This window comes from Triturus cristatus, chromosome 2_2 (genome assembly GCF_964204655.1).
Source record: "Triturus cristatus chromosome 2_2, aTriCri1.1, whole genome shotgun sequence".
Taxonomy (NCBI): domain Eukaryota; kingdom Metazoa; phylum Chordata; class Amphibia; order Caudata; family Salamandridae; genus Triturus; species Triturus cristatus.
This window is the reverse complement of record NC_140582.1, coordinates 1,117,932,132-1,118,004,220: the sequence shown is the minus strand read 5'-3', so window position 1 is coordinate 1,118,004,220 and position 72,089 is coordinate 1,117,932,132.

Genomic DNA, 72,089 nt, shown 5'->3' with positions numbered 1-72,089 from the left:
CTACAACTCCCATCATGCACCCTTGTCACCCAGCTCATCAAGATGTTGCACTCCCTCCCACCCAGATGCATGTGGCAGCCATTCTATCACTACAAACAAACTAACAGGTAGGTAGCCAGTTACCAAGGTAGCACTACTACTCCCACTATGCATCCTGTCCCACACCTGAGCATGATGGAGCACCACCCCCACCCAGAAGCATGTGGCAGACTGTGCATTGTTCACCTTCATCTAACAGGTAGGTAGCCATCTTCACAGGGAGGTCTTGGGGGGCCTGCACTGTAAGTCCCACCAGGCAACCCTGTCCCAACACAAGCAGGATGGAGCACTCCACACCCAGAAGCAGTTCCAAGCCATTGGCTCGCTACAAACAAACTAACAGGTAGGCAGACATCTTCCCTGGGAAGTCTGTTTGGGGGTGGGATGCCTGCACAACAACTCACCCCAGGCCCCCTCGTCCCCCAGACCATCTTCCACCCAGATGCATGAGTCAGCCATTGTATCACTACAAACAAACTAACAGGTAGGTACACATATCATGAGCAGGATGCAAGCCTCCACCACACACACACACACTAATGTCAAGTCAAAGCCAAATGGGAACACATAACAGGTAAGTAGCCAGTATGTGCACACAGCCATTCTCCTCAAAAAGCATGTTGCCACATGACAACACCAGCCCTCTCATTGCACACACATACACATAGATCCTATTGCCACTCACAGCGTGCACACAGCTAAGCAAATCAAAACTGTCACAGCAACCAAAGTGTGACACACCAATGCACAGATAGAAGAAAGTCTGGGCACAATCATGCACAGCACTGAATTCCATGTGTAAGTGCCATGGGGCAAGAGCAGCAAGGACCAAGTGAGAAACAAGAAAGCATGGTTTGTGGTACAAATCCAGATATGCACATGACAAGACAAATGTATGCAGGAGATGACAATGGCCAGTTCATGCCCAGATGTAACATCTGACAGGGCAGAGTAAGCAAAAAAGAGTCCTCACTGAAATTTATTATTGCGCTGTCCCTAGATGGCAACATGTCCCTGAACTCACAAATTATGCATGTTGCGCATGGTAGGTATTGGCACCTCACACCATGGACAAGTAATGCATGTCCCACAGAATCATGTCAGGAGACACAGTAGAGCACATAGAAAAAAATGTGATGATTAGTCAACTATGTGGTGTACAAACAGTGAATGATAGACAGCTAGCAGAAAGCTTTCAGGGTGCAATGCAATGAACATCTCCCATCTGACCCACAGGTGACCAAGAACTCATTGCAGAGGACAACACTAGCAACCTGCAGAGCCAGTCTCCCCCCCGGTACATGGACTCTCGGATGTAGAATCCTGGGATTCTCTGGATGATAAGCTCGATGCCGGCCCATCTGGTGGGCCAGGACGCAACAGGTTCCAGGACCCCATCGTCCCCCCCACAACATCTGCTGCAATACCAACGTCTCTGCTGACCCCTGCTGTTTCGGCCTGTGCGTCCTCCACCACCATCACCACCACCACCAGTGCTGCCTGCAACACTCCCCCTGTCCCAGAGGATGACCACCCCACCCCACTGACTGAGGAGGGTAGGGAGAGGATGCGGGTGCCTACAGTGGTGAGGAAATTGAAAATGATGGCCCGTACATTTTAGGTCACCGTTGAGTTGCACAGCCTTTGTGAACACGAGTATTCAAGTAATACACTTTCACCATGGTATTTCATTTGTTTCACCATTTTATTCCAAAGTTTCTCCAGTCAATCTTTCACGTCAGAGGTTCGAAATTCAATAGTCTTGTGCATTTAAATTGATTAAGAATTGCCCATCCAGGCCTATTCTTGAACAGTGACCAATTTCAAATTCTCCAAAACTTCTCAATAACGACACCCAATGCATTTCGGTTCATTTAACCTTCGTCAGGGGTCTCTGTGGTTAAAAAGAATGTATATAAGCCACAACACTTACAATTCAATCCAATAGCAATTACAGTCCCAATAAATGACTCAAGTACAATCCCATGTTAACAACGGCGTGTCAAAAGTGATTTTTAACTAATGCTGAAATCAAAATGTTGACTGATCCATCCCCCCATGTAACTCGAGGAAAACGTCAGTTTTACCTTTACCTCTCTCTTATACAATAATAAAACCGGCTAAACATAAATGTGATAAAAAATAATCCTGTGCCCACCCACAATTGCCCACACCTTCCTTGTTCAAGTAAAACATCATTGTATCCCCTCGTGCCTACCTGTTATATAACCAACCAACGAACATTCGCGTGCACCATTCTGTGTATGTTTTCCCCACTAAGTTTGAAGAACTGAACTTAAACAGCCCCAACTTTCCCCACCTGCAGCTCAGTGAGCGCGAGGTGTCACATGTCCATTTTTTACCCGCCCCGTGAATTCCCAACAACTGCAGTCCTTAAAGTAACAGCACTTCAAATTACATGGTGAACAAAACGAGATAAATAATAAAGATATAAGTGCCTATATGTCCGAATTTGTAAGTCATTTAAGAAACAAAATTGTACTGATAAAAACGTAATGAGTCTGTTGCTGTTCTTCATACTCTGGTTTTGGTGAAATGCCTTTTGACGTGACCATGAAGTTGCCAAATTAACTCTTGTAAGCTTTATTCGTCGGGGTGCTTTATCAGGGTTGGAACGGCGAGGTAATACAACAAGCAGAAAACCTGCAGCACACCCTTGTTTTTTAATGTTTGATGATTTTTCTCAAGTTTGGCGTGCAGCACTCAGAACGCGTTCCGTTCCCACGCGGTTATGAATAGCAATTTAAAATGATGGCCCGTACATTTTAGGTCACCGTTGAGTTGCACAGCCTTTGTGAATACGAGTATTCAAGTAATACACTTTCACCATGGTATTTCATTTGTTTCACCATTTTATTCCAAAGTTTCTCCAGTTAATCTTTCACGTCAGAGGTTCGAAATTCAATAGTCTTGTGCATTTAAATTGATTAAGAATTGCCCATCCAGGCCTATTCTTGAACAGTGACCAATTTCGAATTCTCCAAAACTTCTCAATAACGACACCCAATGCATTTCGGTTCATTTAACCTTCGTCAGGGGTCTCTGTGGTTAAAAAGAATGTATATAAGCCACAACACTTACAATTCAATCCAATAGCAATTACAGTCCCAATAAATGACTCAAGTACAATCCCATGTTAACAACGGCGTGTCAAAAGTGATTTTTAACTAATGCTGAAATCAAAATGTTGACTGATCCATCCCCCCATGTAACTCGAGGAAAACGTCAGTTTTACGTGTACCTCTCTCTTATACAATAATAAAACCGGCTAAACATAAATGTGATCAAAAATAATCCTGTGCCCACCCACAATTGCCCACACCTTCCTTGTTCAAGTAAAACATCATTGTATCCCCTCGTGCCTACCTGTTATCTAACCAACCAACGAACATTCGCGTGCACCATTCTGTGTATGTTTTCCCCACTAAGTTTGAAGAACTGAATTTAAACAGCCCCAACTTTCCCCACCTGCAGCTCAGTGAGCGCGAGGTGTCACATGTCCATTTTTTACCCGCCCCGTGAATTCCCAACAACTGCAGTCCTTAAAGTAACAGCACTTCAAATTACATGGTGAACAAAACGAGATAAATAATAAAGATATAAGTGCCTATATGTCCGAATTTGTAAGTCATTTAAGAAACAAAATTGTACTGATAAAAACGTAATGAGTCTGTTGCTGTTCTTCATACTCTGGTTTTGGTGAAATGCCTTTTGACGTGACCATGAGGTTGCCAAATTAACTCTTGTAAGCTTTATTCGTCGGGGTGCTTTATCAGGGTTGGAACGGCGAGGTAATACAACGAAGCAGAAAACCTGCAGCACACCCTTGTTTTTTAATGTTTGATGATTTTTCTCAAGTTTGGCGTGCAGCACTCAGAACACGTTCCATTCCCACGCGGTTATGAATAGCAATTGAAAATGATGGCCCGTACATTTTAGGTCACCGTTGATTTGCACAGCCTTTGTGAACACGAGTATTCAAGTAATACACTTTCACCATGGTATTTCATTTGTTTCACCATTTTATTCCAAAGTTTCTCCAGTTAATCTTTCACGTCAGAGGTTCGAAATTCAATAGTCTTGTGCATTTAAATTGATTAAGAATTGCCCATCCAGGCCTATTCTTGAACAGTGACCAATTTCGAATTCTCCAAAACTTCTCAATAACGACACCCAATGCATTTCGGTTCATTTAACCTTCGTCAGGGGTCTCTGTGGTTAAAAAGAATGTATATAAGAATGTATATAAGCCACAACACTTACAATTCAATCCAATAGCAATTACAGTAATTGCTATTGGATTGAATTGTAAGTGTTGTGGCTTATATACATTCTTTTTAACCACAGAGACCCCTGACGAAGGTTAAATGAACCGAAATGCATTGGGTGTCGTTATTGAGAAGTTTTGGAGAATTCGAAATTGGTCACTGTTCAAGAATAGGCTTGGATGGGCAATTCTTAATCAATTTAAATGCACAAGACTATTGAATTTCGAACCTCTGACGTGAAAGATTAACTGGAGAAACTGTGGAATAAAATGGTGAAACAAATGAAATACCATGGTGAAAGTGTATTACTTGAATACTCGTGTTCACAAAGGCTGTGCAACTCAACGGTGACCTAAAATGTACGGGCCATCATTTTCAATTGCTATTCATAACCGCGTGGGAACGGAACGCGTTCTGAGTGCTGCACGCCAAACTTGAGAAAAATCATCAAACATTAAAAAACAAGGGTGTGCTGCAGGTTTTCTGCTTCGTTACAGTGGTGAGGCAACAGGTCCATGGCAGCTGGGAAGGTGGGAGTGGCAGGGTCACTCACAGACAACAAGAGGCTGGGACCCGATCCCTGGACCACATTAACAGAGTCCTTGGGGCATATGTAAGGGCCCAGGGGCGAACGGGCCAGTCGGAAGAAGTGTTCCGCGAGCTCATCCTGCTCATGAGGTCCATCGACACCCACATGGGACAAATTGTGGACCTCTTGGGCCAGCAAGTGACGGGACTGAGGGACAGGTCTGCGCCACAACCAACACCTCCACCTCCCTCTGGTGGGCCACAGGATACATTCTTTTTAACCACAGAGACCCCTGACGAAGGTTAAATGAACCGAAATGCATTGGGTGTCGTTATTGAGAAGTTTTGGAGAATTCGAAATTGGTCACTGTTCAAGAATAGGCTTGGATGGGCAATTCTTAATCAATTTAAATGCACAAGACTATTGAATTTCGAACCTCTGACGTGAAAGATTAACTGGAGAAACTTTGGAATAAAATGGAGAAACAAATGGAATACCATGGTGAAAGTGTATTACTTGAATACTCGTGTTCACAAAGGCTGTGCAACTCAACGGTGACCTAAAATGTACGGGCCATCATTTTCAATTGCTATTCATAACCGCGTGGGAATGGAACGCGTTCTGAGTGCTGCACGCCAAACTTGAGAAAAATCATCAAACATTAAAAAACAAGGGTGTGCTGCAGGTTTTCTGCTTCGTTACAGTGGTGAGGCAACAGGTCCATGGCAGCTGGGAAGGTGGGAGTGGCAGGGTCACTCACAGACAACAAGAGGCTGGGACCCGATCCCTGGACCACATTAACAGAGTCCTTGGGGCATATGTAAGGGCCCAGGGGCGAACGGGCCAGTCGGAAGAAGTGTTCCGCGAGCTCATCCTGCTCATGAGGTCCATCGACACCCACATGGGACAAATTGTGGACCTCTTGGGCCAGCAAGTGACGGGACTGAGGGACAGGTCTGCGCCACAACCAACACCTCCACCTCCCTCTGGTGGGCCACAGGATGACAGTTCACCATTGTCCCCTGCGGCCATAGAGAGGGGTGAGTCCTCAGACCCCACTGGCCCTACTGCAGGGCCCCCCCTGCCAAGCGATGAAGGGGCCGTCCTAAGGAAACCCTGGGAGTATATGGAGGCAAAGCACCTGCCAAACGCCAGTCACGGAGCCAGCCATGAAGGCAAACCTCTTCACCACTGCATTGACTTTTTGGACTGTCCTTCCCCACACTGCCTTGTGAATGGCATCTGTTTGTTGGACTGGGTCATCACATCAATGTGGTGACTACTTGATTATCTCATTTACCATAACTGTCAACTCACTGCTCCACTAATCACATCAATGTAAATGTTCACCCCCTCACATGTCACCATTGTAAATAAAACATCCTTACACACATGTTGTTTTGTCAGCTCCGTCTTTATTCCAGGATGTACAGTCTTCAACATTATTACAAAGTACCAGGAGTATGGAATGCATGTAGACAAGGAGAGGTTGAAGGCACCTAGGAAAACACAACAGAACAACATTCACTAGTCTGGGTGTGGCATCACAGATATCACACAACACTTCACAACAATAGAATCCCACATGCACACATCACAGTGGGCAACAAGTTCCAATATACACATTCTGTAGATGTACAAAACTACCCTGTCCCAGAAACATTGCCAGCCACCACTGAGTCAACCGCCGGCTGCAGTCACAAAGCCAACACACACCGTCACAACAACAGTAACATCATCAGACAAATGATCCGTTGTACATTGTCACTCACCTTCAAGTGAAGTAGCGGGTGATGAGCTGTTGACGCAGCACCTTCCTCCTCTCCACTGTCCTCATCACTGGACACAGGTTGGTTTGCAGGCGGGGGCCTTTACTGCTCATCATCATCCTGGATCAGGGGGATCTCCTTGCGAATGGCTAGGTTGCTGAGCACGCAGCATGCCACTACAATCTGACACACCTTCCCGGGTGAGTACATCAGTGCACCTCCGGTCTTGTCCAGGCAGCGGAAACGTGACTTCAGCAGACCAAAAGTACGCTCCACCACATGACGTGTCCTCCCATGGCCTTCATTGTAGCGGACATCAGTTGGTGTTCTGGGATTCCACAGTGGGATCAGCAACCAAGGACGGTTGGGATATGCAGAGTCACGTATGTGTGACAAGCACAGATACACATTGCAATGCTGCTGGGTCAGAGGACAGCATGTCACACACACAGCACGCTATTTGACTAGGCATACTCCCCCACAATCCATGCACGCTCAGGAAGCAGATGAGCCATCAGCTGTGGTACAATGCTGTTCCACAGGATGTATGAGTCATGGGCCGAGCCCAGAAATTTGGCACACACGTGCGAGATGATCATATCTGCCTTGCACACCACATGCACATTTATGGAGTGGAAATGTTTCCGATTCCTGTAGATGTGCTCACGTGCCCAACATGGGTGCAATCAATGGTACCAACAACATGGGGGATGTGTCCAAGGGTATAAAAATCTCCCTTCACAGCAGCCAATTCGTGCCCCCTGGGGAAATTGACATATGTGTCCTTGTAGATCATCATAGCGGACAGAACATCACGCAGCACCATGCTGAACATAGGTTGTGACATCCCACCTGTGCTGGACACCGTGTGCTGTAATGATCCAGTGGCAAAAAATGCAGGGCCGCCATCACCTTAGATGTGGGGGTGAAAGCTGTTGGATATGTTTTACAAGGCTGCAGGTGGGGCTCCAACTGAGCATAAAGGATCTGTAGAGTGGCTCTATCCAGACGGAATTTCCTGCAGATTTGGTCCCCCCCTAGTTGAGATGAAAGTGGACACATGTCAATGCAATACATCATGAGATGGCACCGTAGCTCACGTTTTGGCGGACACAACACCAACAACGACTGTCATCAAACTTGTGTTACAGACCAGCTGACATGTAGGGACTCCTTCAGCTACACTAATCGAACACCTGTCAACTTCACACAGCAAGTACCTCCAAATCATCCTCGCCATATGAGAATGCGCATATGGATATGGCCACATTCACCATGGGCATGCCTGGGAGTATATCATCCAGCACATGTGTAAAAATGCAACACCACTGTCTCACACCTAGCTGCTGCACCTGACACACCTTCTGGCGTTAGTCAAACTTGGCACACATCAACAACACAATGACCACAGGCTGAGCGTACATGACGAGTGTGTGCATGGTCAAACATAAGAGAACAGGCACATATGGACATTTTTCATATTGGAAAACATTGAGGTGATTTTCACAGAACTTTTACACATTGACATGTCTACACATTGGGGAGTCCATAACAACACTGTCCTGTGTACAGGACCATCAATATCACAAATGACATGTGAGGGAGTACATACCAATCTAAGAAATCACATACACAAACATGGCATGTGTAGTCAGGAGTGGGGTACATGGCACATTGGCATTGTGTGCACAACGACGTGCCATCAAACATGTGGCCACTGTGCACTGTTGATGACTGCCAGATGGCCACTGACCCAGCATGATGTGTCCATTGGTGCTGTCACAGTCATCTGCCACCCAAACCCCGGTCACCCATGTCACTGTATGGCACCCAAATCGCTGTAGTTACCGCTTGGCCCCTGTGGTGTGTCACCGCCAATGCATAGAACACAGTCGCCGTAGTGATAGAAATATATGTATTGCCAAATGGCGGTTGGCATGCTCCGCCACCCAAATCCCAGTCACCCATGTCACTGTATGGCACCCAAATCATGGTAGCTACCACCTGGCCCCTGTGGTGTGTCACCGCCATGGACCATGCCCTCATAGCCAATGGACACCGCAATCGCGGTGGCCTGATGCAATTTTGAAAATCGCAGTAGGTGTGCTCCTCCACCGCGGAGCAAGTCATTGGGTGCAATTGAAAGATGCATCACCGCCGTAGCGCCAGCCTGGCCCCTGCATTGCGTCACCTCCATGGACCATGCCCTTACAGCCAATGGGATCCACAATTGCAGTAGCATGATGCAATTTTGAAAATAATGGTAGGCGTGCTCCGCCACCGCGGAGCCGATCATTGGATGCATTTGAAAAAGGCTGACCTGGAACACAAATTGTAGCAGCTTAGGATAACTGAAACAACCCCAGGGGGCTATATATGTGTGAGAGAGAGCCCCACATTTCCACTGCTCACAGAGCCTGCTGCTGAGACCCCTTACCTGCTGCTGCCTCTAGGGACTGCTGCCTGAGACCCCTCACCTGCTACTGCTTCCAGGGACTGCTGCCTGAGAACCCTCACCTGCTGCTGCCTCCAGGGACTGCTGCCTGAGACCCCTCACCACCCACTGCCGCCGCTGCTGCATCATGTCCACAGTGATGGCAAGGACTTAGAAGATCCGCTTCACAAGCGAGGAACTGGAGGTTCTGGTGGACGAGGTGCTCACACAGTACCCAAGGATATATGGTGCCCCAAATGTCGTGGTAAGTCTTCAGCAGTGGGGGTGAGAGTGGAGGGGGCACACATGTAGTTGGTCTGATGCAGTATGTGCCTGAGAGTGTGGGGTTGTGTCATACACTGCCTAACATGCTGTTTCCTAGGGGGAAGGGGGTGTACCCTACTCCACACGTTTCCCCGCCTGCACATCAAGATTGGAGGGACATGTGTTGTCTTGTCAGCCATACAGTGACGCAGCAAGTTGGTAATGCTGGAGTCAGGGCAGTGAATGCTTGTGTGAATGGCTGTGTGGGTCCCTGTTGTCTATCTCAGTGTGAGCCTACCTGGTCTGCACAGTCACCGCCCAATCTGACAATGACACATCACTGAATGTACAGTGTTAGATGTGTGTTTTTTGCAGGACTCTCCATCAATGCGCCGTCTCAGCCCTGTAGATTGCACACGACAGGCCCTGTGAGAAGGGTGTGGGTTTGTGAGATCATGTCCCTTAATGTGATATCCATGACACAGTGAGCTATTCACAGGGCAAGGTCGTTGAGGGCTGCACAGTGTTGGACACAGTGAGTCTCCCCCAAACACATGTTCATATGTGAGGTATGTCTTGCTCTATGTAGAAATGGACAGTAGATGTGGGCAGACTAAACATGGCTTTCTGTGCTGGCATCCTGCTTGTATATGAGATGTGCAGGTACTGCGTCCCCCCTCACACCTGCATGCATTTACGTGTGCTTCTCACATGCAGATATACCATGTGAGATGCATTCCTGTCTCTGCAAGACATATCTGTGGATTTGGGATAAGTCAGTTTCATGCTACTGTCCTGAGTGATTTTGTTAAATAGCGCTGTGTCACTGATGTTTTCCCCCTCTTGTCTCCCATGCCTGCAGCTCAAAGTACACCACCGTTAGGCCGTGTGGAGGGCCATTGCGAGCATGGTGCAGGCTCTGGGTGAATCAAACCGACTGCGCACCTACTGCCACAAGAGGTGGGATGACAACTCACAACTGGCAAAGAACGTTGCGGAGATGACACTGGGGTTGTTCCCTCGCACTGGCAGGTTGGCACAGTGCAGCATGACACCACTAATGTGCCGCATCTTGGCCGAGACACAGCCTGAGCTGGATGCACGATTGAAGGAGCGTCAGTAGCAAAGTAGGGGTGAGTATTCTGAGAAGGTGACTTTGGCTGTGTGTGGCTGCATGTGTACACAGCCTGTGCCAGTGCTGGGCTATGTGATGTTGGCAGTGTGATACAGTGGCTTATATGTGGACTCTGTGCTGGGTGCAGCTGTCATGCATTTGTCTTACATGTACCTCCTAAGGGAATTTGATTACTGGGCATTTCAATAGCATTCTGAGTCATGGGCTTCAGGTCTGAGCTATTTGTGTTACTGTTTGAACTGAGCCACATGCAGGATGTTGTGCTGTGTGGTCATCACATGGCTAACGTATGCCTGGTGTTCTTGTTTACACACACTGTTTGAGTATCAAAAGTGTTTTTGCCCGGGGTGGCATGAAACATGTAGATTTCTTCAGTGTTGCTTTGCTTGCATATGTTTGTTCTGTTGCTGCCACTGAACTGACCCTACATCTCTCTCTCTCATGCAGCATCTCCCGTGGTCACAGAGGGACAGGGAACAGACACCAGTGGTGGGGAAACAAGCACAACAGCTGCGCAGGAGCCCAGTGACACAGATGTGACCAGCGCCTTGGAAGGGGACAGGAGTCTGCTGGAGGAATCACAGCCAGAGATGCAAAGTTCAACATCATCTGATGCCAGCGGTGACACATCCATGATGGCGGGCACAGGGAACGGGGACTCGCATCATCTTCCCCCACACAGTGAACAGTGCTCACCCTCCCAGCCACTTCCTCTGGTGCTGCCCATGTTTGCACCAGTAGGAGGGTAAGAGTGTCCTTCACCCCGGGCACTGCTGCCCCTGCCCCTGTACCCCCTGCTGCCATCAGTGCTGAGTCTGTGGACCTTTTGCGCCAGCAGTGTGTAGGCTAGACAGCTCTCCTCAATGCATTCATAGACCACGACAAAAAATTGGCACAGGCGGTTGCTTTCATGGAGGGCATACATTCAGACGTGGGTGGGCAGCACCGGACTGTCCAGTCTTTGTCCTCCGCAGTGACGGCAGCAGTTCAACTGGCACCATCTCGTAATCCATCTCGAGTCCCTTTGTCCACCCCCATGCCAGTGGCCACATCTGACGAAAGTGACCATGCTCCACAGACCTCAAGGTCATGATACAGCACAAGTAGCACACAGCAGCAGCCCAAGCGGTCCAGGGCACAGACACCATCTCCACAGAAAACCAAAGACAACCCGGAGCGCAAAGACAAAAGCCCGTCAGGCAACACCAAGGGCCAAAAAGCAAAGAAGCAGACCTCAGGGTCAAATACCTTAGAGCCATCCCCAGCCAAGGAATCTCCTGTCCCAAAAGCGTCTCGCAAAGACAAGCAGACAATTTCTGTGCCCACTGAGAAAGTGCTGCATGCCAAGGGTACCCATAAGAAGGGCTCCAAGGCAGATTCACCCACTACCTCGACTCCCATTCCAAGCCCAGTGAAGCGGGGAAAGTAGGGCACTGTAGGGGGAACACCTGGTAAGCAGGGGATGTAGGGGCAAAGGCAAGGCAATGCGAAGCGTACCGCTGAATCCAGCATGTCCCCAGTGAGAGGACCAGCATCTGCACCTGCTGCAGCCTTGGTGTTGAGTGTGCCTGTTGTGTCCACACCACATACCAGTGATCCAAAGTCAGGAAAGCCATTTAGCATCCCCAAGAAGTGGAAAGGCACCCCTCCACAATCTCCCACCCACACTGTGTCTCACGGCAGCATTACTCCACTTCCACGTGCCACTACACCACCTGGTCCAAACAGCCCTCCCGCTTGCCAAGCCCCTGATAGCTCAACCTCAGCTGGGCCTCGCTTTCCCCTGTCAAGTGCTCCAACTGTGCCCGACACACAGTTCAACTGACAGCCAAGTCTGAATGTTAGTCACCCTCACACACCTGTCTTTCCCACAGCGGAACCTGTACTGCCCATCGTGATACCGCTGACTGTGTTGCTGACCATGGCAGGGTACAGTCGCGCACATTCCCTGTGCAGGTTCTCATGGACTCACTCTGCACTTTGTCCTGCTCACTGGCCTTGTCGTTCACTGCTCTGTGCCCCATGCCTGTGCAGCTTCTCATGGACTAACTCTGCACTTTGTTTTGGCCACTGGCCTTGTTGCTCCTTGCTGTGTTGAACTATTTCCTGTGCAGCTTCTTATGTACCTCATATGCACATTGGACTGGCCACTGGTCTTGCTGTTTTCCCCTTGCCTGTGCCGCTTCTCATGTACCTCATCTGCACCTTGGACTGTCCACTGGCCTTTATGTTTTCCCCTTGCCTGTGCAGCTTCTTATGTACCTCATCTGCACCTTGGACTGGCCACTGACCTTGCTGTTTTCCCCTTGCCTGTGCAGCTTCTCACGGACAGGGTTTGCATTTTGTGCCTTGCTCTTCTCTAATGTTGGTGCCTATCTGTGCAATTTGTGAATAAAGAAAGTTGCTCCTGTTATCTGTTTTGTCAGTGTCCTTACTGAATAAAGATTTTCCTGTGTGTATATGGTTTACTTTGCCACATGCCCTGTGTGCCATTTCAACTTTGCCAGTGGCTTGTCTAACTTGTTAATTTTTTTACAGGGGTGACTGGGACTTCAGTTCTTCCTGACTCTGATACTTGTGGGTGCAATTATGTTGTTTTTAGATGGTACGCCGTTATCATTTTCATTCTTTGTTCATGTTGCCTATATTGCACACATGTCAGGTTTGGGGGCACTGCCAGCACAGTGTGGGATTATTTCCACAAGATTGCAGATAGGCTGGCCAGGGTCATCATGTATGTGTGTTCCTACTTTTTGTGTGCCCAGCAGTGTAGGTGTATGGCCATCTTGTGATGGTCGGTCATCCTATTCACATGGGTTACTTTCAATGTGTGCACTTGGGTGGTCAAGAAGTGTGCAGTGTGAAGGGGGTGAGTTTGTCGTGAGTGTTGATGTGTGTGTGCCCATGCACTGTCAACTACACACATGTGTCACCCAGGAGTAGAGTGCTGGTGATTGGGATTGTGTGCACATGTGTGAGTTGTATGTTGTGCACTGTGCAGTGTGTTGGTGTGTCCTTGCAGTTCTGGCTGACTCCTTTTTGTTGCTTTTGGCAATTGTGATTATGCAGAGTGTGTGACTAGCAAGTCAGGGTTGTGTTTTCTTGATCAGCCTTGATACTGTTTGTACTCACTGTGCATACCTGCTCAACCACACTGACATTGTGTGTGTGATGCTCTCATGCATTGCTGTCACATGGTGCTTTGTTGCCTCCAGTGTGGCATGTGGTGTGGTGTGTCATACCATCCCCTATCTGTGCTTCAGATGCCTAGCCATTGTGAGTCTGCACTCTCTCTATTTGTGTATGGTACACTCCTGCCATGTCCATTACTAACGTGCACACCACTTCACTTTGATGTCAGCTGTCCCCTTGAGTTGCCTGTGTGTGTGCCTCCCCGTCACTCTCTTTGTTACACTGTGCTTTGTGGTGCAGATCTTTGCCCAGGAGCAATGTGCCACTCAGGACATTTCCCCAATTAGTTATCTGTGTTGTTCTTGTACTGTCCAGCAGTCATGGTTGCTCATTTGCAGTTCAACTGTTTGTGCTGCCCTATCCTCTGGTCAAGTTGTTCCACTTTTGTGTCCCAGACGTGTGCATATGTGGGTGTTGTGTTAGGTGTATGTGGGTATGGTGGGGTACTGCTTGACTTCCTGAGTGTGATGTTGTCAGTGTGCTGTCTTCAGCGTTAGTTAATCCAGGAAATGATTCCACTTGCAGCTGGCATCATAGTTGGTGAGCGGTCTAGCTTCGTGTATCAGGAAATGGTGCAGTGAGAAAGCACCATTCACACTGATGCAGGATATGTATCCAGCGCACATCGATGAAACCAGTAATATTTGGCTAAGGGGATGCACTGGAGTTGTGAGTACAGCTTAGACATTTGGATACCAAAACAGAATATTTTCTTTCTCCAACTGAGTCACATTGTATGACAACTACATGATGGGAATTATATGGTCTTTACCACATCAAGTGTGACTATAGGCTCTCCTTGACTACTGGAGGATCAATGATTCAAAAATGTATCCTAATTAATGTATGTAGTGTTCTGTGCAATGTTCAATTTTATGTGTATTGTGCTTTTTGTTGTATGTCACAGGGATCACTGTTTTGCTAGATTGCTCAACTCAACCAATGTTATATATTAGCTCACGAGACAAGTCACGATGAGGTGATGGTTACAGAATATAGAACAAGGATATACAATGCGCTTTTTTAGATTATTAATGTAAGCGTGTTGTTTTTCTGTGTTCTGCCAGAATGTGGCAGGATAACCCTCCAAATATTTATTACAGATTAACAAGCAATGACAAAACTTCTTATCTTTAGCATGCAGTGTGCATGCAGTCATTCTGAGACAGCACAATTGTAGAAGTAGAATCAGGGAGTTAGATCCTTGGTCCTGAAGAAAAACCATGGGAATTGGCTTGAAACATGTAGACCACTAGAAGGGCAGGTACATTATAACTAAGCCTGGGCAAAGCACTACGCTACGCTTGCATAGTTTGCGAAGTTTGCGCTACTTCGCACTACGCGAATTGCATGTAGCACAGTGCAGCGGTCATTTTTTGCTTGCTCGCGGTCCTCAACATCAAGTTGGCGACCGCGAGCAAGCAAAATGACATCCCGACTTTTTCCTCATTCGCGATCAGCAGATCAAGTTGCCGATCGAGAGCGTGGAAAAATAAACCACCCGGCGAGATTCTCAACGCGGGGAGGTCAGGTTTCTCATTGCGAGTGGTCGCGTATGCTCGCGACTACTCGCGATGAGAAACTACCAGTCCGCGTTGAGAAAGGTGCAGCTCGAGTAAAAATCTACTCGAGCGGCAGAAAACTACAGCTCGCACTGTGCAAGATGCCGTTTTCAATGACGGCACAGTGCCGGATGCTTGTCCGCACTGTGCAATCATTGAAAACGGCATCTTGCACAGTGTGAACAGGGTACTACGCAGTTCATGAAGTGCTACGCGTAGCTCGCGTAGTGCGAAGTGCACTTTGCGTAGCTACGCGTAACGCTACTTCGCGAACTACGCCCAGGGTTAATTATAACATGCACTTTCTATTCTCTCCCCATTTTTTAACCATAGTGCCCAGAGGATAGATTAAAAAGTATAATGTTGCAAAGAAGAGCTGTACCAAAGGGTGGAAGGGCAGAGGGGTGGCAGGGTATACCAAGTGGGATTACAACATATAATTTACCTACTTGGCAGGTATTTTTAAACCCCCCTGCAAAAAAAAACCTCCCCACTTCTCTGATAATTTTGGGCATAATACTTAGTGCTCCCACGTAATCCGTAGGTTGCAGCAAACTCTGTTCCACAGCGGAAAGGGAGGAACCCTATCAGGAAGCATGCCACCAAGGGGCAACCCTGGTGGGTGAGGGTTATATAAGAAAACCAAGAGTTTTCCCGCTTTGCTGTGGAGGGTTAGCATACAGAGTATGGATGGGCTCTTTTGTTTTTTTGAAGGTTACCTTCCCAATGATCAGCCATGAAATGTCTAAGAGTAGTCAACAATGCTCTAGCCTTTTCTCTAATCCCTCCAAACTACAACCATGGTGTGACAGGTCATGAGTGTTCAATAAGACAGAAAGACTCCTTTTACAATCATCTTATGCAATTTACACTACATAAATAAACAAAAACACTATTGATGTGAAAGCCACTCCAGCAATGCCGTTGTAAGGGCCGGAACAGGGCAGTTTGTACCAAAACATGAATATATACGGATACATAGAAAGAACTAAGTAAAAGCAATAACAAAATTATAGGTACGTATTCCAGCAAGTGTGCATGAACATTTCTATGTGTAGAAAGAGCTTCAGAGTACTCTGCCATAGATCATCCAGTTGAAAGTGAACTCATGATATTGCATAGGCTATAAATACTGTTTGCTAAGAAAATCAAATGTAACTTAAATACAATTAATATTTCATCTGATAAAAGATGTAACATGCCTTCAAAAATATATTTATTACATGCAATTATTGTACTAACTGTGCCTAACATTCGATCCCTAACCATCCTGTAGGAAGAAGCCCTGACTCTTTGACCTCACTACCCTCTAAAAGTCAAAGGCTAAAAGAAGTAATCTGAATCAATGATTTCATGGTGCCTGGTTCCTCTGGTGTCAGAGTCTACAGGCAAAACTTGTCACAATGATTGCCCAATTGCTTCCAAGTCCCAAAGGCTAGGGAGAACTGACCAGATACTGCTAAATCTAAGTATCTCAATTTTGGCTTCATAAAACTTGCAGCAACTTTGTTGCATTCTTGGCAGCACAGTAGAAGAACTTTTAAATCTTTTTCTGAAGGTTTTGACTTATGGAAAGAAGTTTTATTAGTGGTTGGGTCATCGGATTGAGAAAGGTTAAAAAAAAGTGTCACCAGATCGCATAGATGCGATTTTGAGAATGCCCGTCCCAACGACTCAGAGGGCAGTTCGAATGTTTTTGGGAATGGTTGGCTATTGTCGCCAATAGATCCCAAACTTTTCCTTTGAAGCAAAGCCCTTACAGCGGCTGACGTGCAGGGATGTGAGTGATCCGGTACCATGGGATGAAGACTGTTTAAGGTCATTCTTGAAACTAAGAAAAGCCTTGTGCTGCGCACCAGCTCTGGGAATGCCTGATTACAAAAAGGCATTCGCATTGTTTTGCTGTGAAAAAGAAGGTTGCGCATTGGAAGTGTTAACTCAAGTTCATGGGAATGTCCATAGACCAGTTGCCTATTTTTCGGCTACACTAGATCCAGTAGCCTCTGCGTTGCCCGGATGTCTCAGATCCGTTGCTGCAACAGGTGTCAGTATCGAGAGATGTGAGAGCATTGTAATGGGTCATCCGCTCACAGTACATGTGCCACATTCTGTTGAACTATTGATGACCAGGACTAAAACACAGAACCTCACGAATAATAGGTTGACACGTTATGAACAAGTCATCCTAGCTGCCGAGAATGTGACGTTGAAGAGGTGTTCTGTTTTAAATCCTGCCACATTGTTACCGATCCCGAATATAGATGATGAAGATTGTGAGGATCATGACTGCCTCGATGTGACTGAATTGTGCACCAAACCCAGACCTGATATTGTGGATGAACCACTTCCAGAGTCAGATGAAATATTCTTTGTGGATGGATCATGTTTAAGAGACAATACGGGTCAGTTGAGAGCAGCATTTGCTGTCTGTACCATCACCGGAGTGGTTGAAGCCGCTTGTCTAGAAGGAGTATACTCCGCATGGGTGGCTGAGCTTATTGCTTTGACTCGTGCCTGTTTGGCCGCTAACCAGATCTGTATAACGATTCATACGGACAGCCAGTACGGGTTTGGTGTCGTTCACAACTTCGGAAAGTTATGGCCCCAGAGAGGATTCATCACATCATCTGGGTCGTCCATTAGAAATGGGGATTATGTGAGACAATTGTTAGAAGCATTGCAAGGCCCAGATGAAATCGCAGTGGTAAAGTGTTCTGCCCATATGAAAGGAAATGATTTTGTGTCACTTGGAAATAATTATACAGAGGAGGTTGCTCGATTTTGTGCAGAACAGGGATGTAACTTTACGGAACGACATATAGGGGGAAATGAAGAGACAACTGACCTCAGTGTGATGCTGGCGATGGCAGATACATGGGAAGAGTTAAAACAATTACAAGACGAGGTGTCTGACCAGGAACGAGATAGTTGGGAGCGAGCTGGATGTGAGAAGGGAGATGTGGATGTTTGGGTTTCAAGTGATGGAAGAGCGGTGTTACCGGAATGTCTGTTGAATCCAATGGCACGATTGATACATGGTGCTGTGCATTTTGGCAGGGATGCGATGGTACGAGTGTTTCGTCAAACATGGTACAATGCGAAGTTTCGGGCAGCAGCCGAAGCTGTATGTCAAAGATGTGTCACTTGTCAACAAATGAACGTAGGGAAGAGAACATCTGTGACAATGAGTCACATAGGGAGGTCATGTGGCCCTTTCAACAGGATGCAGTTAGATTTCATTGAGATGCCAAAGTGTAATGGGTTGAGGTACATATTAGTCGTAGTGTGTGTCTTTTCTAGATGGGTGGAGGCTTAACCAACACGCAGGTGTGATACACTAACTGTAGCTAAGTTACTATTGAGAGAGCTCAGCCCGAGGTTCGGGTTCCCGACCTCTCTGGAATCGGACAGAGGAACGCATTTCCACAGTGAAATAATGAAATTGCTCTGTGCTGCCTTGAACATAGACCAAAGGTTACATTGCAGTTATCGACCAGAGGCTTCTGGGATAGTAGAACAAGTAAATGGAACATTGAAGGCCCGAATGGCAAAAGTGTGCTCCTCAACTCCTCTGAAGTGGCCAGATGCCTTACCTTTGGTTCTCATGAGTCTCCGGAGTGTGCCTGATAGGAGAACTGGATTGTCACCCCACGAAATATAGATGGGGAGAGCGATGTGTGTGCCAGCAATACCCGCCTCTGCATTGATAAATATCACTGATGATGTAATTCTCGACTACTGTAAAGGCCTGGCTGGTGTGGTTCATTCTGCGTCCCAGCAGGTGCAGGCAGTAGCTGTTCCAGCCGCAAGTGATCTGTGCCACGACCTGTGCCCAGGGGACTGGGTGTTGGTATGAAAACACGTGAGGAAGAGTTGCTTGAATGTTCGCTGGAGAGGCCCGTACCAGATTATTCTGGTTACAAATACGGCAGTGAAGTGTGGGGGACTACCGAACTGGGTGCATGCCTCCCATACCCGTAGAGTTCCAGCACCCTTGGAAGATACAGCCCCTCTCGTGAATGAAAACCCAGCTGAGGTGGCAGGGCCATCTGAGAGGGCAAGTCAAGCTGTAAGGGTGACTGACGCAGCTGGTTGTGCACTGGGACAAGCTGAAAGCGAAAGTGAGAGAAACTCCGAATCAGAAACAGAAGCGGAAGAAGGTGCAGTAGGCGGAGTTGAGCCTAATTCTGCCGAGGAAGAAAGCAGTGCACAGGGTATCAGAAGGGAGAGCAGGGGTGTCTCAGAAGCAGAAATAGTTTGGCCCGTGAGTCAGAAATGGGTAAATTCAAGAGGGACACCGAGAAGAGATCTTGCCCCAGTATCTGAGGTGACAGAGTCAGAACAGAGTGAGGAAGATCACGATCCGGAAGCTCCGAGAAGGTAGAGGAGAGCAAGAGTGCCGTGCCACTGGTATGCTTCACCTGAGTGGACGTACGTAGCGACGAATGCTAGGACCGATGAGTACGGGGAGGCTGAGGTCGATTACTCTTGTCAGCGGTCCTCCGGCTCTGAGGGCGGAAGTGTTACTGAAGATTCCAGGATTGGAGATCGAGGGAATATTGACTCTCCATATTCCAGATCCGCCGCTCCTGAGTAAAATTCGTGGTCTGATCTTGGATACATTGGCTTTCCCGACCTTTGCTGTTGTACCTTCTCCCCAAGAACTGAAAACACTCAAACTTGAGATTTTGCAGGGGGTCCTAGAGTTGTTGGGACCGGCAGTTATTTTGGATTAGCGATGAACTTTGTAGTATAAGAGCGAAAAGAAGGTAATCTAGGCCCGAGTGGAAGAAGAAAAAATGTTGTGACATCTCAGTTGGAGGTATCGAAAAGGGGAAGGAAGCCTTTGCTGATCAGAAATAAAGTGGAGAACTGAAACGCTAGAAGAGAACATTAGCTACAGAGGATAATTGTTGCATTGAGATACAAGCCTGAATGAGGAAGAGACTCTCGCCCATTGTTATTGAACTGGATTCTGAGCACGGAGGAAAGATGGCGGAGGCTAGAAATTCACACCGTAGGGCGAAGACAGTGATAGGTACACTTTTAGGAGTAGTTATAGCTGTTATATTCGCAGTAGTCATAACTTCTTATGCAGTGGCCCACAGGCAGGAGGGGGAGATGCTGGGAACACCTACATCTGTCACTCCCAGTACGAAGAAGGATATTTCAGGAGATAAAAGGGCGATGATGCTAGAAGAAAGTCATAGGTTTCACATAGATTTGTCGAGAAGTGATTTCAAACTTAATGCGTATGCGAAATTGTTGTATGAGTACGTTGATGCGATGGATGCGAAAGATTGCTATGTGTGCATGCAGTTGCCTGCTTCTGTAGAGGAGGGTATTAGATACCATCACCTTCCATTGACATATGGGATTTCTTGCAGTTTATTGCTTGGTCTGTTTTATGAAAGGAAACAATTCGAGTATTATTTCTCTAATTATGACACAGGACGTCCTGACGTACCAGCGTTTAAGCATTTGAATAAGTATGATTATTATAAGTCAGAAGAAAGACTTCGGACTTATTTCAGACCGATTACAAGTTTGGATACTGCTTATGCACATAGACATAATTTGACTTGTTCATTATCAGACACTGAAAAGAAATTCATTGGCCAAGTTGAAGACAGGTATAGAAAACGAACCCAAGATAAGGATGAGGGAAAGAAGTCAACAGATTGGACAGATGAAGAGAAACTACATAAGTCAAGGGGAAGTTATGGACCCATAGCTTTAGATCAAGTACAGAAGGGAAATCTGTGTGTTGCTCGTCCGCAGTCGGACAAGGACAAAATCTGGGTTGGACATAGCACATGTGCTCATACCTTTACTATGGAAGATTCAGCTAGGAACTTCTTGCAGGGTCAGATACAAGTCATCCTGACAGTATATTATGTGTGTGGAAGGAATGCATACGTGAGGTTGCCTGAGCAGTGGTACGGGACTTGTTATTTGGCTGTTATTTTCCTGAAGATATACCATGCCGAGGATTTGGCTCTGCTAGAAACAGGACACCATTCTAGAGCACGGAGGGATGCAAGTGCAGGAGTTGTGATTGGTGATATCTTTGGAGCAATGATACCCAGTCTGGGTGTGGTTTTGAATGATGTGAAAATACGAAAGCTAGCAACTGTGGTCGATGAGTTGTCAATGAACACGGCGAAGTCATTGTTGTTGGTGGATGGAGAAATGTTATCGATCAGGACAATGGTTTTACAAAATCATCTTGCATTAGACGTATTATTGGCAAAAGAGGGCGGAGTCTGTAAATTGTTGAAGGTTCAAGAGTGTTGCACGTATATTCCAGACAACTGCAAGGAGCTGAGGAAATATATAGTCAACATTACCACGCTTCACGAAGAGGCTGCAAGGTTGGCAGAAGAGAATGTGTGGGAGAAGATTGGAAAAGGATTTGGACATGTGGGAAATTGGTTTGCAGATTTAGGGAAAGGAGTTTTCGGATATGTGCTGAAACCAATCTTGATTGTGGTGATTTGTGTGATCTGTTTGTGGGGACTTGTAAGAGCGTACAAGTGGTACAGAGGAAACAGAGCTGAGAGGATTCTCAGTGGATATGAAAGAGGAATGGCGCATATGCAAGATGATCAATATCAGGACCTTTAAAGAATGGAGGGTTTCCGACAGAATAGGATGGTTACCACTTCTGTATAAATGGATTTGTGTGATGACAAGTTGTCATCAAAGGGGGGAACTGATAGAGCGTTACTGATGCAAAAATTTGTAGGGGTGCACCATATTCATTGTTAGTCAGCACCCGCATATAAAATAAGAGTGTTTAAAGAGTAACAGAAATAAATTCGTTGAAATAGAAAAGTAGAAATGTGAACAGGCCTCGAGAGAAGAGAAAAGGCCACCAGTTATTAGGAAATTCATTTGTGTATGTGTAATGTTTAGTTTGTAGTAATATCATGCATTAAGAGACATTAGGTCATGTTAGAAGAATGAAGAAGGTAGTTCTCTTACAAGTATGAGACGAATAAATTGAATTAGTAATTGTAGTATGTTTAGTTTGAGGCCTAATCATGTATGTAAAGTGAAGGCCTTCGTTTTTATTTTAGCTATGTTTTATTAGGCCGACAGGATTTTAGCAAAGCGTAAATTGCAGTGAATTGTGAAACTTCATGATGTTAGGGTTTTTTTCCGTTCATCATTTGGCTACAGGTACAAGGCCATGTAGCTCGTTAGTTAGAATAAGTCTTTGTTCAAATTGAATGGAGACAGAAGGAGTAGACAGGAAGGGAGTGAATTGGAATGTGGAGTTGCAACTCCTGGTACAGAAGAGGCCTGGGACCCAAGGTCGAATTTACGAAAAGGAAGATGAAAGGAGCCTAATGGAAATCTACTGGAGGAAGAATCTGCCTGAAGGGGTGTGCTGAAGGACGTGGACAGCTTTTTGGGGTTTTGTATTAGGGACAGAGCCCCGTGGGTTGGGCAGACGAGACTTAGGAGAGGGACTGAAAGGAGCACTATAGATCGAGCTCTCATATAGTGAAGACTTCTTAGGAAGTTTCACTGCTGACACCTTTTATGCGATTCTCACCTGGAGGGGAATGTTGTGTAGGGATGTCACCTTAGAATAGAGTAGGGACAGAAATGATTTGATTCATGACTTTAAATTTTGATATCACGATTGCCATAGGGTACTTGATGCTTTTGGAAGCTGTAATCCTGTTTATCTTTAGTCATATGCGGATACTTCGTAGAGTAGCATTTGTGTTAGTCCCCATTTATCTTTTGTGCCTTGTATTGAGGTGCCTATATATTCAGATGTTCTTGCTGATAATAAAAGGTCAACCTCCAAGATTATGAGTTTTATTTCTGAAATGTCAAATTGCGGTAAATACGATTTGATAGTTGTGTTTCTTCCCTCTACGCTATTTGGCAAATAAAAAGATCCTGGCGACCTGAGTGGGTTCTTGTAGATAATTGGATAGAACAAGAATCCGGCGTTCCCAGGTTGGTGCATAAAGTGTGTGCCTATTTGAATAATAAACATGGCCCCTACCCACTCAAAGTTCAATGCTTTCCCCAATGTTGCTTATTTGAAACTTGAAAAAGCATATCTGACTGACCCAGAGTTCAATGCTTTTCGCATTGTTGCTTAGTTTGGAATCTTAATAGCAAATAGGACGTGCCAAGAGTCTAACACTTTCCCCATTGCTGCTTAGTTTGGAGTGGAAATAACAAAACTGAGCATCCTTAAATCCAAGGATTTCTCCAATATTGCTTCGTTTGGAGTTTGTTATTTATATTTGCACTTTCTTTCAGTTTTTTCATACAGCACCAAAGTTATCAGCCATACTGAAACAGGTCTGAGTTAGACATTTCATTTAGAAATACGTTTTGCAGAGAAAAATCTGCTGAATGAATAAATGAATTATTTGCTCAGCTTCAGTCTCTCCACCTGGATCTCCGGATTGCTTTAACTAGCTGTGGTCCATGCAGGTAACAGCTGTGGGGTGGTGGGGCCAGCTGAGGGTGATTTCGAGGGACAATTCAGGGGGGGGGAATTAAATAAATAATTAATTTCCCCTCGTCATCATCCGTCGGAATTCCCTCCCCACCGCCGTTACCTGCATGGGCCGTTAAGCCTTCTCCTTTATTTTTAATTGTGTAATCTAATTATCTGGAGTGTAGCCTGGATTTTAATTTTATATGCATGCTAATCTTGTGGTTTATTTAATGCCAGACATTTAAGTACATTGATGTGTTTTATTTAACCTGTGCTGTTTTCCTTATTTGGTGAATCCTCACCTAAACCTTCTCGTACAATGCTAGCCAAGTATCTAAGGGCCAGATGTCTGACCCTTCCAAATTGTGACTCACAAATTGCATTTTTGCAACTCGAAATTTGTGAATCGCAAAATGGACTTTACAATAGTGTCTCAGACACTGTTTACGATTTCTAATGGGCTCACAAATTGCCTGCCTCGTTAATATTCATGAGGCGGGTGCAATTTGAGACCCCATTGGGAATGGCTAGCACTTCCAGGGATGGTGGCCTGCTGGGGTAAGGAGACCACCATGTCTATGACTGCTTTTCAAATAAAGCATTTTTTTTTAAATGCAGTAGATATTCCTTAAAGGAAAACGGTATGCATTCAAAAAAGAAAAATGAAACGTTTCTGTATATTTTCGTTACTACTCACAAAGGTGAAGGGGACCCCTGGGGATCCCTTCTCCTTTGCGAGTGGCTTACCACCTACTTGAAGTAAGTGGTAAATTGCAAGTGTTTTGCTACCGCAATTGCGGTGGCAAAACAATCGTACAATGGATTGTAACTCTTAGGAAGGGACGCCCTTGGCACGCCTCTTCCTAATAACGAGTCGCAAACTGTATTTTGTGAGACGGTATAGGTTACCAACTCGCAAAATAGGGTTTGTACAATGTCAGACCTATTTTGCGGACGCAACAGACCGATTTCCAGTTTGGGAGCGGTCGTACATCTGGCCCTAAGTCTCAATATTGTTTTATATCTCTACTCCTTGTTATAGTCCCCTGGCAGTAAATAATGCATATTACCATGAGCAAAACCCTCTTTTTCTTCATTTTTTATCTAATTATTTGTCAATTGGGGTTCTATTGCCATATCTGCCATCCTGCTTTCATGTTTGGAGCTCACATTTCTTTGAACGCCTTAAACTAATTATACAATTATGGCTATGACAAGATCCCCATAATTCACAGAATTAAAAAGGGCACTGTGCAATATATGGCCAGCACAATGTATTGTTCACATTTAATTGCATTTATTTATTTAGTGATATAAAATACTGATGATGTGCCTAATGAAAATACATTGCAGTAGTCTATTATGCCATGAATGGTTTCTGAATAGCGCCTCATAAAGTGTGCTGCTATTGCAGAGTGCTGTACGCCGAACTTGGACTTGGGAAGTATGCATTCATTCATTCATTCACTAGTGGGTTGCATATCACTCTGCAGGCAGCAAGCAACTCCTGTAATGGACTGAGGTCAGCTGCTGAAACCGTGTCAGCAAATTGCAGTGGTTCAAAACAGATCGACTCAGCAGGTTCAGACACTGTCGCTCCTACTTTTCTTTCTACTCTGTTGTTTTTGTCTGCTCAGATTGATTATTGATTTCTGCGAAATGTACTTAAAGGGAAAATGTGCAGCCTGAAAAAAGTCGAATTGTGTTCTTCGGTTCTTCTGCCTCAAAACACACTTTTGTGTTCCATCATTTTTCAAAAAAGCACAGGAGGTGACACAGAAAGAATTTGATTTTTTTGTTTTGAAAAATCATTTGCCCCCAATTATGGCCTAAAATCCCTCAAATTGCTCACAATCAAATAAACTCTAGTCCTCCTCCATTCCATATTTCATCCATGACAGTCAAACATGCCTGATTGCAAGTACATGTATTCTTTGTTCCTGCTACAGGCATCTTTGGGAGGGACCTGATAGGCCGAGTACTTTAAAAAGTGCACACAGTACACAGTGAGAATGGACTCTGGGCCAGCCCTTTTATGCCCGAGCTCTCCTGTGTTGTTCACGGTGTACCATTGCTTGGATGGGTTGTCCATCATGCCCATGACCTTTCGTAGAACAGCACATTGTCCCATCACTAGTCCCATTAGGATTTAATAATGTGTCATAAAAATAGGCCTACTTCCCACCCCACTCCTTCGCTCTCTCTTTACATTCAAACTCAGTGTAATGTACCATATGGTTGGAGAGTGCTACTACTTCTCACAAGAGCTCCTAGGCACTAAACCTCAACAAATGGAAGTACGGAAGCCAAATTGCAAGGCCTCCTAGACTGCGACTGCTGAGAGACGTAGATCAGTGTATTGTAACACAGATTTGTAGGGCACTACTATTGCTCAACTTTCCTTTTTCCTCTCTCCATTGGCCTCTTTCACAAATGACATCATTTCATCCTCACCCTTCCTTTTCAGTGCCCTGGTTCTCAGTGTTTGTCTCTCTGTCCTCATCACTGTCTTTGGAGCTCCAAACGTCCCTCTGTTGTCTGTCATATCTGCAATAGATCTATCAAATAAACATTTGTATATAGGTTTTTTGGCTACTGCTCCACATTTGGGGATTTGATGATTGTTTGAATGTGGTGTGCAAACATTATGGTATGCTTTTGAGGAATCCTAGAGGGAATCTGTTTCTGAGTTAGTGTCATTTTGGTGTCCTGTCCCTTTGGTGAGTATGACCCCTCTCTTTTCCTGAGATACTCTGCATGTGCGCCAAGCACAAAACACCTTCCAGAATAACACTCAAGAGCTACTCTTGATAATATATAGAATCAGGGGTTTAACTATCATAAACCAGCATTGGCAAATGTATGTGGAACTTAGAAAACAATCACAATTAATAGACTGGCGAAAGTAAACATTGAAATGTGTACTTGACACCACACTACTGTATTATCTGGCATGCTCAAACCAAAAGCACAGTCGAGTCTTCTGGCATTGCTTCTTCCAACTTTCAACAAAAGGAGATAGTCAAGGGCATCTCTTCCAATTCTAATCCTCTGGAAACCTGAGATTGAGGGAGTTGTGGTCACCTATGGTACCTTTAGTAATGGTCGAAGGTACTGAAACTTGCTTGCGTCACGGACTTATGTCTGGTTCTAGGATTCTCTTGACACAGCCAATGACTGAATGTTTGGATAGTCAGTCGAGTTCCTGTCTAGATGGCTCAAAGAAAGGGCCACTCATCCTAGTAGTCACTTTGACACCCTGCTCAGGCTAGGATACATCAAAGGTGCCAAGTTTTTTGTTAAAAGGGTCCTCAACAATTGAATCTTGATTGAAGATGAATATTAGTAATGAAGACATTAATAAATCAGCAAACTCTACCTGCATCAGGAAGTATATGGGAGCCAGGCCAAATTCCAAAAGTAGAAGGCATCTGTCGGTTCTACCTGCAAATAGCAAAAATAAGGGACAAAAAGGAAGTAAAGGGATGGCGAAGACATTGTAATGCATTTGTCACTTAAGATGGCCTCCTTATTTATGATTCTATTAGAAACTGACATCACAGAATAAAGACCTTAATTTGAGTTCCTTAGATAACGCCCTATAGACAGGTCACCATATTGTTGACTACACACCATTATTCTACAATCATGACATTCACTTGGCAAGAGAAGAAGGAGTTCAAGTTGTATGCCTTTCTCACAGTTCTGCATTCTGTAATCTTGCGGCCCCCTTTGTCACCCTGTCCTCTAGGTAAATTGAGGAACACCCCTCAGGTGGCGCAAGTGCCAGAACACCAGTGCCATTTTCAGGTGTTTAAAACTATGTCGCTGGACAACGAGAACAATGCCTCTTCCTATTTAGCCTTTACAGGGCTTTTTATAACTTCTCAACTCCATTATCCTTTGACATTTCACAGAATGGCCCCCTTCAGAATGTATGGGCTTAAAGGGGTGTCACTGAAAGAATGAAACATGAGGCAACCTCAGTGGAAAGGACTCATAACTGATTGGTGAGTTAACACAAATGGATCAAAAGTTGACTAGTCATGTATCAACCGGCAGAAAATGAGAAGACAACTAAAGCTTCTATCCTGGAACTGCAAAGGAATGTTTATTGCTGTGACAATCATGCACACACTGCAGCCTGCTAAAATTCACATTTTGTGCAAAGCCTGCTCTCCGTTATGCTGCCCTTTAATCTCTAGTTTACTTAAATAGTATTGAAATTGCTTTGCTGAGGTACAGTTCTGGGACACCTCAGATCATATTCTTTGTTAGTGAAACAATTTCATCTGCAAAGCCCATGTAAGTCAGAGTCAAGGGAAAGGCTTTGTGTGAGGGGTTCTTTTCGGTTGACAGATAAACTATGCCCCCTGGTGAAAGCACTGCAAACCCCAAGCAGACAGCAATCAACAAAACAGTGGCTGTAATGACACATTTGACAAGTCCTCATAAAGCCAACAAAAATACACATAAATCAATAGCACTGTATTAAATGGAGCAATGCATAATGAAATGTCACATAGGGTACAACGGTGGGTCTCCATAGGTGAGGCAAATCCCTGGGCTCAGACGCTTTCACTGCAAGACGTAGTTGCAGATCCCTGGTCCCAATTCTGGGTTTACTCTTCAATTCTTTTGGAGACCATGTGGTTTCGGAATCCTTGTCTGATCCTGCTGTGATGGTGATATTCAAACCATACAGAGATCCAATTAACCATCTTGCTTTACATTCTAGACATTAAGTATCTCCTTTAGAGTTGTTCGGGTGGTATACTTCATCACACACCTGATTAATATTCTGTCTACTGTATTACAAGTGGATTATAAACTATTGCACTTGAAATAAATCTAATTAGACTAATTGCATGAAAATGAGCAAAACCTGATTTAGGGCAATGGAGTTCTTGCAAAGATTAAAGCTGCTTCATAGAAATAAATAGCAAGTCAAAAATATATATTTGTGTGTTAGAGCAGGTCCTAGGCACCCTTGACAGACAAGCTGTGTCATGCTTGTAAAATGTGTTGGGGATTAAAATCCATAACTGGGCAAAGCTGAAGTCTGTGTCCAAGCATTGATCAATTTATGTTTCTTTGGTGCTGCTGTAGTTTCAGGCTTTGCAGATAGAAGGTCTGAGCCCTAGAGACTGCTAAAATATAGCTTGGAAGGTAACTCCTTAATTGGTGGAGGCGTGTCACAACTTTTTAAAGATGTTGGTCGTCATTTGTGGCATTCACAAACCTACAAGGCCAAACTCCTATTATTCGCCCACTCCCAATCACTTCCATGGAAGTTAATACTGCACATTTCTCTTCAATTTTTCCTGGGTAATATGCAGTAGTAAGCCTCCTTACAGTTAGAAGACTGCCTTTGGTGGATTCCTATCAATGTGGGGTTTGAACCTTTTAAGGCTTATGGGGGGTCCATATATCATTTTTATATATCTTTCTTTAGAAATATATAATGTCTTTATTTGTTTTCTCTCACGCAGGTGCTATCCCAAGATAAATGCATAAAGAGTTGAAAGCATACTATGAAAAAAGAGTACCAGTAACATATTGGAAAAAGTCCATGTCTTACACATATCAAAGAATGTATGGCTAGGGGTATTTTCCCGGCTTATATATGTTGGTAGTCGTAGCAGCAGTACACTTACACTCATAAATACCTTTATACCAGTTTATAATTTGTCAAATTGATGTGGAACCAATGGGCTATCCCAAAAAGGAATAAATAGCTAAAAAGCAGGCAACATTCTGAATTCAGCAAGTGGTCTGTTTGATCAGATTGCTCAAGGTTTCCTAAACAAACTAAGGGTCTGATTTAAATGTGGGTGGAGAGGAAACTATTCAAACAAGGACTTTTATTACAGAATATGATATGGGAATCCAAGATTGAACATTGGAAGCATTTCACATATGCAGCACAGAAATTTGTGATTACATTTCTTGTCAGATTCGCAGTAGTATACTTGCTAAATAGAAAAGGAAAATGGAAAAACTGACAGATTTGACCAACTTCCAACAAGAAACACAGCTTTAAATTAAAGTGACAGTCACTTGGTAAACTATCTAGGTAGCATAATATACTACAGAAGGGCATTCATGCAAACAGATATCGATACCAAATAGGATAATGCAACAACCTGCTATTGGCTCAAAGATAATATCTGCACGAGCTAAGTAACGTCATATCCATGTGTAAAGCTCTTTATGTTAGATGAAACCACTTTAGCCAACATGAGAAAGGACTGTTGAAAAGTGCAAACAGCATCGCTACACATCGACATTATTGTTAAAATGCTAACAAAGATGGACAAACATAACCCACCAGGAAACACATTAATCAAAGCAAAAACTGAGTGATGAACATCTAAAATGCACTTTCCGCGCACAACACAAATAGTGCAAATAGAGAAAGGTGCTGAAGAAAACTTAAATAAATTAGATGAGCCGGACTGCGGGGAGAAAGCTGTTTTTAATTTTAGTAAAAAAATAAAATCTTTAAGATCTTGTAGGGCAATCAGACGACCCTCAAATGTCTTGTTGCTCAGATTTGAATTTACCTTAAATAAATGAAAAGACAAGAGGCGTTTGGCAAAGCAGGAACAAGTTTATTTATTAATCACTGTGGCTGGGAGAGCCTGGACAGAATGCATCTAATCAAAATCTCTTGATGTAGAAAGTTTTAGCCCTCAGTTTATACAGTTCATGAGATACGAGAAAATGGTCTTTACATTCCAATGGAGCATCTTAGTCATAAATCAATCACATGGGAGCATCTGATAAGGACACATGTGGCTCTCAAGCTCAGGAAGAGCTTATTGTAGGCCACTGTGTATGCGTGTAGGTGTACGGTTTCATGAATGCATGTTCGCTACATGTGCTGTGCATGGCATGTCCTGATTGGATGAGTGTACCTATCTATATGTGGTATCTAGCTTTGTGGTATTTCTGAGGAACGTGAGCCTTTGGCCAAACGGGTTTTATTGGGGCTAATTATCTCTGACTTGTTTGTGGTGCAACTATCTGTCTGTGGAATCCTAAGCCTGGGCTGTGAAATCTGCTCTGCTTGCAGAGTTTACAAAGTTTTCCGAACTCCACGTTAGGCTGGGCTCGTGGAGTTCCAAAAAACAGTTCTTTCCCTCACTCGAGCTACTCAATATCAAGTTGGTGAGCGCGAGTGAGGAAAATCCACCTCCTGGTGAAATTTTTCCTCATTCGTAATTGTCAATGTCAAGTTTGTGAGCACAAGTGTAAAAAATCAACCACCCTGCGAGATTTCTCAACGCTAGTGGTCGGATTTCTTATTGCAAGTGGTTGTGTATGCTCGCGACCGCTCGGATTGAAAAAACGTCAGCTCACGTTGAGAAAGCTGACTCTCGAGTAAAGATTCGACTCGAGAGGCAGAAATGAAACAGCGCTTGCTTGCGCTGTGCATTGTGCCGTTTGCGATGATTGCAAAGTGCAAACAAACACCCCGCACTGAAAGTCACAGCGAATGGCGTTTATTTATTGCACTCTACCGCTTGTGGAGCTCCGCCCAGGCTTAGGTTTTCCCCGGGTGCCTATTTTCCTGTACTTTATGCGGGACCCCACCTGTGACTTGTTACTCTATAAGCGTGGGCATGGACCTGCCTGATCACATATCTCTGACTCACTGTAGATGGAGAGGTCACCTTGGGTGAATCCGATAGCAGTGATGTGAGTTCATCGGAACTCCCAAAAATAATATGGCAGCCATACGTATCATGTTTGTTAACATTCTCAACATTATATTTACAGTGGTCATCTGGTACATTGATATTGTTCATACTGGTTTTATCAAGGTTATGTTTGCTCTGGTCTGAATGTACATTGCCATTGGTCTTATTAGCAACAACGTTATTGCACGAGCATGGATAATTGCATACATTGGTATCATTGTTGCTGATGACGCTGCTGGGCTGGCACAAGTTCTGGCATCAACCACCAACCATCACATACTGTAAATGAGATACTAAGGGGCATATTATCAGCCAGGCGATAAAATTGTCGCCGCTTTAGCGGCAGAAAACTGCCGCTAAAACGGCGATAATGTGCTTGATAATATGCTCTATGGAATTCCAATTGAAACCCATGTTCGATGTCCTTCATATCTAACATGGGCTTCAATTGGAATTCCATAGAGCATATCATCAATCCCATTATCGCCGAAAACTGCCGCTAAAGCGGTGATAATTTTATCGCCTGGCTTGATAATATGCCCCAATATTACATTCGATGGAAATTAGGTGTTATTTTCAAATCAGAGTGTTTAATTGTTCATATTCTATTCTTCTCGAAAACCAATGTATGAAATAAACAACCACTGAAAAAGGGATTTTTTTTTCCTGAGCCACGTTGAGAGATACATTTTTGCTTGGAAACCAATTTGAAAGTGTTGGAATGGTAAAACTAATCAGAAAAGCAACAGCTTAAATAAAATTGACCTTCCTGCTGATAAAAGCGCACCACCACTAAGAAAGGTGTTGGTGCACATTTTGAAATGTCCACTAGGCAGGCTGCCAAATTACCAGAAAATAGCTTGGGTCTGATTTAGAGACTGGTGGGTGGGATACCCTGTCAGGAATTTCTGGTAGTGATGGATGAAAAAATAGACTTCACTTCATTCCATCTATTCTAAATCGGGTGCGTGTTTTGATGTCCTTATTTCGATGGCCCCTACCCTATAAGACCGTCGGAGTAAGTTTTCTGAGTCAGTGAGGGAAACACCATTGGAAAATTGATGTTCCGCCTGACTCAGAATAGAGCAGGCAGACCAGGGGGTTGGCAGCCAGGGTACTCTGTCACATTTGTGATGCAGTATCCTGTGTGCCAGAGCATAAATCTTGCCTTAAGTGTGGAAAAATCACAAACTGTAGGTGGTTAAGTTCCTGTTAGGGGTTTCTCTAGCTATAAGTGTAATATCTCAAATAGTATACCTTCTACTTAGAGAATTGGTAGACATTATTTGCCATTGGAAGACTCTGATAAAACATGCATTATCAAGCATTTACTATTTCAAACTCAGCAGTGATACTTTTGTTCATTTAAAAACTTTCACAAATAATGTAATCTTTTCATTTGCTATATTTTCTAGAAATGCATTGTTTTTATAACGTAATCCTATTGCACCCTATGTAATGTAATCAAACGGAATAGTTCGTCAACATTAATAATCTCTGTTAAGGAAGTGCCCTTCTATCCGAACAGATTGAGAAGAAAGATTCTGGTTTGTAAATACTTTCTAATGCTCCAAGTAATCTCTTCTTATGAAAGGCAAAACATATCATTCCATTGGAAATAACAGAAAGTGGAATAGAAAAAGTGTCTCAATGAAATTTGTAATTCAGATGTTTTGGTGTCTTTCCAGGAATCTCAACGTTTGGGGGGTTCAAGCTACACTGCCATTTGGAAAAGTAGTTGTTGAATCCATAAAAATTACTTTGGGCTTACAGTGGAAAAGCTGCCTTCCACTGGATGAGCATGCAAATGTTTTAATTAATAAGGCTTCAGAGCTCTATCTACATGCTCCAGCAAAAAAGCGTAATTAGGAATATGTTTGTAAAACTCAAATTTTGTTTCCGCAGAAGGTAATCATTACTTAAAGTAGCAAAACCATGCAATGTATGATTTTTGTACTCCAAAATGTGGGGTGGCGGACATTGCTTTGCAGCCGAAGATGGTGGTCAAGCTCTTCTAAGCTCCTGCAACGATTGTTTTAATCTGTAGCCATTCAAGGGGCACTGGTGCACAGTAGTGGCTCCCTGGGGGACCCCCATTTCCGTTGGTCCATGTGGGAGGGAGGGGAGTGGCGAGTCGGCCAAGGTTGCAGCTGTAGAAGGAGCAGAGGTGTTTGTAGCCTCCAAGCAATGCGGGTCTTGCAGCAATGTGGGCCTGCATATTCCTGCCTCTCTCCTCTCCAGACACCTGTGGGGACCGGCAGTAGCCACTGAGATGTGGGTGTGCTAGATGGCTTGCAGCAGCTGGGGAGTTTAAGGAGACACCTCCTCAGTGACTAGTGGGGTGCATGGTGCTGTGACTTGCCCCAATGCCGGAGCGGCTCACATCACAGGCCCGGTCTAGTGAGCCAGGAAACCCAGATGGTAACACAGGAGAACAATGGTACAGGAGCACTGAAAAGGAGGAAGCTTGTGGAGAACAAGTGCCCACCGAGTGAGGACTTAATGATGACCTGAGAGGCAGTTAGGAGGCACAGGGGCGCCAGTGGCTACATGTACCCCTTGTAGGTAGTGGAGGTGAGGCTGGCTGGCTGGTAGCAGATCCTCACCACCATGAGAAGGGGCCCCTCCCCACCGCAAGCCGTGATCCAACCTGAGCCGTAGGGGGCAAATGGAACTCCTAGAAACAATATAAAGATGTAAAGATGATACCCATGACTTCACATCCACCAAAGTAGGGGCTATGAGGTGAAGTGGGCCTTGGATGAGCAGTGCCCCACACAACAATGGTGCTGGGAGAACGTGGTGAAGCCCTCATAGGGGACTCTCGATTGATACACAAGTCAAGTGGCATGAAATACTTCAGATCAGCCTTTGAGTGTATAATAGACATAGTGGGCACAAAGTCTCCCTCCTCTACCGTGACCTAAAGAACCTAACCAACCATATAATGGAGGTGGAGACGTGGGTCTCCTTAGCCGAGGGTGAGTTATGAGCCCTCAAGTATGACCTGGTAAAACTGTGTTCTGTGATGCTGCAACTGGAGAGGTGGGTGGAGGTTGCTGAGGACCTTTCTCAGAGGAACAATATCCTCCTTGTTGGAATCTCAGAGGGGCTAGATGGATACAGCTAGAACAATACTTCACCCACTGGTTTCGCTCCTGGCTGTCAAAAGGGTGCCTTTTATCCTGCTTTGTAATTGAAAGGGCTCATATATCCTTGGCAGTCTGGCTGATTATATTGCCCCTCCTCAACTATGACAATGGGTATAATCCCGTCGTCAACAAACTGTTCTGGCAGAATCCAACACGGGGATGCTTTTACCCAGATTACACATTGTGGGTGCAGCAGCAACAACAAACCTTTATGGAGGGGTAGCAGAAGCTGAGAGTGCTGCAAATAAAGCACATGCTACTGTATCCAACCCACCTAAAGGTTATCCACCAAGGAAAGGCACACTTCTTAAATGATCCAGAGGATAACTGGTGAGGACCAACAGAAAAACCAGCGTTAAAGTGAAGGGGTGAGACAGACACCAGGGGGCATGGAAGAGGGCTCTGCCACCCAGGGCCAAATACCATAAGAGAAGGGTGAGGTCACCAGACACCCCTACTCAGGCAAGAGAGAGAGAGGAGAGAAAGCATCACAACTCTTCTCCTTTGAGGGGAGGAGGATGCCGGGACGACCCTGTGCTCAATGGAGATGGGGCAGTCCTCCACCATCCCTCTAGACCAGCCGTGGTCGCCAGGCGGACTGGGGAGGAAATCGCGGGGGGGGCCTGCAAGCATATCCAGCACATGATGAGGCTACCAAGACGGGGAGCAGACTCTCCACCTATATTGGTCCAGACATACTAGAGACATGCGGGGGTACTCTTGGCATAATAATCGTTATTTACACGTTATGTTGGGGATAGTTATGATATGGTGATGAGTACAGGCCCCAGCTAGGCCCGCAAATACAAGGGTTCGCCCTCCTATGTACGAAAACTAGAAGGAAGTTGGCACGGAAACTGCAAATACAAAGACAGAGTTTATTAACCCTTAAGGGTGGTCCTACAACCTACACAACACTCTTCAGTATTGCATAGAGTAGCACAAAGAACTTGCGTACACGGTCCCCTTTTATACACCACAGAGGGGCTCATAAGTGGGTGGATACAACATAGAGCAAAATTCATTACCATTTATGGACATTTTCGATACAGGATCAATATATGGGCGGAGTTAACAATTTTCCTGAGCCCGCGAAAACATGGTCAAACAAGGACTAACTGATAACAGATGTGGTCAAGTCTCGGCATGCGCCAGACGGACAAAGGAGCTATTTATAGACTGTTACTAGGCACATTACAAGAGCAACTAGCGAAGAGGTAGGACTCTTCTCATGCAAAGCACGTGGAGACATGACAATACAAAATGGAGTCCGGACATTAGTCAACATAAGACAAGAAACACGTTTTGACTGTAGAGAATTCATGTCTTCAGTGAATGCTTAATCATATCGCTGTTTTAGTTTTCAACAGACTACCCTTTCAGCATTTACTGAAGACATTCGGCTTATTAGGATAATCATCATATATGTCAATTTTCTTCATCTCTTCCACCTCCTTGTTTAAGTTTTTCTGATAGGTGACATTAGCAATAGCTTTCTTATCAGGAATACAAAAAGTCACACATAAAGAACAGACTAAGGGACCACACTGAACACAAATGCAGCAGGAAAAAAGAACTGCTACAATAATACAGAGACCAGTTAAGACTTTCCATCCCCATGTAGTGATCAATGCCCAAAACCATCCAGAAAAGGTCCAAGTGCCATTTTCTGTATGAATCTCAGCTGCGATTTTATGCAATTTATTAATAGCATTATAGACTGATGGCGTGTGGTCAGGAATAAATACACAACAACTACTTCCAATAATTCTACATGCTCCACCTCTGTCTGCTAACATAACATCTAATACCATACGATTCTGTAACGCAACAATTCTAGTGATTTGCAATTCTTCCGTAAGATTCCCAAGAGCAGCAGCAGCTTGATTCGTTACAGCCTCTACAACTCTTGTTAATCGTCGAACCTTCCTACTATTTAGGGCAGCTCCAACAAAGAAAAACAATCCTAAGTTAAAATCAAAATACTGCTGTAAACTAGTGTCGGTTTGGTCAACATCATCAATAGATAGAGTACGTTTATACCTATTTACAGTTACATTGTTCAATAACTTCAAATCTTTGTGATAGGATGCAGGTGCTAAGAATACAGGGGGTAATAGGAACGCTACATAACATACTCCGGACCAGCCGGCGAGTAAGCGGTAATAACCTTTATTCCCACATACGAAGTACGTATTATGAGAAGCTAAGAAAGTACTATTATTTAATCCATCTATATTCAAAACAATAATACAATCACTAACACCAACAGGAATATGATTGACACTCTGGACACACAGGTCCGCTTGAGCTTGCGCCACTTGAATTACAAATTTCTCATTTCTAACAATGTCTCTGGTGTTCGTGAAGATGTAGGGGGTTGATTCATTATCTGGTCGATATTCTTCCCACTCCCATATTGTCCCATTAGCTTGTGGATAGCCTTCTTTATCTTGATGACATTCCTTATTAAGTCTAAAAAGTAATCGTCCCACTGTAGGTTTCCGTGTGGCAAAAAGCAAAGTGTACCATGCTCTACAAGAGCCATTATGAGAGAAAGGAAGAGGTATAAACGGCATTCCTCCTTTCTTCTGATGAGCTGGCATCATACCACATATCCAACAATTCGTAGCATTTGTAGCAACATGGGTATGATGCAATATCTGGATAAAAGTATTATTCAAATAAGACTGACGATGCTTCAATTCTTGATACGGAAGGGTGTAAAAGTAGTGCTCCTCAGGCACTGGAGTAGTCAAAACAAGCAACTCACGGGCAGGAGTCACATCCTCAACAAACCACGTGGTTATACCAACAATAGCTACAATGATAATAAAACTTGTCGCACAAAAAATCTTCTTCTTCTCCATTTTGTAGTAAAAGTCAATATCTTCCTGAAACTAAAAGGTTGTCAGAACTCTTCCCCTTAGGCAGCCGTTGATTTCTTCACCAGCGGGCCAAGACGGGTGTCACTACACTAAAGCAGGGCTGATCCCTCCCCTTGCCTCATTGGCTCTCCGTTTCACTAACCTAAGGGCCGTTCTGACAACGTGTCCTGATACGGAAAAAAATCACTTCCTCGGTCTGAGATGATATCTTCTTCCTCCAGGAATCGCTTGGTCTGGGAAGAGCTCCTCAGTGTCGTTCGGTTCCACAGCACGGCCTTTCTCTGCAGTCAGGATTTCTCGATGGTCGGTCAATACAGCAGGCTCCACTAATCCAGGGGGCACTTTACGACAGTGCAGGGAGTGGATCCAATTCTTCCGATTGGAGACTCGCACAGCTGTCCTCGTTGCGAGCAAGACTTGCTCAGGACCAACCCATCTCGGCTCCAGACTGCTCGTCCTTTCAAACACCTTGAGCATAACATAGTCTCAAGGCCGGAGACTATGTCCTTCACCTGTGGACCGATCAGGGAGCGCTTCTCGAACCTGTTGATGAATAGAAACCAAATTATCAGTTAACTGTGCCAGATAATCATTCATCATTACACAAGGTACATCATACACTGACTTCAGTTTCGGTGGACCCCAAATATTCATTGGGCGTCCAAACACGATCTCATATGGCGTGAGACCAGTCCGAGAATGCGGTATCGATCTAATTGACAATAATGCCAGCGGTAAAGCGTCTGGCCAAGTCAAAGAAGTTGAAGCTTGGATCTTAGCGATCTTAAGCTTCAAAGTACCGTTATATTTCTCAAACAATCGCGCAGACTGAGGGTGAAACACTGCATGACATTTCTGGGTGATTCCCAGTCCTTTCAGAACATACTTGATAACGTCTGCTATAAAATGAGGTCCGTTATCACTCCACAGCAATCTACAAACACCATATCGAGGGAAGAACTCCTTCAATAGCATCTTGGCTGTAGTCATTGCAGTATTGTCTTTCGTAGGGTATGCCTCAACCCACTTACTGAAGGCACAAACCACTACTAGAACATACTTCAGATTGTTACAGCGCTCAAGCTGAATGTAATCCATCTGCAAAACCTCAAAGGGTGCAGTAGGTGTTGCAAATCCTCCTGCTGGAGTTCGTGTACCCTTTCCTGGGTTATACTTCAGGCAAATCATGCAAGTCTGCACTACTCTCTTTGCCGTGCTAGCGATCTCCGGATGCTCCCAAACTCGTGCGAGTAATTGTACAATTGCGGAAGCTCCGACATGTGCTAATCCATGTGCCATCTGAACCATAGGTTGTATGAAAGCTGTGGGTAACTTCCATTTATCCATCTGCTTATTTCTCCAACACCCTTCATCATCCAATTCTCCATCATTGGACCATTGCTCCAGTTCTTTGTCGGAAGCGGTCCTCTGTATCTCTAGCACTTCTCTCCTAGCGTCATGCCATCTCTCTGCCTGTGACTTCACAACATACATGGCAGTAGAGTCAGGCTGCATCGCAGTCTCTCGTGCCACCCGGTCTGCCAAAGCATTCCCTTCTCCAACTTTATCAACCACCTTTTTATGGGCACTACATTTAACTATAGCAATCTTCTTTGGATATGTTAATGCAGTCAAAAGGTCATGAACTAACTCTCCATACATTATCTGTGCTCCATGTGACGTTAGAAACCCTCTCTCCTTCCAGAGTAGGCCAAAATCGTGCGCTACTCCGAAGGCATAGCAGCTATCTGTATAAACATTCACACACAATCCTGTACTGAGCTCACATGCTCGTGTTAATGCTATCAGTTCCGCTGCTTGAGCCGATTTCTGCGGTATGCGTGCTGTCTCCACTATTGTTTGTAATGTGGTAATTGCATACGCTGCTGAAGTCGTACCATCTGGTAGCTTCATACATGATCCGTCCACCCATAGTTCTCCATCTACATCTGTAAAGGGCGTATCCTGGAGATCAATACGACCCTTTGTCTGTTCCTCAGTCACAAGAATACAGTCATGTGCTTTTTGTGCTTCAGACTGAGCTTCCGGGAACGGCAACAATGTGGCTGGATTTAACGTTGCACACCTCTTCAACGTAATATGAGGAGCCAAAAGCGTCAATTCATATCCCGTTAAACGAGCACTGGTCAAATGCTGTGTCTTTGTCTGATTAAGCAGGGCATCAACAGCATGGGGAACTAATACCAACAGCTTATGAGATAACACAATTCCCTCACTTTGGCGTATTGACACAGCTGTCGCCGCAACCGAGCGAAAACAACCAGGCAATGCTCGGGCAACAGGATCAAGTATGGCCGAAAAATATGCACAAGGGCGCTGCTTGTCGCCGTGCATCTGCACTAAAACTGATAATGCACATCCATCTCTCTCTTGTACATACAATGTAAAGGGCTTCGTATAATCAGGGGTACCTAACACTGGTGCTGAACAAAGGGCTTGTCGCAATTGCTGAAAGGCAATTTCACAACCATTTGACCAGGGAAGAGGAATCGGGGTATCTTTTGTCAAAAGTGCTAACAATAGTTTAACTATATATGAAAACCCCAATATCCATTGCCTACAAAAAGAAGCAAGACCCAAAAATGCACGCACGTCCTTCTGTGTGGAAGGTACTGGCGTGTCCAAAATTGCTTGAATACGGTCTGGTGTGAGTGCACGCCCCTCCTTAGACAAAAGGTGACCCAAGTAAGTCACCTTTGGTCTACAAAATTGCAATTTCTTCTTCGACACTTTGTGATTGTGAGATGCCAAAAAGGAAAGCAAGGATAACGTGCACGTCTCACATAGTTCAGGAGTGTCGGCCGCCAACAAGATGTCGTCGACATATTGTATAAGGGCCACACCATCAGGCAGAACAAAGGAATCCAATTGTCTTTTCAATGCTTGACTGTAAATGCTAGGACTCTCTGTATAACCCTGAGGGACTCTACAAAATCTATAAGACCGATTATTCAAAGTGAAGCCGAAAAGGTACCGGCTATCAGGATGAATAGGAATCGAAAAGAAAGCATTTTTCAAATCGATAACCGAGAATGTGGTCGCCGTTGGCGGGACCAGAGTAAGCAACGTCGTAATATCAGAAACCACTGGATATTGAGGTATCACTATCTTATTCACCTCCCTTAAGTCAATAATGAAACGATAAACCCTAGTATCAGTATCTTTCTTCAAAATGGGTAGAATAGGACTGTTGCCGACATTGTATGGAACTTCCTCCACTACTCCCACCTTAATCAAATCCTGCACAATCTGTATGAGTGCCTCCTGGGAAATATGATATTGAGGGAGGCGTGGTAACACAGCACCCTCCTTGACACTAATGTGTACAGGCGGAATCACCATCTGTCCCACATCAGTATCCGAAGTGGCCCACAAAGTACGAGGGAGAGAAGCTAATACAGTATCCTCTGCAACCACACACATCCGCTCTGCCATGGGGTGATTATCATTTAATATCACACGTACTCCAGTAGGGGAGCAGCGGATCGTAGCTCTGAAGTGCTTAAGCATATCAAGACCCATAATGTTGTCAGGCGTGTTCGGAGCAAGCAAAAACGGACAGGGTGCAGAAAGTTGGTCAACATGAAATGCAAGGGGTTGGGATAGAGGGCTTCGAGAGAGTGTACCATCAAATCCTACCGATGTAACCATTAAGCCAGATGGGGGAGCCCTCGGAGCCAATTGTTTGGACAGCGCACTGCGAGTAGCTCCTGTATCAACTAGGAAACGATCAGTAGAACCCAGAACATTTGCTGAAACATAAGGACCCCTCTGATCAACTGGCACTTCAACTGATTCCAACCCCCGCCCAACGCAATCCTATGCATGCTGCGAATCATGGTACCCAGGGCGGTCATTCCCAGACATTTGATACTGATTTTGCCGATCAAATACATTAGGTCTATCTCGTTGCTGCACGTTAGGATCAAATCGAGCACGATCATTGGAATTCCCTCTGAAGTTCGAAAAGCCCCCTCTATCTCTCGGCAATCCATGATCACGTCCCTGACGAGATGCATATAATACCGGACAATCCCTGGCCCAATGACCCAACTGTTTGCAATACGCACATTGATTTCTATTAACATCCGACTGACCCGAAGGGGAAGCATAAAATCCCCCTCTACCTCTCTCAACACCCCGACGAGGCGGACCATACACTTGCGCTAACATCACCTAAGTTTTCAAATCTTTCGATTTCTTCTCTTCATGACCCTTCGCTTCTTGTTCCTGACTCTCATAATACTGAGCCATAGTCAGGAGGGATGCCGGAGACGAGGTAGACCAAGAGCTTTCACTCGCTTTTAATCGAGCTGCTACTCCCGGTAATAAATTCGCCACATATTTATCAACAAAAAGATGTCGACCCGTATCATCCGTAAGTGACTGACCACTGAAATCATGAAATGTTTCTTCAAAGCGCGTAAAGAAGTCTGAAACTGATTCCTCAACCTTCTGTTTACACGAGGCTAACATATTCCAGTCAATCTTTTTAGGGGGAATAATCGTTTTCAACTTAGTCAAGATAGCAGCAGGAAGATCTAAAATAAGCTGGGGCGGTTTTTGCACGGGCTTTCTCTCCCTATCCTCATCCTCAATCTCAGACCATTTGGCCTTAAAAACGGCTTGATCATCCACCTTCCGCACAGATTGCCACATATCCGGTGGTAAAATTAGCCCAAAGAACAAATCTATATCTGCTAAAGTCATAGTACAAGAATTCAAGGCCCCTTCGACCTCTTCATAAAAGGCCGCTGGATTCTTGCGAGGGTCAGGCAATGCATTCTTCAATGCCATAACATCAGTCCTATGCCAGGGAATATAAACCCAATTATACACAAAATATCCCCTAGCATCGGGGGAAGACATGTCTGAACTAGTTCCCGCTCCTTTAGGAGGAACATACAAAGGTGCCGCCTCTCGCATCAGTTTAGCATGCACTAGTTCAATCTTATCTGACTGAAGGATAGCCGACTGTTTCCCGCCGACATGTGGATTCGATTGCTCCTCCTCCCCTGTCTTTTGGCGCGCTTTCTCTTTGAGTTCAAACATCGTGTCCCGCAATACAAACAGCCGTCGAACCGCATCGCGTACCTTAGAGGGAGAAAAGACACCATTAAGTAATGCTTTAGAATCTAATACTATATCATCAGGCTCAAAGACATCAGAATATTTCCGAAAGGCAGTAACCACTTCGTCAGAAAAAGTTTCAGCAAAATATAACTTTTCCCTATCCTGCCAACTTTCCAAAGATGCCAATAATTCAGTAAGAGATAGTTTGCCTTTAAGCGCACGAAAATAAATTTTCCAAAGCTCACCCATACGATCAGTTGATAACATGGACCGCGTGTCTACCTTATCTGAAACCGATCCAGACTCCCGTGACCTCGGGGCAGACGCGCCAACATAGGGGGGCGGAGAGCGATCTAATAAATAAAAATCATCTTCAAGATTAGTAAGGACAGGATAAAGTGGCTGGCGGACAGCATATTGACCCGATACTTGCAACCTACGCTCTTTCTCTTGTCTCTCCGCCAGTTCTCTTTCCTCCCCATGCTTCGCTTCCTGCGCTCTCATATGATCATTTTTCCGTTGCTCTTTATCAATCAGCGCTTTCTCACGTTTCTCTCGCTCACGCACTTCCTTCACCCATAACCGCACACATTCAAACATGTCTTGCCTAGCACGCTGTTTACACATACACTGTTCCACATACTCAATCTTACGCATATCAAACGATCCATACAAAGGCCATCGTAACTCAGAATCCTTTTTGGTGTATTTCCTCCACACTGTGCTGTACATTATAGAGGAAAGGCCATGCTTCACATACATATCCTATTAGGAGTCCCCTCTGGGGGGGCTGGAGCAGATTCCTCAAGATTTAACCGGTTTCCAAAGCAGCAGCACCACTTACGGAGTGCGCTAAAAGCAGGCATGCTCAAAAATAATGCAAAATATGCAGTATTATCAAAAATGGCACTTAAACGTTGCGCCGTTCAAATTTAAACAACTTCGGAGAAATATCTCCACATTACCTGCCTATATGTGTTGCAACGCATATATTCCCACAGTAATCAATGCAAAATATGACCGATCATCACAAATCAAACTCAAATAGCCAACCCAGGCTTCAAAACTCGGAGCAACGGTTCTTACCAATCAAGAGCATCCAGATTCCAACTGCCAAGTTCCAAAATTCGCCCAAACGGCCATCACGCGGCAAACCGACAGAAGAGGTCTCAGTCGAGGACCGGCGCCACCCAGATGGTCAGCTCGGAAGGGAAGGAAGAAAAACCTCGGGATGCCAGGACTAAAAGACGCCGCTGGCAGTGATCACATCCCCGGCCAAATTCCTCACCTTCGTCACGACCAGTCCTTCGAGCATCCGAGTCGCCGATGAGCCCCACGTGACGGGCGCCAATTGATGAGTACAGGCCCCAGCTAGGCCCGCAAATACAAGGGTTCGCCCTCCTATGTACGAAAACTAGAAGGAAGTTGGCACGGAAACTGCAAATACAAAGACAGAGTTTATTAACCCTTAAGGGTGGTCCAACAACCTACACAACACTCTTCAGTATTGCAAAGAGTAGCACAAAGAACTTGCGTACATGGTCCCCTTTTATACACCACAGAGGGGCTCATAAGTGGGTGGATACAACATAGAGCAAAATTCATTACCATTTATGGACATTTTCGATACAGGATCAATATATGGGCGGAGTTAACAATTTTCCTGAGCCCGCGAAAACATGGTCAAACAAGGACTAACTGATAACAGATGTGGTCAAGTCTGGGCATGCACCAGACGGACAAAGGAGCTATTTATTGACTGTTACTAGGCAGATTACAAGAGCAACTAGCGAAGAGGTAGGACTCTTCTCGTGCAAAGCACGTGGAGACATGACAATACAAAATGGAGTCCGGACATTAGTCAATAAGACAAGAAACACGTTTTGACTGTAGAGAATTCATGTCTTCAGTGAATGCTTAATCATATCGCTGTTTTAGTTTTCAACAATGGGGCAACAGATGCTTCCACAATAGAAGTGCAGGGTATGGGGAGTTTGTCTATGGGTTACCTTTACACTCGGACACAGGGAATGTGTTTAAGCCATTGTGGCTAATGATAAACTGTTTTCTGTTACACACCAGAGCAGGGGATGTAACAAGAGACAACACAGTCCTGGCCCTAGCCACTTCCAAAACACATAGGGGGCGTGGGCCCACACCTCCAGTGGTGGCTTGCCAAGGGAGTGCTGCGGGGTGGCGGGGTGGGGGGAGGGGCAGGTTGGAGGGGTAGTGCAGTCTGACATACGACGGACAGGAGTAAGGTAAGTAGTTAAATAAATAAAACAATTAACCTTGCGCACACTGCAAGGACCCTCCTAGCAGGAAAACACTGCCCCTGCTCTAGCAGGGGCAGTACATGTTACTGGCCCATGCAGGATATACCAGAGGATCGAGGGAATTAGCAATCCTGGCAAAAAAAAACCCTGCTCAGGGTCACATGCATATGACTGGACCCACTAGGCAGGTTTGCTTGTTTACTAAGCACCAGAGCATGGAAATAGTTACTGATATTAAGTGTATACTCCCCCCGCATCTTCATAGGCAGGTGTTTGAGGCTTTGAGCCCAATCCTGCTGGAGGCCATCGCAGACATTCACATAGTGGGTGGGGATTTTAACACTGTAGAGATGCCTCCAGTGGCAGGTTCTCTGGACGCTGAGTACAGGCGCAGACCACATCCTCATTAGCACAATTTGCATTTGGCATGGGTCTACTAGATGTGTGGAGGGCCGGACACCCTGAACAGAGGTCCTATTCATTTTTTTCTGGGACTCACTGAACATTCTTCTACCTAGACAATATCTTGGTGCCACTGGCAGAATGCATAGCATAGGCATTTCAGACCATACACCGCTCAAGCTAGTAGTCGGGCCGGACAGGGGGTAGGGAGGGCTGCATGAGGGCTGTGAGAAATTGGGTTGTTGTTTGACTGGGAGGTGAGACCTGGTCATGCTGCAATGACAATCCTTGTCAGAGTGAGGCACAAGGCACCTAAATTAACATGTGCTCAGCCCTTTGGTATTTTTGCGCAGAGCAGTCAGGCTTAACTTAGAGGCAATGTGTAAAGTATTTCTGCAACACTTCAAACACTAATAACGTGAAAAACATCACACAAAAAGGATCCCACACCCAGTTAGAGAAATAGGGCAGTACTTCATAAATAAAACAAGCACAACATGGCAAAACTCCAATTAGTAGAACCGGATATACTGCACTTTTAAGATTTTAAAAATAGCGCCTGGATCGGGGAAAAAGTCACTAGTGCAGACCGACCACAATGGAGCACAGGCTGGCTGCAGGGACCTAGGTAGGCCCACTGAACAGAGTACCTTAAATCCTGGTTCGTGGAGGGTAGCGAAGATTGGTGACGAAGATGATTCTGTCAGCCGAGGCAATGCATTTTTTCCGAGATGCAGCATAGCTACGATGCGAGGGTTGGCATCAAGGATGCCATAGATGGGTTTGTGATGTTAAGTCTAGCGTCAGTTCCAAAGAGCTACGAGGCAGCGATGCAGAGTCCAGCATCATCATCTAGTCTGCCACCAACAAGGGATACGAGGGCCTGTGCCGAGGATACATTGCAAAGTCAGGGCAATGCGGTGTTTCCAATGAACTGTGATGTGATGTGGATCTTTGTGATGGTTCCAAGCAATGCAGCAGCAGATATTCGTGCATTCTGCTCAGGTTTGCACTGTGCAGCAGAGTAAAGCAGCTATTCGTCTGTTTTGCTCGGGTTTGCACTGTGCAGCAGAGGAAATGTGTCTGTTCCGCTTCATCGACAGAAGCGGGTAGAACACCTTAAGCCAACTTTCAAAGGTTCAGGACTGGGGTGGCACCAATTGGCAGAGTAGACTCACAGATGGCAGAGTCTAGGTACAAAAGCAGGGTGGTTGGAAGTCTTTTATGTTCCTGAGACTTCGGATCAGGAGGCCAGCCAGCTAGCCCTTGGAGTCACTCTGGGTGCAGGTCCAGTCCTCTCACCCAGGCAAGAGGGCAGCAGGCAGCTGGTCAGCAAAGCAGGAGTACAAAAAAACAGCAGACCAGCAGAGTGGCAGTTCTTTCAGCAGCACAGAAGTCCTTCCTCCTGGCAGAGTCTTCACAGGTGCAGAAGTGTACTGAAGTAGTGGTGCCTGAGGTCCAGTACTTATACCAGTATAAATCAGGGGTCCTGCCCTTCCTGCCCTGGCCCTAGACCTACTACAGGGGGGTATGCAGCCCTTTGCGTGGGGGAAGGACATAGCCTATTCGACATAGCCTATTCAGGTGTGAGGGAGGATGGGTTCAGCTCCTCCGTCCCATTCTCCCAGGATGGCCCATTAATGCACAACTAAGATCTCAATGTGTGTGACTGTCTAAGGTGAATAAACAATGCCTAGCAGTCACCCACCCAAGAAATATAATCAGAGACTGGCAGCAGGCATCAAATGGCTAAAGTAAGAAAATGTTATCTTTCTAAAAGCAGTATTTTCAGAAATATAATTTAAAATCCAACTGCACCGTGAGTTAGAATTTTAAATTAGAAATCCAGAGACACTAGACTTAAAGGATTTATCTCTTCCGAATCGGAAATTACACTTATGAAATGTAATAAGGTAATTCCAATGTTATCCTATGAGAGTATCCTTTGCAGTAACGAAAAATGTTTTTAACTAACTTAAAAGTACATGTCTAATTTACTAAATGCACTGTACCCTGCCCTCCTGGCTGTTCAGTACCTACCCTTATATGCAATAAAAAAGAAGGTTTGGACTGGGAAAAAGGTTTACTTTGCCAGGTAGAATTGGCAATTTAAAACAGCATAACCAAAGGGAATGATGGACGGAGTGTTTAACGTCGCAAGCACTCATCCCCAGTCAACTGATCTGGGTTTAATCCATTCTTTAACTCACTCCGCCACCCCCGTTCAGTTTAAAACTGCACACACAGGCTCTACAGTGGCAGGCCTGAGACATGGGTAAAGGGCGATGTAAGTGGGTGGCACAATCAGTGCTGCAGGCCCACTAGTTTTTTGAGCAAGACAATGGTCCTTGGTGGAGGAAAGATAGAGGCAAAGAATAACTATAGAACAGAATCAATTCTATATGGTTACTATCCAGCCGGATAGTAGGATTTCATAAAAAAAAAGAGTTTTAAGAAAATAGTATCAGAACACGAATATAATACAGTACTTAATTTACAGGGCCTGGGCACATGCAGTGTACATTGCTAGGGACATATAAATAAATTAAATATGCCAATTGGGTATTAGCCAATTTTACTAAGTTTAGAGGATAGAGAACCTGCACTTTAGCATTGGTAAAGTGTGGTGATGTGCTCTAGTCTCTGGAATGGTCATGTTATGTGAGGTCATTTAGAATGTGATCTCTGACCAGCGTGGAATGTGCTGAGTGACAGTTGCGCTGAGTATCTTGATGGTGCTTGGGACGGCTCTCTGTACATCGTAATAAATATCATCTTTCAACTACAACCGGCCTGCCTCTTTACTTCACTGGCGACAGGAGATGGGATACGAGTCCACACGTCTCAACTTGGATTTTACCACGGAGCTGAAGGACACTAACTGAACTTCTATTGAGACCGTCATGTATCCAGCTATGCTTCGTGAGTAAAGGTGTCTTGCGCCACTGCCTTCAGCCTACTGTGAGTAATATATATTTTTTTCGCTTTGGGATACATTCTATTTTTTGGCGATTCTTCACGTTATACAGAGCATACAGCATGCAAGCATACAGAGTGCCGTACCCATTGTTGGTTAATTATACCCCGAGTCATCTTGTACGTTGAAAAAGACTCACACCTCATAAGAAAAGTAACGTGAATTAAAGGTGACGGACTTGGGGGTAGCAAGCATAAATCCAACAGTCATTGCAGCGCGCGACGTAGCGCGAGAGAACTCCTTACCTGTTCTCGAGGCCCGAGTGGAATCCATCTTCTGGACTTGGCTGGAACGCATGCGCGATGTGCATGACGCTGACGCGCACAGCTTTCGCACGTCCTACGCAGACGGTGTTTCTACAGTCTCCATGACTACAAGACCCAATGAAGCAGAAGCGCTCCGCAATTCATTACGTGATCAGTTTGAAAGGTCGTTTTGCGCTGACACGCACAGCTGTTGTGTGTCAGTCAACATTTTTTTTAAAAAAAGAATTAGCAAGTCTCGCGCTAACATACACAATTGATAAACAAATAAGGGAAGATTTAAAGGGTAGAATTTAAGTATTATACTTGCAGGTTTTGACGATACAAATTACAAGAAGATCGTTTTGGTGACTTGTTCATTTTGCTTGTTGGTACTTTCATGAAAGAATTGAAGCAAATTAAAACAACGCTGCCATCTAGTGGTTTAATTTATTCTGGTCTTATATTCATTTTTACCAAGTTTTTTTTTTTGCACCATTCTACAGATTTATTTTTTTTTTGCTTCATTTTCTCAGTGAGATTCTTCTTTAGTCGCAAGAATGCAAAGTGTTACACCGCCAGCACCTTTTTTGCAAGACCCTGGAGAACCACAACTCGAATGGAAGTTGTGGATTAGGTCATTCAAAGCATATTTAGGTGCCATCGATGCTCAAAGATATAGACCAGAAAGGAAAAAGAATCTAATGTACTATCATTTGGGTGTTGAAGGACAGAATGTTTTTGATCATCTTCCTCCTTTGGAACCACCTGAAGGTCAAGATCCTGATGAATTCGAAACAGCAGTTTTACAGTTAGACAAGTATTTTACTAAAACCAAAAACATTGTTGTACACAGATATAATTTCTTTACAAGAACACAAAAACCCAATGAAAGTATAAACACTTTCATCACTGCGTTAAGAGTTCTAGCTGCAAAGTGTGAATTTGAAAATTTCACATCTCAACTTGTCCGAGATCAACTGGTTGCACGATGTCATTGCAAAAAAATACAACAAAGATTACTTAACTGCAAAGATCCCACCTTAGATGAAGCTGTTGACATTGCAAAGAGCATCGAAAGATCAATGGATGATGCTAAACAACTTGAATCTGCTTTATCTAATGTCACTGTTTCTGGTGCTGTGTCTGCTAAACCCTCTCCTTCTACCCCTTTTTCTTCCAACTCTTCAAGAGGGGTTATCATATCTAGGGGGGGGAGGAATTTCAGACCGTTTAGAGGGGGGAAACTTGTATGCCTAATAGGCAATACAACTACAGTGTAAATTGTTATAGATGTGGGTCTAATATGCATGCTTCATCCTTTAGAAACTGTCCTGCCTTGAATCAACAATGTGGTTAATGTGGTAAAATGGGCCTCTATGCAAAAGTTTGCATGAGTAGAAACAGAAGAGGTGTGGGTTGTGTTCTTGATGATTATAGTGAACAAATAGTGGAAGAATGTTCTGATGAAGTCACTAACCAAGAGTATGTTGTTGTTGTCAGAAGTTGCTCGGAGAAAGGCACAACGCAACATGTTCCTGACCCGGATGTTGATGTAACAATTGATAGCAACCACATACAACTTCTGGTAGACACTGGAGCACGTATTACGATCATTTCTCAGGAGAAGTACTTGAAATTCAGGTCCACTAAGAGTCTACTTCCTCCTGACATTCTCACGGTAGCCTTTGAAGGAAGCAAAATAGATCTAATTGGGTACTTCTGGGCTGATATAAGTGTTTTTGGAAAAGTAATCAATGGAAAAGTATATGTAGCCAAACGTGGGATAAATGTTCTTGGTCTTATTCACCAAGCTGAGTTTGGTCTCATCATTAAACCAGGATTAGCTAATCCGGTTTTCATTGATCCTCAGGTTCATACTAATCAGTCTGATTCTGAAAAGGGTGTAAGTTCTCTATCTGTCTCACGATCTGTCACTCACTCGGAACAAAAATACAGTAACATTTTTGAAGATCGTTTAGGGAAAATTACGAATTTTCCAGCATTTTATCAAAATAAAAGAAAATGTTACTCCCATCAAACATAAACTCAGGAACGTCCCTTTGTCAATTAGAGGTGATCTATCAAAACATTTAGAATCACTGTGCGACCAAGGCATAATTGAAAAAGTTGAATCTACTCTTTGGCTTTCGCCCATTGTTTTAGCTAAAAAGAGGTCTGGGGATTTGAGGATGTGTGTGGACTTGAGGAGCCTTAATGAAGCCATTTGGGTTGACGAGTTTCCCCTACCACGCATTGAAGATCTAATCTGTAAAGTGGGTTCCTCCTCATGGTACTCCAAACTTGATCTTAAGGCGGCCTACCATCAAGTCGAACTACATCCTCAGTCCCGACACTTCACAGCTTTTGTCACTCCAGACGGGGTTTTTCAATTTTGTCGTCTTCCTTTTGGGCTTGCTTCGGCTGCTGCCATATTCCAAAGGTTGATGACTGAAATGTTCCAAAATAATCCTAATGTTGTGGTGTTTCAGGACGACATTTTAATTTTCAGCCAAAGCGAAGCTGAGCATGACTCTGTTCTTGACCAAGTGTTTAGTGTCCTAGCGAATAGAGGAGTCACTCTACAAAAAAACAAATGTACTTTAAAAGTTAAAGAAATTGAGTATCTTGGTCATATCATTTCCGAACATGGCATTAGACCCAGACCGGGTCTCATAAAAAGTATAATCGATGCACCACCTCCTCAAAATAAAGAACAACTCATGTCCTTTCTGGGACTATGCAAATTTTATTCTAAATTTATGAAGGATTTTGCAAAGTCTACAGAGTGTTTTAGGGCGTTGCTAAAGAAAGGATCGACTTTTGTGTGGTCTGACGAATGTGAAAAAGGTTTCCAAACCATCAAGAATCATATTGTGCAAGCTCCGGCTTTACAAGCTTTTGTTGAAGGAAAACCAATGATTGTCACGGTGGATGTATGGTTTGGGGGCCGTACTTTCTCAACGCTCCAACGGAAGAGAGGATACTGTTGGATTTGCATCCAGGACGCTCCGTCCTGTTGATAGGAAATATTCGGTAATTGAAAAGGAACTTCTGGCTTGTGTATGGAGTATTGAAAAGTTTAAGCAATATGTGTGGGGTAGATCTTTTATTCTCAGAACGGATCATCGCCCCTTGGTTGACATTCTTTCAGGGAAGAAAATAAAACGTACCACAGCTCGTCTGGCACGCCTGTCTACAAAGCTGTTGGAGTTTGGTTTCACTGTAGAATATATCCCTGGAGGAAAGAACTGCAGAGCAGATTGTCTGTCGAGACTTCCGGTTCAGGACACAGATGAGCAAGAATTGGAAACCGAAGTAGAAGAGTGCTTCATTGCTGTAATTAATCAAGACAATTTATCTTTTGCTGAAGTTGACTGGATTGCACAGATTAGCAAAGATCCTATTCTCAAGGAAGTTATCTCTTTGATTGAGAAAGGTTGGCCAAGGGAGAAGTGTCTCTCTTATGATCTTCAGATGTACTGGAAGGTCAATGATGAACTCTCAGTGGAGGACGGAAAAGTTGTCAGAGGTGATAGACTCATTCCTCCTTCTTGTTATCGAGAAAAGATTATTCTGGCTGCACACTCAGGTCATCTCGGTGCAACCATTACTAAGAGGAAAATCAGAAATGATTTTTGGTGGCCCAGAATGGACACACAAATTGATGAAGTTCTGAAGCAGTGTTCACGATGCAGTTCCAGTGACAAAGTTTTAGTGCTTGAAGGTACAGTTGATTTTCCTGTATCTTCTCCTAGCAGAGCCTGGCAAAAACTGGGCATGGATTTTCTTGGGCCTTTTCATATTCTTCCTGCAAATTCGAAATATTTTTTGGTTCTCATTGACCACTTATCAAGGTGGGTAGAGGTTGAACCTATTTCAGTACCGGTTTCTAAAAGTGTTATCAATTGTCTAGATACTATTTTTCGTAGGGAAGGTTATCCAGAGGAGATCCTCACCGATAACGGCGTTCAATTTGTTTCTCACAAAATGACTTCATTTCTACATGCTTGTAACATCAAACACACAAGGACTCCACTTTACCATCCTCAAAGTAATGGGAAGACTGAAAGGTTCAACAGAGTAGTAGTAGAATGTGTACAAGCGGCTTTTAGAGCCAGGTCATGTGTTTTTCAAGCTGTTAAGGACCTATTATGGTCTTACCGCACTTCACCTCATGTGGCTACCAATTTCTCACCCTTTGAAATGATGAGAGGTAGAAAGGCTCCTTCTCAAGTTTACCCTTTTTGGATGGTCAAATCATTTCATCTTGGTTGTGACATGGGGTGTATGTGGGATTCTGCGAGGAAAACTTTGAATGAAGTCTCTTCAAAATCTTGTAAATTACCCTCCACAAAAAGTTCTCTTAAGCTCAATGTAGGAGACTGGGTTAGAATTAAAAATCCAGTCTCAGTGAGAAAAGGTTATTCCAAATTTCTTGATTCATTACAAATTGTTGATATACGTAGAAATGCAGTTAAATTGTCTAATGGAAATTGGTGGAGCACTTCGCGTGTTGCAAAAGATCCTTGTATTCCCAGTGAGGTTATCAAAATCAATCCGGATAATGTGGGAAAAGATTGTATTAGGAAAAGTTCTAGGATTTGTGCAAGACCACGAAAGTTGCTAGATTATGTTTAAAGTTTATTCAAATTGTGCTTATATTGAATTCTATGTTTTTCTTTCTCTCTTTCATTCTTCTTCTTTTCTCTTCCTCTGTTTTTCGTATCTTGTTAAAAGGAGGGAGGTGTGGTGATGTGCTCTAGTCTCTGGAATGGTCATGTTATGTGAGGTCATTTAGAATGTGATCTCTGACCAGCGTGGAATGTACTGAGTGACAGTTGCTCTGAGTATCTTGATGGTGCTTGGGACGGCTCTCTGTACATCGTAATAAATATCATCTTTCAACTACAACCGGCCTGCCTCTTTACTTCATAAAGAGATCAGAGTTCTAAGGCCAACATAAACGAATTCGTGTGTTTTAAAGAACAAGGGTACCCCTTATGCGAACCTGGGGTGATACAATGTGGAAAAGAACAATGGTTCGGGTTGGCCTGAGAAGGTCCGGTGAAATGAAAAAGCCCTTAGGAGGGCGAGATGATTTAGTATAGGTTCAAGGACTCACATTTGGAGAGTGATACTTAATATAGAGGAACAAGGGACAGGAGAGGTCAGTGTATGACACTTATTTATTGAACAAAGATTGAATTCAAGTGCTCACATATTTAGTGACAAGAAAGCGTGACATGCAGGTGAGGGTGGAGTCTTTAAAAGAGAACATCGCATTGGCAACAATTGAGAACCATTTTAAATTAAATTAGTACAAAGTAGGTTCGAGTTGCATAGGGTCGACGGCGTTTCGAACTCAGTTGTTTGAGTTCATCATCAGGACAAAATGTGAGCATATGAACTCTAAATGTGAGAAAAATACAGAAAAAATAATAAAAATAAATAAATAACCAAGTACAAACCATAAATTAGTCCCTGAACTGTAACAAGCATCACAAGCAATTAATGAGCGGTACATAGTGTTCTCCAAAAAGTGATGCAATTACACAAAAATGAAAAATCGGTAACCTTCCAGAGTCAGCAAAGTGATGGAACTGAGCAGTCTAGTGCCCTGAAGGAATGCGCAATTACATGAATAGGATGTAAGAGACTCGGAGCTCATAGTGACGAAGTAACTTATAGCGCTAGGGGCGGAGGTTGGGGCATCATTGCGCGCGCATAAAGTGGAACACTTACTGAGCATATGAGCGGTAAAGTGACGGGCTAGTCGTCAGTGAAAACCGTGTTCGTCGCGGTAGCGGACGTCTTGATTTGAAACCATTAGCCTAGGAAAACGGAGTGACTATGGGTTACAACTGGACAAGGCGCGTGGTGATTAAAGCAAGAATACCGCGTGGTGTCAGGGTAGTGAAGACACTTACTGAAGTAATAGACTGGGTCCAGACTTCTCAATGAAAGGAAGCGCGGTGTCTGTGCCGAAACATATTCAAGCAGGTATCAGGAGGAAGTTGCCTGAAGAAAAGGGGGGTTGGTTGTTAAAGGGGCGTAGTACGGTGTGTGTACATGTTAATACGGGGCGGTGCAAAACTTAGAGCGAAGACACTTACTTAAGTTAGGATTGTAATCATGCCTGCTCAGCGAGTTAAGGCGAGTTTGCGGTGCCGAGGAACTTAATCTGTAGAGGAGGATGCAGGAGGTTACCTTCAGGCGGATATCAGAGCCGCGAGCAAGTGGAGGGAGGGGGTGTAGTTTAAATAGTACTTACTTAATCCATGCGGCACTCGGTGCATTCAATGGGGGTCACGGGGAGTGGAGCGAATCCTGTGTGCGTGTGGTTACGCGCTGCGACTGGCCGGGTGGTGGGAGGGGGAGGTTTTTATGGGGCAGGGTTGCCATTGGTTACTCGAGGCGTCTGCAGCTGCGCCGATCGCAAGGTGTGAAGGCCCAACAAGGGTAGTAGGCTCAAGGGGTGCCTGTATGTAACTAAAAACGCTAGCATGAATGGGACTGCTCGAGTTACTAGTTACTGTGGTAGAGCATGATTCCATAACGCTGGGCAAACAATGTTGAGAAGTCATAAGTCTGGGGTCAATACTAAAGGGCCAAAGGGGGGGTGTGTGTTGGGCGGTTCAGTAACTAAATTGCAGCACCAATATAGTAAAGGCAGCGTAGGTGTTCAAATACTTGCCCGCTTAGTCTACATTCAACTATATACAAGTAGTACAATAGGAAACAGAAAGGTTGCTTTACATACAAGAGTACAGAATTGCATGTACGAGGTCTCAGGGTTGGCAAGGGGAGACTGGTGTTTACAAGAGTTAATGGCATATTTGAACACAGAAGGTGGTTACAGAATGGTTCTGTATTCGTCCAGAGTGTTAAGTCCTTGTTCAATGGAGCGGCATTTAAAAATCCATTTACATTCCATGCGGTTAAGGATTTGCTGTTGATTTCCTCCTCTGTGGTTGTGTTGTAGGCTGTCAATCACTTGCCATGTGAAGTCAGATTCAGAGTGTCCTTCGGCCAGAAAGTGTTCCACAAGTGGTGCCGTTTGTATTTTGCAGCGGATCCTGCTCCTATGTTGCGAGATCCTGGTCTTGATTTTCTGCGTGGTTTGCCCGATATAGAGTAGTTGGCAGGGACATTTTATACAGTAGATCACATTTTGTGAATTACAATTAGAGAAGAATTGTAAAGTGTGTTTGGTGCCATTATATTCAAAGGACTGGGTGTTACAGGTGGAATCACACGACAGACAGTTGTTACATTTGTAGTGGCCTTGTAGAGGAGGGAGGCCAAGGAAAGAATGAAGTGTATTGTCCTTGTGCACTGGTTTCTGGGCTCTAACTAGGTGGTCCTTAATATTACGTCCTCTCTTGAAGGCAAAGAGTGGAGTGCCTGTATTGAGTTCCAATGGGCCTAGTACTGACCAGTGTTTCTTTATCATTTTGGTTAGTTTGTTGCTAACCGGACAGAAGGTAGTGACGCATGTGATTTTGTTGAGGGATGCCTTTTCTTTGGGTTGCAGCAGGAATTCACGATGTGAGTACCATGCTCGTTTCATTGACCTCTTTACTAAACGTCTAGGGTAGCCCCGATCGGTGAGTTTTTTACATAGGATTTCAGCCTCTTGGAAGAAATCCTCTTTGAACCTGCAATTTCTGCGGATACGGAGGAATTGACCGTAGGGTAGGCCATCTCTCAGAGCCCTGGGATGACAGCTATCGTACTGTACGAGGGTGTTGCGCTCTGTAGGTTTTCTAAAGAGGGTAGTGTAGAGTTCACCCTCGGACGTTTTGACCGTGACGTCTAGGTAGTCAATTTTGTTTTTATTGAAATTGTAGGTAAATTTTAGGTCCGGCTGGGTGTTATTGAGCCATGCACTAAATAGTTGGAGTTCAGTTTCAGTGCCAGACCAAATCATGAAGACGTCATCTATGTACCTTCGCCATACGCGAATTTTGTTAAAGAAGGGGTTGTTGTTGTTGAGGATGAACTTATTTTCAATATCGTCAACAAAGAGTATGGCAAAATTAGGAGCGAAAATGGCCCCCATTGAAGTGCCTTTACATTGCCTGTAATACTGGTCTTCAAACATAAAATAGTTTCTGGTGAGGGCTATTTCCAGGAGTGAGATGATGAATTCTGTTGGGACCCGATGAGGTGCTGGGCGTAGATTGAGATGTTTAGTGATAACTTCTATGCCTTTGTCTTGGGGAATGTTAGTGTATAGTGACTCGATGTCCAGAGTGACCAGGAGTTCAGTTTGGGGGTCAAAGGGCTGGGATTCAATAAGGTTGATAAAGTGAGTGGTGTCCTTAACGTAAGTGGCGGTGTCTTGTACCATATTCTTTATAAAAAAGTCAATGTAGCTCCCTAAAGGTTCTAGAATGGATCCGCAGCCAGAAAGGATGGGTCTGCCTGGTGGAGTTTCCAGATTCTTATGGATCTTGGGAAGATTATATAGGACAGGAGTCCTAGGGTTTTTATTGTTTAGAAAGGAAAATTCGTGTTTGCTGATGTAGCCTTCTTCTAGAGCCATTTTGGTAGCTGTGAGGATGAGGTCACTGATGTCTTGAAGAGGATTGCGCATAAGGCGTTCATAATGTGATGTGTTCCTGAGTTGGCGTTGGATTTCATTGTCGTAGGCGGTTTTGTCCTGTAGGACGATACCGCCTCCCTTGTCACAGGGTTTTATCACCACGTCATCGAGGTTTTTCAGAGCGTTGAGACTATGTCTTTCTTCAAGACTAACATTGAAGGGAGTGAACCTGTAGTTAGTTTTTATGTTGTTGAAGTCTTTAAGTACGAGATGTTCGAAGGCAATAACTTCCGGGGGCATCGAACCAGTGGGTGGATTGAATGTGGATTTGGGTCGCAGTCCTGTGATATCATTTCTAGTGGTTGTCTCTTTATCTTGGAAAAATACATTAAGTCTTACTTTCCTAAAGAATTGAAGAATTTCGGTGTGGATGTCAAACCAGTTAGGTTTTTCCGTGATGACAAAGGAAAGTCCTCTACTGAGTAGGGCTATGTCAGTCAAGGCCAGCTGATGTTTGGAGAGGTTGAAGATAGGCATTTGGTCCATGTTGAGAGAGGAGGGAGGAGGGAGGGGGGAAGGTGTTAGTATTGGTATCCCCCTTGTTCCTCTATATTAAGTATCACTCTCCAAATGTGAGTCCTTGAACCTATACTAAATCATCTCGCCCTCCTAAGGGCTTTTTCATTTCACCGGACCTTCTCAGGCCAACCCGAACCATTGTTCTTTTCCACAACATAAACGAATTCAGCACCCAGGGCAAGGAAATTAACTCCTAGGGTCAATTGGCTGACCTCTTGTGTGGCTACAGGGACACAACACATTTCAAGAGATGGCTAGGTTTTCAGGGGCACACACTCTTGGTGTGTTAAGTGAGCTCATAGGTCCTTATATTCTACTGAATGGATTTTATCAGCTGTGGAGGAAAGCAGCAACCCAAAAGCTTCTAAAGTAGAACAAAGTCCAAATAGTTTTAGCAACAATTGAGAACACTCCCACACATTTCAATACAGTCCTTTAGTGTTCTTGTGCATTCAACATTTTTTTATTCTAGATATCATACAATTGTTTCTAGCTTGTCAACACATCTTTCGTCTTCTCGCTACTGCCAAACACATCATCATGGGCATCATTTACACATCAGAACCTTCACCTGATTTCTTGCTCACCTAAATGCATGAAACCTACCAATTATAATTGTGAGAAAGTACATTATCATTCGAAGTGGATGGTAGTCCTCTTCAAGTAATAAAGGCACTATTCTTTAATAGGTCCAATTAGATCTCAATAATTAAACCTGAACTCAGGTTTAGCACAGAGCAGCCATGTTTAACTTAAGAGCAATGTCTAAAGCATTTTTCAGTACGAAAACAGTTAAAAAGTAGAAAACACCACACAATTTGTAAAAATAGAGAAAACGTTAATGAACACATAGACATCAAATCGACAAGAAATGTTATGTAGGGAACCGGAGATATGGCTTTTCAAATTTTAGATGTTTCTAGTGTCTAAATGTGCAAAGTGCCAACTACACCTTTCTGATTGAGTGGGTATCTGATTGAGCTAGCCTGGGCGACAGTCAGAAGTTAAGGACAACCGCATCAGAGCACAGAACCAATACAGGGACCAGATTCATCCAGGTGGAAAGTTTACCTCTGACTTTTTCTGGGGAAATTGTCACAATTCGCCAGTACCCGGACCCCAGGACACCACATAAAGGACTCCATGGTCCTATCCAATATAAAATTCACCCCTGTTCCATGCACCAGCATGACCAAAGTAGTGTGTGTTTACATGCTTTGCAGTGTGTGTTCTCTCTTCACCAATAAAATGTATCTATTCATATCCATGTATTCACATGTGCATCCACCTTCCATCTGGGTGCGCATGTGTGAGTGTTAGATGTTATTGGTTCCTGTGACTACTGAAGCAATGTCACATCACAATGCTGTATTTGTAAGCTTTGGAGTGCAGTGCCAGACTGTTGTCATTTGGGTCGATGCTGCTCTCCCATTCTGTATTTGCAGCATGTAAATGTCTCTGAGATCCCATGAGATCTCATCAGCATCCGGCGGCCATGTTGGGTGTGGCTTGACTATGTAAGGCCACACTCAGCTTCTGGAAGGTGTTTGAATTATGAGTTTCAGCCTGTTTGGCAGCAACCTGTGGCACTCTGCCCACCAAGACCCCAGCACATGCCTGAGGAGTCCAGTCCAGAGCAGGATTCTGATTTGTGGGACTGTTCATCGACTCAGCACTAAGAAGGACAAAGGAACAGTGGCAATCTGGGACCCAATGCAAGTAAGCTCAACAATGAGAGAACATGGGTATACTCACTTTGGAACAGTCTATTACTAACGATTAAAGCTAATCTGGTTCTTACCTGTAGTAACAGAACTCTCTAACGCTAACAAGAGAACCGCCTGGTGTAAAACTGGCTGTACTAACGGGGATCTCTAACATGCCTGGGCTGTGAGATCTCAAAGGTGTTTAGTAAGTATTCTTTGGTCACTAGGGTGAAGGGAGGAGGCGAGCTGAGACCGAATCAGAAGAGAGCATAACTGCATTGCCATTGTTTTGCAGAACCACTACTTATTGCACTTCTGATCAAGCCCTTGTATTCCCAAGGGACCTACAGGCAGACAAGTCATGACCAAAAACAAGACGTCCAGTACTAAGCAGTTGATCACAGGCAGGAGCTCTTGGTTGCTAGTGATCTAAGGGCACTATTGCTGAGTTGGAAAACTATACGCATCAGTGAACTCATGATACGCTCCTTTTGATCGCAGGTCGACAATTTCACCAGGGGCAGCAATGACATCTAGAACATCAAGCCCTCTTCCCTGAGCCCTACTAGACCACCCTTGTGTCGTTCGCATATCACAGACAGTAAGGTAGGGTGTGAGGAAGTTAGTCCATAGCGTTGCTACGACCCAAGCAGTGCAGACTTTCACGTAAGCATGCATTGTTGTGATTCTTGACAGAAATATACTTGTTGCTACGGTTGTTGATGGGTCGGGTTGCTATCTGGATCCAAAGAGAGGGGCTTGTCGATGACAACCGGGTACAGCTCAGAACCTCGTGGTTGCCTTTGCTCTGGCAGGAAGATCAAGCCTTGAAATGTAAACAGCAGGAACATTCCAAGCAGGCAAAGTCCAAAGTCTGAGACCAGAAAACTGTCATTGTGGGTGGGGTGTTGTTCTGCTAGACTTGTGAAGTCCTCTATATCCAGACGTAGAAACCTTTCTGGACGTCAGGATCCTTTTAGCAAGTTGAGTCCAAAGTTTTAGCAAGTAAAATCAGAATGCCAGTTGGGGCTAAGCAGCAGTCCAGTGGTAGCCTGTGAGAAGCTGGCCTGCTATATTAGGCACACTTATGCAAGTGGGCACCCTGCGCCAGTCCAGACAACTCTTACAGTGAATTTAGTGGTCTTATACAACCTTAGAAGCTCTTTAAGTGGTAGCTTGGAAGAGCAGCCTTCAGGCTTGGTCCAGAAGGCGTGTAAAGCAGCTTGTTTTACCAGAACATAATCTAGTTATTGATCAAGTGAAAAAGAATCACACAGTGTATTCATAAAAATATGTATTTATTAAAAGATACTAACTAACACATACAGATACCTCCCAGCAGGAGATATACACAATGTAAACAATACTTTACAATAGAAAAAGGTAAGTAGCACAGAATACACAGTGGTCACCCAGGGGAGACCAAACTATGTACTAAAATAACAGGTTCTGAACCACGACTTTAGTCAAGACTATTCCCAGAAGACGTTGAAGTGCCGGGGACCCAAGAAACCACCCAAGGTAAGTAACCAGGAGCCCCACTGAGTCTGTGTGAAGAGTGGGAACACGACAGCGGGATCAACGCAAGTCAATGGGTAAGTCGCAGTTGCAAGTTTAAATAAGAAGGATCCTTCCCAGTGGACCCTGAAGAAACTCCTTGGAAGACAGAAGGTTGGAGAGCCATCCCACCCATGCATACCTTAGGAGCCAGCATACCTGCACCAGGGAAGCCGGGTGCATATGTGTGAAGTGGCATCGGAAACCGTTGTCGAACCCAATGGAGCACTTCAGGAAGATGCCGCTACTGGGGAAGGTGGAAGTGTCCGGTGGAACCCAAAGGTGGATTCAAGATGTGAATAACCTGCAAGCAGAGGGGACAGAGGGGCAGATTTATGTTGCACTTGCGCCACTTTTACGCCGCCGTTGCGTCACTTTTGTGACGCAGTAGCGGCGCAAATCCTGCGCCATGGTGCGGGGTATTTACAACGTGACGCATCTGGGAGATGCGTCACGTTGTAAAGCCCTGCGCCACATGTAGGCGTTCCAGGGCAGGTGGGGGCGTTCCGGCGCAGGAACGCCTCCTAAAAGTGGCTGAGTGAAATCTACAAGATTTCACTCAGTCACTTTTAGGCCCATGCTGCGTCAAAACCCTGCGCCTGCTGCTTGAAGCAGGCGTAAGGATTGACGCAGCATTGTACAGATAGGGCCCCCCAGAACATTGCTGGAGCTGCGTCGCGCTTGCGACGCAACTCCAGCAATGCGCCACTTTTACGGCACAGATGCGTCACGCGTCTGTGCCGTTTTTGCCCCATGGTGCGCCGCATTATAAATGCGGCGCATCCATGGTGGCGCAGCTGTGGCGCATAATAATTGGCGCATCCCTGCTGATATGCAGGGATGCGCCAGTTAACATAAATCTGCCCCAGAGTCTATACCACTCAGGAGTAACCAAGAGGCATGAAAAACAAATGTCCACCAATGTCAGGTGTTGTAGGAGAGCTGACGGTGAAAATAAAAACCTGCAGCTGTGTGGACCAGGCAATGCTGTGGAAGACCAGGAGCAATACACGAGCTGTCCCACATCAGATGTCGAGAGTTGAGGGGTTGTTGTCTGGCAAAAGCACCAACAAGCCTTGGTAACTGCAACCAACAAAGGAATAGAAGCAGGTGCAATGTCGGGACCAGCAAGGTCCAGGAAACACACCACAAGCAGAGGAGTCAGGGCAGGCCCCGAGCAATCAAGGGATCCCAAAATAATCAAAAGGTGACACTGGAGTCACAGAGGATCTCAAGAAGCTCACTAAAGATGCAGACCCACAATGCAAGGGATGCGGTGAGGACAAAGATCTTGGCCACTAGAGATGCTTGAGGGTGGGGCTACTTGGAGCCCGAAATCTTGATGGAAGGAAGCCAAAATGCTTTTGCAGCGACAAGTCGACACAAGTCGACACAGTGCACAGGGGTTCAGTTCCTGCGGCTCCGGCAAGAGATACTGGCTCCAAACTTGGACAGAGGAAAAGGCAGGCCTGGAAGATGTGAAGAACTATGACCTGTGTTGCTGAGCCTTTCAGAGTCTGTGAGAGCCGAGGATCAGCAGACCAGTCAGCTTAGCTGCGGTGCCTGAAGATGCATGGAAGTGACTCCTTCACTTTAAGCGAGATTCCTTCAGGTGTTTTAAATGCCCACAGGTCTTGGAAGGTTTCCTGTATGGAGCGGAGGCACGGACATTACAGCAGACAAGCAGGGCAAAGAGAGCAGGAGTCTTCCTGGTTGCAGCCTTGATACCCAGAGCAAAGCCCAGATGGTCGAAGTTGAAGTGGTGCCTGAATTGAATCGTATCCCACGACGAATCTAGGGACCCATCCTCAGGTAAGCCCTTAAATACCCTAAGGACGATTCAGTGGTCCCTCCCTAAGGGGGGGATGGGCAAGGGGAGGATACTCCTTTGTCCTTTGTCCAGTTTCACTCGAGAGTGGGAGCCAACGGCTCCTTGAATTGGTTTGAGCTGAACTGTATGAAGGGCATCAAAGGTGCCCTGCACACAGGGCATGTGTCGCTGGCAAGTGCTCCCAACTGGCCCCAATACACTAAACCCTGTCTGGGAGGTGGCCACTCCTCCCTGCAACTGGATGCCTATTGTTCTTCCTTCCCCTGCTCACGCTTGGCTCAGCAGCAGGAGGGCTGAATTGTGTCTTTGGTCAGCAGCAGCCTTGTTGTATTGTCTGGGTCTAGAACACTGGTACCGGGAGCACTGAGGACCTAACGGAGGGCCCTTACAGTGCTTGAAATCCTACCTCCCACATCATTTATGAGTTATCATGGCAAGATTGTCAGGCCCAATCAGTGCCTGATCATGTATTTAGCCAGAAAGGTGGCCATCTTTGCACCTATTTCTGAATTGAGGGTGACCTTGCCCTCCTGTGTGGGTCTGGGGCATTCTTCCATAAATCTGTTGTGGACCACCTTTTCTAAGGGTTTTGTTTAGCCCTGTGAGCACTTAAGACACCACCTTGTCCTTGTCAGCCAGAGGACCTGAGATGGAAGATATTGTCTGGGTCCAACATATCCACTAATAATTGATCCGCCTGTCGGGCAGCATCAGAGTAAGCATTAGGCAAGTCTGATTTATGGTGCCAATATCTACCCATGTTCTTTTTCCTATCTGAGGTGAAAGGGACTCCATGGGAAGGGGCTCCTGAGGCTCTGTGGTAACCCCAAAAATGCCTTTTGAACTTGATCAAATCCCTCCTCAGGAAGAGGTTCTCTGGGGCATTTAGGAGGTTGAGGCTGCCCTGGAGTTTCTGTGGGCCGGAAAGAGTGTTTTCCCTTGTGAGGAGGGGGTCAGGCTAGACGTGAGACAACCACAAAAGTTTTCTCTCCAGTGGTTCCCGTGCTGAACTTAGGGATTTTTTAACAGAGGCATCAACCATCTTTGCCAGAGTCCCAGGGACATACTCCACACACTCCTCCTCAAAATACTGCTCATCATCATCCACCTGTATTATGGTGCTAAGCAACCTGTTATGGAAGACCTAAGGATAATTTTTTATATGCACTAGCAGAGCAATTGCGTTGGACCCCCAGGGGGTTGAGCAGGAGTCAGAGATCAACAAGAAAGGCTGGGCTTAGCGAAGGAGTGGATGTCACCCTGCACATTAAATTTATGCATGCAGAGCCTGTGCTGCTGCAGGATATGGCCCAGGCAGGAGTACAACAATTACAGACCTCCTTGGGGAATCAATCTACAGGCTCCCGGGGCAGGCCTACCACAGTGCAAAAACTGCTGCGCTGCAGCTCACCAGACGAATTCTACAGCAGAGCCACCGAGGAAGCACGCATTTCCCGAAGCAGAGAGAGAGAAGGCGAAACTGCATAGCAGGCCCACTGTTGGTTGAAGAACCAAGTTGACTGCGTTGCCCCTGCACAACTTAACAGGATGGTAGGGATACGGATTAGCGGGGTCACGGGAATAAGGAAACATAGAGAACACTCAGAGAGATGGCAAGGCAATAGTAAATACAGCACTGCATATCAATGTTAAACACTGACAAAACCACAGTAGATAAGACTGATTAGGGAAGCAAGTATCTGCTGCTGGTGCAGCGAAGAAAGAGGAAGAAAATTCCAGACATTTGCCTTTTCTACTGCATTGTGTTTTTCTTGCTTCTTTTCCCTGTGGTTCATGGGAAATGTTGTTTTATTTTTATTCCTATGAAACTGCAGGAGAAATAAATGAAGAAAGTCATGCATAATCCTCACCTCCGGTCCTGGCATAGCATCCAGTTTGTTACATTCCTCTTTCTAGCCCCTCACTATGGAGATCTGGTGTCGCCCTGTTGCTCGGAAATGAACTAGAAAAAACAAAGACAAGTGGCGGGTGGAAAAACAGGAACCGTTGGTTTAATTAAACACTTCAGCTGGGAGTACAACGCCCTTAAACGGGTCTGAGGACTGCCTCAAAGTACAATAAATGTATTCAATACTGTTTTGGGTACAATACAAGTACATCTGGTGATCCTTGAAGAAGTATGCGGGCATTGTCAGTAGAGTCATAAGTTAACAAAAGGGGTTTCTGATTACAAATGCAGGTGGGCCTTGACCTTGTGTGGACACAATGTGGGCCAGTGGGTAGTCTGTTCAGATGTCCCGCATGGGGGGTGTGATCGCTGCATATACTGTGTGTGCTGTGTCCTGATTGGCTGTGTGTTCCTGACTCCCTGTGGGATCTAACTTTATGGAGTTTGGGAATGCATTCACCCCATAGTTTTGGGTTGCAGGACCTGCTTGATTACATATTTTCGAGTCAGGGTTGATGGAGAGTTCATGATAGGTGAATTTGAAAACAGTGATGAGATTTCATTTGTATATGCATGTGTACGATCATAAGCATTAGCATCATTTTTCTCATTATCAATAGACTTCTCTATCAGTGCAAGACAGTTTAAAGGGTGTCAAGGGTGACACTGACAATCGACTGTTGCACTTGCTGACAGCCCTTTCTTCACTTCAAAGGAAGAGCTGTAAAAGCAATCCTTGTTGTTGCCATCTGTTCCTGCTCCCCTCACCTAGAGGCCAAGACTTGTCTTTTAGGAGAAATACTGTTACCAGCAGGGCAGGGATGTGTCTTCAGACTCTACAGCAGGGTCATGCAACAAACCAGTTCTAAACCATTTTAGTTTCAGGTGACAGTCCACCTTTATAAAGTGTTTTTTCCAATAAAGTTATTAAAATCTACTTACACCATCAAGTTAGAGTTATTAAAATTAGCTGAAAACTATTTTGTTGAGAATGAAATCATGTTCCCTGTGCCAAGATAGGAAAACGTGACTTTATTCATACCTAGACCTCTTCATGGCTTTAATTACACAACGACAAAATCTTTTTGTACCTATTCAGTATGGGGGGATATAAGGAAGTAGGATTAAACTTAAGAAATGCACTTTTCTGTTCTATGTGGCACTGCAGTGTTTTTAAGTTACAGCCCATGGATTATGTCATACGTAAGGGTGGTGTAAGTACACATAGTTTCCCACAGGTACATGTAACTTCCATGCAACTAGTTCAGTTTTTATGCCAATGCACAATGGTCTGACTAAAATGTTAAAGAACCCAATTGGTTGAAACTAATATTACCTTTTTTTTTGGACAGGTTGAGAGCACATAAATGGTAACACTAAATGACAGTCTCACAGTCAATCATAATACTAGCAAAAATAGGGTCCATAGTTTGTTGTTAAATCTAGTCTGACCACACTGAAAAGGTTGATTACATGCACCTTTACCCACTATAGCAGAATGTTCTTCCCAATTGAGACTGTTTACAACAGTGCCAACTAACAGACAGTACATGTTTCTGCAAGACAAAACCAAAATCTCTAATCCACAATACAATGTGATGAATTTTGGTACACTTCAGACACTTCCAGCGTACTGTTGCAGCTCCCTTGTTAGTACTATGCGGGTGGTATAGGTTAAAGGAAGCCTTCTGGTACTTCCTTCTACGAACTCTCATCTTAATGACATGCATATATTGGGCATGTGAATAATGCCAGATGTTTTCTTTATATCATCTTTTCATTTGCATTGAATTTTGTAAAACGGGTATTGGTGATTCTGGTGGAATGCAATATCGGGTCTAATGTTGGCCAATCTGCTTCTGGTTACCTCAAACCGTGAACAAAAATTGAAGAAATAAGTTAAGTATTATAAAAAGGCACAATAATGTAGAATAATGTGATAAGAGGCATAAAATACATGTATGTAATTACATTTTTGACCCTATGGACTTGTGCAGAAAAAACAATGTGGCGCCTTGCTTTGGGGCTTATCAAAATGTTGCATAGTTTTGAAAGTACTTACACAACTTATATAAAAACTCAACACAAAACTAGAAATTACATTTGCATATTTAAACAAAATATGTTCAACTTTACATCATTCATGCAGACGCAAGTATACAGTTCATGGTCCAGAGTGGTTCCCTAAATTACTTTGTGACAAAAATCTTCTTAAGAGGCAGAGTTCCGTGGACGATTTTCTGTAAATAATTTCGTCACATAATAGAAACCTGTGACTCCGACAAATGTAAACTCATCTAAAATTAAATTAGCTATCTACATTTAAATAATATAATGCTCACCTGAGAAAGATGTATGTCACAATGTTATGATGCAATGTATGACATTTATATTGATTAAGCATATCAACACAATATTCAAACTATGTTAGATGTTGTTATAGGCTTCAGAGATCACAGAGAAATCAATAGGCTATTTTCAGGTCTTTGCCTATCACCAAACCATAACCCATTTTGTCTTGGTTCAGAATGCTTTATTGAGATTATGTGACTAAACAATGCTAGATATAGACAAAATACTTAAATAATTCAATCCAAGCACGAAAGCAAAATATCAGAGATAAAAACCAGCCAAAGTTAAAAATATGTAAATTGGTGGATTAAAAATATAAAAAGAACCAAAGAGCTTTAATTGAAAAATATCAACACTTCACAAAACCAAATGCATTTTAAGGATTTTTAGGAAAAGATGAAGAGATGACAGGAAGAACAGAAGATAGGGGAATAATAACAGTATTAACCTATCAAAATTTCCAACATTTCCAACATTGATGAAGGTTCATAACTGGTAACATTGGATGTGGATTGAACAGATTGCTTGGATAATGATGATGTGAGTGGTGACCATAATAAAGCTTTTTTAATCATTAAAGGAATAGAGGTAGCATTTGCTCGGATCAATCTGTGATGATGACAATAAAGATTCAACCAATCCGTAAAAGTAATTTTAGTGGTGCCTTTCCAATTTGTAGGAATTATTTGCAGTGCAATAGAAATGATCAAATCAATAAACTTTCCTATCATACTCTGAGAGACCCCAGGTCTGGAAGGAGAATTCCTAATGAAGATCTGTCTCCCACAAGCGCTTCATCTTGGAGTTTATTCTCAATTCAGAGGGACAAGACAGAATCCTCTAAATACCGGATGCTTTCATATGAAAAGATAGATCCAATGTAAGAGAGGGAGGCTAATTACATGGGACAAGAGAGAAGTCCTGAGAGAGAAGAAGAAGAAGAGGTCTCACTCCCTTTTGAATGCTTTTACACACAGATTGAGATTGGAAAGCTATTTTATTTCAAGATACCTAGGGGGCATTATAGCATGCTTAGAATTTGTTTGCTCTTGTTATTCCTCTGCTCTGTTTTCATTGAAAATAACAACAATAAACTACCTTATTGAAAGTCTCATAAAAAAATTGTTTTAATCAGTATGTTTATTCCACTACTTGCTACATATATTCCATCTTTATTTTTGTTCCTTGTGTGGTTTACCGAAGCTTTTCTACATATCCAAAATATATGCCTAAATTGAATAAAATATTATCCAAAATCGGTCCCATATCCATGCACACAATGTCGATTACTACTATATTTCAGCATAAAAATATCATTTTAGTATATTTATGTTTTAGTTGCACATTTTATTATAAAGTCTTCAGTTTGTTCCACTTACAATTGACTTTGCTTTGCTTTTTTCTCAGTGACTATTTTTTGAGGGTCAATTATGTCAGTGCTTCTCCTTGACATGTCTTTGTTGTGTAATCATTTTTTGCCACCCCATGTGTTTAAGGAAATTTGATAGAGGAGTGGAGATTTTTCAGGTAGCAGGATACAATTAATGTAATAGAGTTTTATTACAACTATTGTATATATTATGTTAATTAAAATGAGATAAAATAAACAATAAATACATATACATCAACAACTGGAAAGAGTTTCTGATGAATTGTACAAATGACTCGCCAATTTTTGACTAGCTAGAGGGGTCCGGTGCAGTTTTTTACCCAAAATATTCTTCTTCTTTCAAAAACATGTTCCGGTTTGCAAACCCTTGCTAATAGGTTCCAATAGGTTCCACTAGGTTCGCGAGCTACATGGCCTGGAAAGCAATGCTTTAAAATCTAAGTTGGTGATTTATCATAAGCAGAGAAACACTAGAGGAACTATTAGACTGGTCAGTGAATCGCTGGAGATGGAAAAGGAATGTGAAGCCTTATATGGACCAGCGATATGGGGCCACTACTAGATAGGGATTAGAGAGAGTAACTGCATAAGGGCATTTACGAGGGTATGGCGAGGTATACCTTTACTTCCTTTACAACCTTGCTCTTGAGACAATCACAGAGCTGGCCAGTTTAAGACCCAAACTTTATTGGCTTTGCTTATGGTCTGTAGAGAAGCCCCTTAGGACACTGTGAGTCTTCACAGTATCCAGAATATTCCATGGCTAGTCTATGTAGAACAGTCGCTAATTGATTTAGAGTAGGGCAACTACTGGCATGACACATCTTCCATTTCAACATCAACTGTTGCTATTATTAAATACAGTAATTGGGTCCAATCGCTACTTTTAGTTCAACATGGTTGTCAGCGCTGGATAAATCCAACCTGTTTCCGGTATGTTGCCATGGTAATGAGAACATTAATCGTGTGTTTTTTTCAAGATTGAGGTGGATATTACCTAACCCAAGTGTCCTTCACTGAGTTTGACAGACATGCGCATTGAGAATTTGAAAAAGCGGGTAGTGGTGATTGCAATTTCTAACATTTTGTATCAAACTTGGTTGACTAATACTAATAAATACTGTATTAATCCACCTGTCAGCAACATGATTTGAATACTTTGTTTTGGAAGTTGTATTGTATTTTACCCTCATCAGAACTTTGTCTTCAACATTGTACCTTGTATTCTATTCTTTTTTTATGTTTTCTAAGGGTTCAGTTTAATAATGTATTTTATAAATTGTGTGCCAGAATGTTTAGTTTTATGACAAGTCTATTCTTTAAAATTTTGGACATGTCGATGAAATATAATGTTTGATCTGTCAATAAACATTACATGACATATAAAGAGTTTTTATAGTGGATAGCACAGACTTGGTGCTGTTATGGATCATACTACATGGTATTATTTGTATTGGCCCAGACAAGCTAAGAAAGGCCAGGTTCAAATTATCCTAGAATGATTTCCATCTAAATATTAATTGATATTCTGTGTTTCTAGATGTTGTTTTTGTGTTTCTTAGTGACTGTTTCTAAGTCACAACTGTATACCTAGGCCATGGTTACTAGGGCTACTCGGTGTAGGTGGTCATTTGTTTTTTCTAGGCAATCTCTATAAAGCTTTTAAATGCATCTTGCATTGGGAACTTGCTGTTTGATGCTACGAAATGGAGTTTAACACTCATGCAGTCTGCTTCATTCTTGATTTCGGCAAACCTTAAGAATATAATTTGAAGAAAGTCACTCATGGCCTACCAATTAAGGCCCCTGCTTTTAAGTATGAGGGTAAATGGCTGAAGTCCACCCTTTCGTCATGGTCCTGTGTCTGCTTTTAGGAGCTATCAAGGGGTGTATTCAAGATATCTATCGAAAGTGAAAATTCAAGAGCTGCACATGTTTTTGGATAGCTATGGCTCCATTTACGCATTGCTATCTGTCTTACTGTATTCTGCTCTTTGGCCCTGCATTACTTCTTCAAGCCTACACTCCAGACAGTGCTCCAGGCAGTTTGTGCTGCATGACTTACTTAGAGGGGTCGTGAATTAGATCATCTTACGTTTGAGACAGTTTAGTGAAGGGCAGCTTCTTTTTCTTTGTTTTTGATTTCTTGCATGCAGTAGATAGCTCAGTGGATTTAGCACTTGCCATGTCGAGGAGTGGTTCTTTGCAGGTCTTGCATTGGGGTCTTGACTAAGCCTTTCCTGCCTGGCAATCTCTTTTGTTTTTTCATATACTGCGTAGTTTTTTTTGAATACTTCCTTCTATCACTTTGCTTCCTGAAACTGCTGTTTCGATTAACTGCTTACAGTTTCATGTACTTTTCTGTTCTATGACATTGTACTTGTTGGACTTGGTCGTATTTGCAGGGTCATCCCCAAACTTTCGGCCTTCATCCGCCTGTTTTTTTAACACTTTTTTGGGCTTTTAGTGCTCTGCACACATCACTATTGCTAACCAGTGTTAAGGTGCATGTGCTGTCTCCATAAAACATGGTAGAATATGACTTACATCCAATTGGCATATTTAATTTACTAGTAGAGTGGCACTACCTGTGCCTAGGGTCTATAAATTAAATGACAGTATTGAGCCTGTAGTACTGATTGTGCCACCCGCTTAAGGGGCATTTGAAACATGTCTCAAGCCTGCCATTGCAGCCTGTGTGTGTAGTTTTTTTATGTTTAGAAAGACTTTAATTAAATAAAAGTATAAACTTAGTAGAGTTTCATGATCTATAATATTGCATTAATCGGTTACAGTGGAAACACAGTAAATTCAAAATGAACAACAAAAGCTATTTATGTTTACCGGGGGGGAGCAAGGGAAATTGAGGGGGAGAGGGATATATATAATAGAAAAATTACATGTATAAATATAAGAAAATATCTTCATAAATTGTAAATCAATACAAATAACCTAGAGATATTATGATAATTAAATCAATGGTCACATTAGACAATAATTACCTGTAACAATGAGGAAGATCAGAGAGTTAAATCATCGTTATGATTGGAATTTTTCAGACAATGTATAACCCGTAGATGACATGGTTCTCAGTATTGTTAAGAAAAGCGGCCAATGGTAACCACATAAAATGTGCATTATGAGAAGTACAGCAGTGAAACATATAAGTAGTTTTCAATTTATGATGGTAACAGACACAATCCAACCAAATCTTGGATTGCCATTTCCAATTAAAAGCTGTTTGTTGAAAGGCAATTGCTAAGAAAATATCTAGCAATTTATACTTATTGAATGAAAGGGAAAACGCATTAGATAAACTTCCTAAAAAGAGATGGAAAATGGTAAAAGAGTCTTGTGTTTTAAATATTTGTTTAATATCACTTTTGGGGCAACCACAAGGCCAGCATTAGGATGAGTTAGTTGTTGACAAATTTGAACAATGTAGGGGAGTATAATGAAGTTTGTGGTACATAAGAAATAGCATTTGAGTTATACTAGCTGTTCTAGAGATTGTGTAATACCTGACCATACCTTATTCCAAAAAAAAAACAATATGCCTGGCCACCCTTAAGTCCCTTTTCCAAAGAAGTTCAGCTTTGCACTTGGTTTGAATAGGAATTGAATCTGAGATACATTTATAAATAATGGATGCCTTATGACAGGAAGCAGGGAGATTAGTTAAGTCAGAAGAAAGTGCATTGAGAGTGGAGTATCTTGTAAAGAGAAAAGGGCATCTAAGAAAGAATATATAAGCAATGTAAAATGGGTTTTAAAGGATTGATGACATT